The sequence below is a fragment of the Camellia sinensis genome, chromosome 3 (assembly GCF_055761805.1).
Source record: "Camellia sinensis isolate YWXY chromosome 3, ASM5576180v1, whole genome shotgun sequence".
Taxonomy (NCBI): Eukaryota; Viridiplantae; Streptophyta; class Magnoliopsida; order Ericales; family Theaceae; genus Camellia; species Camellia sinensis.
The window spans coordinates 135,110,367-135,182,455 of record NC_138963.1 but is presented as its reverse complement, the minus strand read 5'-3'; the positions used below and the strand labels follow the sequence as shown (position 1 = coordinate 135,182,455).

Below are 72,089 nucleotides of genomic sequence, written 5' to 3'. Positions count from 1 at the left end.
GATACGCACATCTCCCGGATCCTGTTCATCAAAGAACTGCAGATTCGTGATATCCTCCTCAAGCTCAACTAAATCATCCAGCCCTTGGCTCAGCCCGTCCGTCCGAACTACATTTACCTCAATCCTCATTGGCAATTCCACCCTCAGCTTGGCTTGATCAGTTGCCGCAATAAAGCAACAAGGGTTGTATGCTTCCTCAATCAAGCTCACAGAGCCCTCAGGCATGCCCTCTTCTATCATAGCCACTGCCGTGGGTTCGAGTTGGGATATTGATGTGCTCATCATGCACAAATCTATGCTTTCTAGGATGAACAACACAAGCGTGATGTATATGCTACGGTCGTATGGGACAGTCATTGTTTGGATCAGGTTTACTTGCCTAGGTGGAGGAAGGGGCTGATTATGTGGTGGGAGAGGGTTTGTAGTGATGTTTGGCTTGTCAGGAGGCGCTATTACTTTGTTGTCAATGAGATCCTGAATCTCATGACGTAATCTGAAGCACTGGTCAGTATCGTACCCATGCTGTTGATGGAAGGCACAATACTTGGCCGGGTTGTGTGTATGAGGGAGGGGATTTGGCAATAGGCATGGTTCCAGGGGCTTCAGATGCCCCTTTCTAATCAGGACCCTCAAAGTCGCAGATAGAGACATGTAGAGCGGGTTGAAAATGCTCTGGCCTTGAGGTGGGTACTTTGCAGGTTGTGGAGTGGCTCCAGAAGTGCCGGTAAAGGGTGTGGCTGTTTTTGGTGTGGTGGTGACCATACCAACGTCAGTGGTCCTTGTAGCTGCATTGCTACTCGTAGCTACATTCGAACTACGAGTAAAGGCCCTCTTAGGCTATTTTTTCTCTTGTCAATCAAACCCTGTTTCATAGCATCTTCTATCTGTACCCCAATCTCATGAAGATCAGCAAAGGTAGGGAAGGGTAAGACAATCATCCTCTGCATCAGCTTCGGTTGCAGATTCCGAACGACCATCCTTATTTGGTCCTTCTCAGCTGGCCTGGTGGTCATCATGGAGGCCTTGGCCCTCCACCGGGTGACGAAGTTAGAGAAGCCCTCCTTCAGCTCTTGCCTAATTGCCTCGAGATCATGAGTTGTAACCTCGATTTGAGTGTTATAAGAATATTGGACGACAAAGGCCTCAGCTATCTCTTCCCAACTTCTCTTCACGGAATCCTCTAGTTTAGCATACCAGATGGCCGCAATACCCGACAGGGTCCGACCAAAGAGGGATAGCTTTTGCAATCTAGTGAGGCCCATCGGCCGCAAGATATCAAAAAAGAGCCTCAAATGGACCTTAAGATCGCCTGAACCGTCGAAGTGGTTTATATGAGGCATTTTAAATCTGTCCGGCAATGTCACCGTCGAATCTGTGTAGCCATCATCTATATCTGGGATCGAGTTTACTCTTTGAGCATGCTTGAAAAGCTTCTCAAGCTTGCTTACTTTCAAGGCTGTAGAATCAACCTCAGACTCGAACGGTGTGTTTATTGGGTAGGCCGGCACTTTAGAAGTCTGCGGTGGGACTGGCCTTACCGGAATGTCCGTATTCTCCTGGTCATAAGCTGTATCCCTGGGTATTGGAACCCTAGGTGGGGGTGGGTTTGAAGCATAAGCTGCTATTTGTGGTTGTTGATGCTGTTGCTGTTGAAGCCTAGCAATTACCTTGGCCTGTTGAGCTACAACCTCTATTTGACGAGCGGTAACCTCCGCTTGGCGAGCAGCATTCCGTTGCATAGCCTCGATAGTTTGCTGGAGTTGATGCATCATATCCTCCATACTGACTGAGGGGTACTGATCTATCTGACCCGGTGTGTACTCTGTTTCTGAGGTAGAAGCGGAACACTGGACTCCACTGAGCACAGGTAACTGACGAACCGGTGAATTATGTCGAACTCTTCTTCGTCTTGTAATCCGGGGGAGCGAAGCAAACACTGGTTGTCATCTCACAAGATCCCCAGATCGATAAAGCCTCCTTACTCTGGTCCAGAGTGCTTGGGGCGAAATTGCTTCGTCAGAAGCAACAGTGAAATGCTACCTTGCAAAAAGGAAACAACAATCAGCAAACGCAGAGCACCTCGGCTTAAATAAAGACAACACACAGTTGAAATCATAAGCTGGACAATCTGTACTCAAACACTGATTTCTGCCCCCAAAATTTCTTGCCTCAAAACAAATATCCCCAAACTGATACCCAAACTTGCAACTGATATATACATTTCTGTAAAGACACACCCTAACAGCACATATCAAGCAAGTAAGAGCCAAAACACCCCTATGGTGGGGTAGGGTTTCCCTGTCCTAGTTTCGTCAGGTACTAGGGATTCACTACGCACGCATGCGGTTTCAAACAATCCTGCATTCGGGTGAGCAACCTGTCCTTGTTTGGAACAGTCTCTATGGCTTCCGATATGCAACTAGGTCAAATGGTCAAAAAAGGGTGCCTCAGCAAGACCACCTAATATACCTCTCGCTCCTAACACTGAGAAGCGAAAGGAGGATCGAACGGTACAGCGGTAGTCCAGATCCAAGGTTTGTGTTCCCATCGTGGCAGAGCCCGCAACCAATCAGTCTTATGGCACGCTTTTCTGAGCAAGCCTCTGGCAAACCGTTCAAGAATAGCAGACGAAAAACACTGTGACTTAGGCGCACCAATGCAAATGCAATGCAAAAAAACACATAAATCTAGATAAAACAACATATCATGAGTTCGAGTCAAGTTCTCTAAATCCCCAGCAGAGTTACCAGAAACTGTAGACTCGACTTTCTTTGCGTGCCTCCCTTTTGGAGAGGAGCGAATTGGTCTCTTACAGTTCGGACTCCTATCACGGTTTTGAATCTAATCTCACAAAGTGCAATGTGAGACTGATAAACACCAAAGAGTCCAAATCTGGCAAATCGTTTTGGAAAATCGATTTTGAATCAAAAAGCGCCAAACATGGTCTGCTTTGCCAGATTATAGAGTCGCCACCTAAATATTTTATTTTTGGGAAATTTCGGAAACCCTGACTCGTGCCAAAGGTCACGTGTCTGTCACCACCAAACTTGCCACGGCTCCAGAACTTGGATACGAGAGGGAAAGGTCCTGAAATGAGCACCCCCGCTCGCCCGATCAAAGGATCGGCCTCTACTAAGCATGATATGTTGTTTTATAAACCTCATGTGTTCTTATCTAGTTATTAGCTAACTTTACTATGTGATACACACACAAGTATAGACTAAATCACGAGAATTGAAACAAAACAACTCATGTTTGTTTGTGAAAATGGTTTGAAATTGCCACTCGCAAGTGGGCTAAAGCGCGAAGTTGCCACTCTCAGGTGGGCTTAAAAACATGATTTGGCCACTTCTCAAAGTGGGCTTAAAACATACATTCGATGAACTGTTCCAATTCAAGCAACAAAGCCTTCATCCACAGGCATTCATGCAGTTTAGCAAGTAAGTACATAACCTTATGGCCAGCATGTGAAACATGGCAATATAGCAATCACACTCATGCAAGTATGCTAAAGCATAAAACTCACTGAGTACTCCAAGCCAAAACAAAAGCTAGTTAGAAAAATGCATGATCCTAACTACATAAAATGCCTAATGCAACACATGCAATATGAAATTAATAGACTCGGCTACTAATATGGCATATGATACAATTTGATAATATGCTTTGAAACACGTATTCAAATAAGTATTGAATTGACAATGCAGTTTGAATGATGCTCCGAGCCCGGTGCATGCAAGACAAATGAATGATGCAAGCATGCAAGCATAAGGTATGCTAATTCAAAATGTCCCTAATCTAACCATCAAAAGCGGTTAAATAAAAGGGAGAAAGATGTGGGGTTGGAAGACATGCACACACACACGCACACTTATTACAACATTGTGTCCTCTCAAAGGAGGGTCCGGATGAATAAGCTAACTAGCTACACTAATTAAGCTAATTAATTATTACAAACCGAATTGAAACTAGCTATACTAATCTAATTAGAATATTACAGCACGGATTAACCTAACTAAGTGCAACACTTAGATTAATTAGCTACAGCTAACTATCAAAGCGATAAAGTGGCCTCGCAGGCGAGGGAGACATGCATGCTCGATTGGCTTCCTCTCCGAAAATCCATCGCCTTGCCACCGGCTACCTCTGTTTGCATTTGTTATGATCTCTGAACATTGAACCAACTTCCAGATTGCCTCTGCTCCAACACATGAACACATTGGACAATCTTCGCACTGGTGGCTGGTCGGCTACTACAAGTGGCCAGTCGGCTACCTCACCTGGCCGGTCGGCTAGTGCAAGTGGCCGGTCGGCCACCCATTTTTCCAGGCTTCTGTTTTTTGCTGCAACAGAGAACAACAAAGGCAAAGCAATGTATTTGCAAGGAAATGTGTGTACTGCCACCCTCCGCATCATTTGACAAGCTCAAAGGAGTATGGTACTTGACTCTCAAGCCACCAATCAAGTGTTTTCTTGCATGATGGCCAAAGGACCAAGCTTGTACAAGCTTAATGAATGCGCACATAAGACTCAAAGGGTCGCCACCCTATCATGCATGATCAAGGGTGAGGGCGACCAAGAAATGTGACACGTTTCATCACTTTGAGTATGAAACGTCCCACATTTCTTGTGTTTGGATTAATGTCCGATCCAAACACATGCAATGCAACACACATGTTTATCTTGCCAAGTTTTACTTGTCCAATTCTTGTTTACACATTTTAGCATTACCGATTAATCTTTTAACCGATTAAGTCCAATGTGACTGTCCTCTAATGGGAGAGGGGATACCAAAAGGTTGGTTTATGACATGAGAGAGATCATGCCTTTGACTAGTAGAAACCCTCAAAAGAGGATTAAAGCCATTGACCACAAGCTCTATCTCAAGCTTAAACACAATCATAAGGTAACCAACCCTCAAAGCAAATAGAAAAGTGAATAAATGAGGGAGGTTGCAAAATTTCAGTGCTGAAATGGCATGCTCAATACCTTAAATCATGCAAGCAACACATGTAAGACATGTTCAAAAGCCAAAGATATTAAAGCTAGTGAAGAGCACTACAATAGAGGCATGCAATATCAAGCTTAAATGACCAAACCAGCTCTGGACAGAACTTAAACATGCCAAATCAGTAGCCAAAACATGCTGAAATTTAGACACGAAAGGCAAGAAAAACATGCATGTTGGCTCACAAACAAGGCACAAAGCACAACTCTCAAAAGCAATGAAAGAGTAAAATATGTGAGAGTGTGACAAAGTTACATGCATTGAAATCCTGTATAAAATGATGCTACAACATGCAATCATCTCAAGCAAAGCATGATAGAGGCCTTGACGCACAAAGCTAGTGAAGCCATTTACACTATAGCTATACAAAGCATGAATCATGTGATCAAGAAGGCTGAAAATAGAGCTAAGTCATGGCAAATCAGTAGCAAAAACATGCCAAGATCAAGTCATAAAAAGGTAAAAAAACATGCTCACATCTTAAGCCATCTACACATGCAAGCAAGATACAAGGAGGGGAGGCCACCCCGTCCTTTTTTGGACCTCAAAACTAAATTTTTAGCACTGAAAAACCTTTGAGTTTCAATGGTTAAAAGGCCAACAAAAGGGGGTTTGAAAAGCTTTAAAAAGATGGCACAATACTTAGCAAACAAGCTACAAAAGAGGGTGAACCACCCCTCACTCCAAAAAGGCCTTAAACCACCATTTTTAAACCTTAAAAATAGAGGTTTTTATAGTTGAAAACTAGGCCAACAACAGCATGCAAAGGTGGCCAAACAAGTAAATAAAACAAAGCTTAAAAGGGGGTAAGACTTTACCTTTGAAGCACAGCAATAAACAGCAAACATTCTGAGCCAAAACCAAGCTTAAGACCTCAAACCAAGCTTCAAGGGACCTCAGCTCCAAGGTGAAGGTGTTTGGCTAAGGGTCTTAGTGCAAATGTGTAGAGAAAACTCACTTTCAAGCACAATATATATATATAGAGAGAGAGAGAGAGGGAGAGAATTCTAAAGAGAGAGAGTGAAATTTTGCTCACAAAAATTCTGAACCCCTAAAATAGGTGAGGGACCTCCCCTTATATAGAAAAGCAAGCAAAAAGCTTGCTTTCATCCCTTCAAACACGTGTATAGAGAAGGCTTTCAATGATCAATAGTTGGCACAGCTGGCACATAAAATATATGAAAAAGGAGAAAATTGGCAGTCGGCCACTTCAAGTGGCCAGCCGGCCACCTGCCCTAGCCGACCGACCACTTCAAGTGGCCAACAAGGGGGAAAAGTAGCCGACAAGTGCCAAAAGTGGCCGGCAAGGCCTTTCCCCCCTCCAGGCAAGAGGCACCAAAGTTTGGCCCAAAAACAAAGCCAAAACAAAGAGAGTTTAGAGGCCCAGAGACAAGGCGCTCAGTTGAGAACTTCGGGCACTCAAAACGAGCACAAACATGCACAATCATCGAGTGCACAAAAGATAACGTCTGAGTCTTAAGATCGGTCAAAAATAGGGGATCCACAGAAGGGCGCTCCGAATTCGAAGACTTTGTAATAGCGCATCGTAAACAAGCACGAAAGGCGCTCCTAATTCAAAGGCTTGTTCGGCCGTTCAAAATGAAATGAGAGGTACATTGAATCACTAATTACATAGATAGATGCACACACGGTTACGTATCAACAAAACTAAAATGAACAAACATAAGCTTCAAGTGATTTTAATGATAAAACTTGCATAAGTGCATTGAATTCCAGGGTCGGGGCAATTTTCTGCCGTTCATGTCTGAAAGACGATATGCACTTGCACCGGCAATCGAATCAATCTGATAAGGGCCATTCCAGTTGGAGCCTAGTTTTTCGTCCGCTGGATTTTTTGCAGCAGGAAGCACTTTGTTGAGGACCAATTCTCCAAGGATGTAATGGCGCAGCTGCATGCGCTAGTTATATGATTTGGCAAGTTGCTGATGATATCGTACCATGTGCGCATGAGCTCAATCTCGACATTCCTTGATCAAATTCAGGTTTAGAGCCAGAATCATGTCGTTCTGTCCCGTGTCAAATGCCTTTGATCTCAGAGTGGGCAGGCCGATTTCAAGAGGGATGATGGCATATGTCCCAAAGCACAAGGCGAATGGGGTTTCCTCGGTGGACTGCCTTGGAGTAGTGCAATGAGCCCATAATACATTGGGCAGCTCTTCAACTCACTTGCCCTTAGCCTTCTCCAACTGCTTCTTGATTCCTTCCAGGATCACTTTATTAGAGGCCTTAGCCTAATCATTACTTTGCAGGTAAGCTGGTGCGGAAAAGTAAGGCCTGATACCATAGATGTCGCATAACTCTCGATAGATGCCACAATCGAATTAGGTGCCATTGACGAATATAAGTGCTCTAGGTATGCCAAATCGGGTTATAATGTTTTTCTATACAAAACGTTTAATATCGACGTCGCGGATATGTGCCAATGATTCTGTCTCGACCCATTTTATGAAATAATCCATTGCAACAATCAAGAATCATTTGTTTCCTTGAGCCCTTGGCAGTGGTCCAACGATGTCCAGGCGCCATTAAGCAAAAAGCCAAGGGATGCTAACGAAATTCAATACTTTGGTGGGAAAATGAGTTAAAGAAGAGAATTTCTGGCATTGCTCACATTTCTTTATGTAGTTCTCAGCATCAATACGCATGGTTGGCTAATAATACCCCTAGGTGACGGCCCTGTGGACCAACGAACACCCTCTAAAATGGGCACCGCAACTGCCTTCATGTATCTCGGCCAGGAAATCCTCTACTCTATCTGGATAAACACACTCCAAATATGGCCTCGAAAGAGATTTTTTGTAAAGCTTGCCATGGGGATCCAAATAGTATCATAGGGCTTTGTTTCACAGTTTATGGGCTTCTTTCCTATCTGTGGAAATTGTTTAGAGGAAAGGAATGCGATGATGGGATCCATCCAGCTCGGCCCTAGATCAATGATGTTAATACGAACGGATTTGGGGAAATTGATACTTGGCTTTGAGATGAACCCCATTTCGATGGTACGCTTGACTTTCGAATTAATGGCAGAAGTTAAATAAGCAAGGGCGTCCGCATGAGTGTTTTGGTCACGGTTTATCTGATTCAGCTCATAGTGGTCAAACTTTGTGAGCAAGGAACTTGTCATTTCTCACATAGGCTACCATTCGGTTGTTTCTTACAATATACTCCTCTTTCAACTGAATGATGACCAACTTGGAATCGTAGAAAACCTGTAAGCACTTGGTGCCAAGGTGGAGCGCATTACAGAGGCCAATTAGCAAAGCTTCGTATTCGGCCTCGGTGTTTGATGCATCAAAGCCTAATTTAACTACTTGCTTAATTATCGCGCCTTCAGGGGTCATGATCACTACTCTTACCCCACTTCCATGTTGGTTAGATGACCCATCGTAGTACACCTGCCAAATATCCCTGACATACATTCGCCACTCTAGTTAACGCCGAGGAGCTGTTGGTCAAGTTTGAAATCGGTGTGGCAACCCGTAAATTCGACGATGAAGTCGGCCAAAACCTACCCCTTGATGGCCGTTCTGGGCAAGATCTAGAGATCATACTGGCCGAGTTCTAATGCCCATTTTGAGACTCGTCTTGGCGATTCTGCATTGTGGAGTATTGCTCGGAGAGGATAGTCCGTTAGTACCCCTATAGTATGAGCTTGGAAATAGTGCATTAGCTTCTTGGTGGCTACCACAAGAGCCAGGATGAGCTTCTCCAGTGGCAAGTATCGTGTTTCGGCATTGACCATGGCTTTGCTCACATAGTAAATGGGCCTTTGCTCGCCGAGTTATTCCTTTAATAATACAGAGCTGATTGCCTGATCAGAGACTGCCAGATTCAATATGAGTGGGTCCCCTGGAGAGAGGGGTATCTAAGAGTGGAACGGAGCGGACATATGTTTTCAATCCATCTAATGCGGTCTGGCACTTGGAGGTCCACTGAAATGATTTTCCCTGCCGAAGCGTATGAAAGAATGGTCTACAACGATCTGAGGAACGGCTGATGAATCTATTGAGAGCCACGGTCATCCCCATTAATTTTTTAACGTCTTTGACCGACTGAGGGGAACCGAGTTCGATAATGACTGAAATTTGCTTCGGATTGGCTTCTATTCCGTGATGGTTTACAATATAACCGAGGAACTTGCCGAATCCGATACCAAATACACACTTGGCGGCATTAAGTTTTATCTTGTATTTCCAAAGAATGTTGAAAGTTGTGGTTAAATCGGCTAAGTAAGTATGCTTTTCTTTGGATTTCACAACCATGTCATCGATATATACTTCCATGGTATGGCCGAGTTGTTCTTTAAACATGGTGGTGACCAATCTCTAGTATGTTGCCCCCATATTCTTCAGTCCGAAAGGCATGACCTTGTAGCAATAGGTTTCTCGTGAGGTGAGGAATGCTGTCTTTTCCTACTCCTCCGGATGCATGGAAATTTAGTGGTAACCCCTGTATGTGTCCAAAAAGCTCATGCATTGGTGGTGCGTAGTTGCGTCCACAACTTGATCGATCTTGGGGAAGGGAAAACAATCTTTGGGGCAGGTTTTATTAAGGTCCATGAAGTCCACACACACGTGCTAAGATCCATTTTTCTTCTTTGAAGACCACGGTGTTAGACAACCATATAGGATAAGTGACTTCTCGGATTGCCCGAGCCTCCAGGAGCTTGTCTACTTCAGCAACAACGGCCGCCGTATGCTCAACTGCCGATCGGCGACTCTTCTAAATGACCGGTTTGATTTTGGGGTTGACATTTAAATGGTGTTAGGCCAACGTGGGGTCTCCCCCACGCATCTCACACGGTGTCCAGGAAAACACATCGATATTGCCGAGTAAGAAGGAAATTAACTCCTGTCGCTCGGCTGATTCAAGCCCAGTGCCGATCAAGAAGAATTTATTTGGTTCCTCTTTGATGTCAATGTGATAAAAAAAATCTTCAGTTGCTTTATCAGTGGTGTGATATCCCTGTTCCGTAATATGTTAATTGGTCTTTAATATGAGTAGGATTATGTGTTTAATATGATTTTGTGTGCCATTATGGGAAAATATGCGATTTTGAATTTCTATCTATTCCTCGTAGGAATATCTGTTCGATTATTTGCTTTGGAAATTAAATCGAAGGCCTTATCGGCCACAGAAACTGAAATTGGTCGCACCATTGTGATTGGCATAATTTTTAGAGCTTATAGTGAAATTTAATTGAAAATTTGATTTGGATCAAAATAATTAGATTCAGAATGATCAATTCAGTGCTCCATTATCTAATATTAAAATAATGACTTAGTAGGGACTTATGTAGAAAGGAAATATACATTTAATCCTTACACTTGAGTTCAAAATCTGATTTTGGTGCCTTGAGAGAGAAAGAAGGCCGGCCATAGAGATAGAAGGGAGAGATTTGTGCAATTTTTTACTCAAGCTTGGGAATTTGAAGATTTAACTCTAGATTTGACCAAATTAGAAGAATTGAGCCTCTAGGTAAGCATTGATCTTGAATTTGTAAGTTTGAATTTGTGATCTTGTAAGTTCAAGGTTTGTTTGTGATCAAGAGCATGGTTTGAGTTGGTCTTGTTGAAATTGAGGCTTGATATGTGCATGCATATGAAGAACTCCTATGGAATCACAAAATTCTAGCATGTAATTTGTGAATTATGAAAGATTGGAAGTGTAATCCCACATGCAAGCATGTTTTTGTTGAGTTTCATGGGAATGAGCACTAATTGCATCATTAGAAGTGAAAATGAAAGTCAAAATGGGCACACATGTTGTTTATTAAAAATGGAAATCTTGAATGCATGAGTTTGAGTTAATTTGGGGCATGCATGTGATCAATTTGTGAAATTGAGCTCCATGTTGATGTATTTTAGTGTTGGTACCATGTTAGTACGGGTATATGTAAAATTGGAGCCATAATATGCAAGAAATGTGGTTGAAACGTCGAATTTGAACTCAGAAACCATTCTGGAAAACCTAGAATTTATGATGTCCGCTCGAGCGGGGGAACCGCCGCTCGTGCGGGGAATTCATGCTCCTAGTATTTTTTTGCAGGCATGGTGTCCACTCGAGCGGGGAAGTTTACGCTCGAGTGGGGAGCTATGTAGGATCAACTTCCGCTCGAGCGTCCGAGTTCACGCTTGAGCGTAAAAATGATACATCCAGTACTTTTTTCAGACATGGCGTCCGCTCAAGCGGGGAAGTTCACACTCAAGCGGGAAGCCATGTAGAGAAGCCTTCCGCTCGAGCGCCAGAGTGCACAATCGAGCGTAAATTCGACTTATCCAGTACTTTTGCAGGCCTTAAAGGTCCGCTCGAACGGGGAAGTCCACACTCGAGTGGGGACCCTGTTTTCTGAAATTTTGTTTATGCGTTCTGTGTTTCGTTTTCCATTCTCCTTCACTTCTAAGTACTCTTAGGCATGCATTGAGCATTGTAATTGAGTTAAAGAGATAAGAATAAAGCCTAAAGATGAAAATGTGATTTTAAGAGTGGATTGAATTGTTGGTGACCCTTTTGTGTTCATGGACTGTGTAGGGTCGAGCTTCAGGGCAAACCAACCAACCGATCACCGTGAGTAATATCGATATTTGGAAGCTTGCCATTTGTCCAATTGCTTATTTTCTTATAAGCCTTATGCCTTATGATTTGCTAGTTTGAATTGTGGACAAATGTCTGATAAGAATGAATGGGCCAGAGGCCGTTTTGACAAGAAATGATGGATAGGCCAAAGGCCGTTTTGACATGAATGGGTGGGCCAAAGGCTGTTTTGACATGAATGGATGGGCCAAAGGTCGTTTTGACATGAATGGATGGGCCAAAGGCCGTTTTGACATGAATGGATGGGCCAAAGGCCGTTTTGACATGAATGGATGGGCCAGAGGCCGTTTTGACATAAATGAGTGGGCCAGAGGCCGTTTTGATAGGAATGAAAGATAGATGGGCCAAAGGCCAGTATGTTTGAAACTACAGTCACTTGACTTAAATTGTGTATATAAATGTTAAATGAAAATGTGAATTGGGCCCAAGGCCGTTCAGAGTATGTTGTTCTATATATCGTTGTATCTTCTTATTTGATATTATTCACTGGGCTATCGCTCACGCTCATTCATGTGTTTGTAGGTGAGCCAAGAGAGGTCCAGACCCAGCCCCAGTGAAGTCTGTGTGGAACAACCGAGTTTTTGGAGAGTCAGCCCTAGTGTCTCACACACGAGACTCGTCTTCGCCTTTATGCTATGCTATGTTATTTTTGTCATGTTGGCGAGGACTTTGCATATGTCTGTATATAGTTTCATGGGTTGACTTAGTTTTTGGATGATCCTGTTTGTACAGAACTTATGCCACTGTATTTCTGTTGTGAGTTATTAATGTAGATATGTTTGGTTGTTTGGATGTGCCATGTAAGCATAGCTCTATGAACAAAGTTTTGAACTGCTTCCATTTGGGCCCCATTAACTCTGTTAAAATACATTTGTTTTGGTTTGAGGCCGTAGGTAATCTCATGATTACTGGCCGGTTATGTCCTTAACCCACCGGGGCGGGTTCGGGTCATGACAAGTGGGGACTTTGCCAACATCCTTGAGGCTTTCTTGGTCCAGAACGTCGATGGAGTTCACTTCCAGTTCCCTTGGTTTCTTCACCGATGTAATAAGATGGCATTCTTTTGTTGACTTTTGAAAGCCTCGGATTTGTTCAATACTGTGTTGTGTTAGGAAGCGGAGCAACTGCTAGTAAGTGCTTAGTATGGCCTGCATAGCATGCGGACAAGTTCTTCCCATGATTATGTTTTATGGCGATGGAAGCTTGACGACCAGGAATTCCAGGTCAATCGTCCTAGTGGCTGCGCAGACGAATAGTGTGATTTTTCCCAGAGGGTATTTGGGATTGGCGTTGAAGCCAAACAAGGGGTATTCTACCTGCAACAAGTCAAAAGCAGTGAAGCCGAGCTGAAGGAATGTCTTGAAGTACATTATCTCCAAGGTGCTCTCCTGATCAATTAAGATGTGCTCGACGATGAATTTGTTGACACACAGTTCGATGAAAAAAGCATTGTCGTGCAAAAAAGATACCCTTTCAAGATCTGTATCGCCGAAACTAATTTTGCCAATTGTATGTGGCCGCTTAGCTGTCGTGCATGGCCTGGGAGGGCACGATTGTAGCTGTATCGTATGTACGTCGTTTGGTGGAGTAAGACTGTGTATCATATGAATCACACCGAGGGGCAGTGAGTCTGGGTGTAGAGCAACCGTGCTTGGTGGGTTGCCTTTGCGTGAGAGATGCTGGCTCAATCGGCCATCTTGTACTAGCTCCTCAAGGTGGTCTTTGAGGACGTAGCACTTATCGGTTTCATGTTCATGATCCTTATGGTATTCACATCGCCGGTCTTTTTGCCTTGTGTCGAGGTCCAAGCATCTTGGCCGGCCACTTAAAGAATGGTAGATGCTGAATTTTGGGCAGAATTTTACTAATCGGCTCAGCAAACTCGGTATACTTCTTATCTAACCACCTAGGGCGCCTTCTTTCCACTTGATATTGCTCGCCGAATCGTCATGAATACTGTTCACTTGATCGGCGCTGATCTCGGCAATTCTCACGCTTTGGCCAACCTCTGGGCTCTGGGCTCCTTTTTAGGGATGCAACACTTATCGATTGTATCAGGATAGGCGCTGCTGTTTCCACGACCGTCTGAGCTGCTTTGGCGCGGAGGGTATCATCCTTCACCTTTCAATACTCTTCAACCTTTTTCATTAAGGCCCATACTGTCTTGGCAGATCGCCTAATCAACGAGCTCCTGAGCAGACTATTGAGGTGTAAACCCATCTTAAAAGTGGTGATGGCCATGGAATCATTAAAAGCATTGTCTACCAGATTGAAACATTCCTAATAGTGTGCTGAGTATGCACGGAGGGTCTCCTCGGGCTTAATTTGCATCACCCAGAGTGAGTCGGGCTGTTTTGGCTTGGTCTCATTGGTGATGAATCTTGCCCTAAAGGATTTTTGGAGCTGATGGAAGGTTCTCACTACGACTGGCTCCAACTTATAGTACCACCTGATGGCCAATGGTCTTAGGCGACTTGGAAACATTCTGTACATAAGGGTTTCATCATCAGCATGTAAAGTCATCGCCTGTTTGTAGTGACGAATGTGATCAGTAGGATCTGACTTGCCATCAAACAGAGTAAACGCTGGTGCTTTGAACTTCTTTGGCAATACAACCTTAACGATGAGTCGTACGAAAGGATCATGTTTGTCCTCTTCATCTGTGCTATCATCCTCTTTTTCTTGTCTGTGCTGCACATATGGGCTTCCCTCAAATGAGCTGGTCGTACCAACTCGCCCCTTTTTCCTAGGCTCCTGAGATGACGAGTCTGAGGTGCTGCTACTGTGGTGTTTCTAATGCCAACGATGTGAACCATTCTTCTTTGTTTCTGGTGATGGACCCCAGTCAAGATGTGATATAGCCTTCTGGGATTTTGCTACCTCCAGAGCAAGTTCCTTGTAAAGACGTTCTTTATCAATCGCCATATCTTCTAGACATTGTTCGTTGCGTTTTGATTGTTCCATCATAGTTTGCATGGCTTCTTGTACCGAGATCGAGGGTAGGAATGGAGCTATCGAGTCAAAGTTCAAGGCTCTTCGTGTGGGGATATTTTTTGGGCCAAACGTGGTTCTTGGTGTAACATCGTCCGCAACGAGCGAAGGATCGTCTGTTACGTATGCCATGGACGGGCTTGAGTATTCCCACAGACGGCGCCAATTATGGTAAATGGGATTTGGAAATACTTTTTGATCTAGACAGACTTTCCTGATCATTGAACTGATACCTGAAAGAGGAACAAACGCTCCGGTCGGGTGTGCCGAAATTAGCACTCTGACAAGCAAGTTAGTCTCTTCTTTAGCATTTGCTTTCTTTACAAGTTATCTAGTATTTTTTCACATACCTTTCCTTGATAGATGCTCCTCCTTTTATACTTCTCCTAGCTCCAAGGTTGGGCCCCCACCTACTATGTAGGGTAATTGGGCCCCCACCAATCTTTTAGGAAAATTAACTAGTCGGCCCTTTGGCTTGGTCCTTCTATTCGGCCCTACTATTTGACTCTTACTATGGCCGACTTGTATACGTCCCTATTCCCTAAAAGGCCCGCTTTCGGGCCTTCAATTCCTTTGATTAAATTTAGCCCCCACACTTGTCTATAGTCGAGTGGAAGTGGGAGGATGTCATGATGGATTTTATTGTAGGCCTTCTGAGGACTCAACAGTGTAGTGATGCAATTTGGGTGGTAGTTGACCGGTTGACCAAGTCGGTGCACTTTATATATATGCGTGTGAGTGACTCAGTAGATTATCTTGTCGACCTTTACATTAGGGACATAGTGAGGTTGCACAGAGTCCCTGTAATGATTGTTTCGGATAGAGATCTACGTTTCATGGCTTAGTTGTGGCAGAGCCTACAGAGTGCCTTGGGCACGAGATTGACTTTTAGCACTACGTATCATCCTTAGACTGACGGGCAGTCCGAGCGTACTATTCAGATCCTTGAGGATATGTTTCATGGTTGTGTCCTTAACTTTAAGGGGTCGTAGGAGAGGCATTTTCCCTTAGCGGAATTTGCCTATAACAATAGCTTCCAGTCGAGTATTGATATGGCACCGTTTGAGGCCTTGTATAGCTGACCGTGTAGATCACCTGTGTGTTGGGCAGAGGTGGGTGATACACCTATGTTGGGTCCAGAGTTAGTCTGGAGGCGACAGAAAAAGTTGCACTTATCCGTAAGAGATTGGTTATGGCCCAGAGTGGCCAGAAAAGTTATGCCGACCGTAAGAGGAGACCTTTGACTTTTGAGGTGGGGGGCCCATGTATTCTTGAAGATATCACCTAGGAGATGTTTGATGAGATTTGGAAAGAGTGGGAAGTTGTTGTCCCCTCGATTTATTGCGCCTTTTGAGATCTTTGAGTGGATTGGAGAGGTAACTTATCATTTGGCCTTGCCACCACAGCTTTTCGGGGTTCATGATGTGTTTCATATTAGCATGCTTTGGAAGTATGAGCTGGATCCATCGCGCGTGTTGGATTGGACCGACTTAGAGGTAGCTGAGGATGCCTCATATGAGGAAAGATCGATGACAGTCTTGGATACTCGGGACCAAGTCTTCCCTTGGTTAAGGTATTGTGGAAACATCACAGGGTTGAGGAAGCAACTTGGGAACGTGAGTTAGAAGTCCGTGAGAAGTATCCGGACTTATTTGTTGATGTTTGAACATGTATTGGAATATTGATTATGTTAATGAAATATGACAGTATTGTACATGTTTTGAAAATGTGAAAACATTGCGTATGTTGTATATGTTTTGGAAACACGGGTTCAATGTGAACATTGTTTATGTTTTGGAAAAATATGAATTGTATATTCAATACTAAGAAATTGTTCACCTTGTTGATGAGAATGGATGACCGGGGAATGGGTCATGATGATGGAATTGATTGATGATCATTATTGCAATTGATTTAAACATAACTTTAAAACTTGATTTGAAATTTCGAGGATGAAATTCCTTAAGGGGGGGAGGTTATAGCGATTTTGGTTTTGACCCGACTCTTGCTGTATCCCTGACTCAGGTTTAATGGTTTCATATTGTTGTTCACATCTTGCTACCCTTGTATTTCCTTAAGTTTGGCTATTGGACTGTTGTGGTTGTGTTTGGGACAGGTTGGTTGCTTAGTTTCCAAACTCTTGTTGCCCAGTATTTTGCTCCTCCGCTTGAGCGGCACTTCTTGCGCTCGAGCGGGCTTTGTGAACTCTCATTACTTTTGTAAGTCTGCAAAACTACTGGAAGAGTGTATTCTACGCTCGAGCTCCTCCTTCTGCACTCTAACGGGCTCAACTCAGGGGCCTTTCTTGCGTTCGAGCGATGGTCTATTATCTGCAAAACTACTGTGAATGTGCATTCTACGCTCGAGCATCGCTTCATGCGCTTGAGCAAAACAACTTATGTGTCTGACGCTCGAGCGTCATTTCTTGCTCTCGAGCGGACTGTGTGTATTTCAGTTCATAGCAACACCTTCTTTACATCACTTTTCCATATCTTTTCCTCTTGAAAACCAAGATCGAGACCCCCTCTCTCTAAAACCTACTTTCTCTCTATATTTTCACCTAGATCTAGTGGTTTCTCTACCCTACTCTCTTCGATAAAAAGGTAGAGCGTCTTAAGGGCAACATTTCTATCCGAATGGAGTTGTGTTTGAGCATCTTTGAAGTTTCCTCCTTGCTTTGCTCGACTTCTAGCTTTGAGGTAGGGACTTTCTACGCTCTCTTATGATTTTTAACGTAGTTATACGTTGTTGTGTAAATAATGTTGGGATTTAGAGGACTTTAGACAAACCTAGGGTTTTGGTTTAAAATCAAAAGAGGGGTTTTCAAATGAAGGTATTGAAAATGGTTATGGGTATAGATATGAGGATGTATTGTGTTAAATTTGTTGATTTTGACACGTGGGTTGGATTTGGGAGAGATTGGGTTTTTGTCCTAAAATGTTTAAAATAATTATTTTGTATAAATAATGAAATTGGTATTGGGAATATGAAATTAGATGAATATTTGTTTAGCTTTCATTACTTTTCACTATTCGTAACACATGCTGTAGATTCAAGATGAGCTGTTTATGAATGTATATTGCATGTGTCACCTTTTGTATATTAACTCTGATTAATGAAAGCTTCTTATTTTATTTATATCACTTTGTACTAGTGTTTGGAGTTGGATTGTTGTACTTTTTTTGAGGGCGTTACAAGGAATTTACCGATAATTTACTGAGTAATTTACAGAGAATTTACTAAAAATTTATCGAGTTATTTACTAACAATTTATTGAGAATTTGCTGAGTAATTTTCTAATAATTTACTAAGTAATTCATTGAGTAATTTACTGTGAATTTACTGAGTAATTTACTGAGTAATTTACTGAGATTTTACTGAGTAATATGTTGAGACTTTACTGAGTAATTTACTAAGAATTTATTGAGAATTTTTTCTAATTAATTTGGTAAGAATTTATTAAGTAATTTACTGAAAATTTACCAAGTAATTTACTGAGAATTTACTATTAATTTACCGAGTAATTTACTAAGTAATTCACTTAGAAATTTATGGAGAATTTGCTAAGTAATTTACTTAGTAATTTTCTGAATAATTTGTTGAGTAATTTACTTAGAATTTACTGAGAATTTGTTGAACAATTCACTAAGTAATTTACTAAGAAGCTACTGAGAATTTACTAAGTAATTTACTAAGAATTTATCGAGTAATTTATTAAGAATTTACCAATAATTTGCAGAAAATTTACAAAGTAATTTACTGTTAATTGACTACGAATTTATCGAGTAATTTACTTACAATTTACTGAGCAATTTACTAAGAATTTACCAAGGAATTTACTAAGAACTTCCTAAATAATCTGCTGATAATTTACTGATAATTTTTTGAGAATTTTTTGAGAATTTATTGAGTAATTGACTAGGAATTTACGGATAATTTACTGAGTAATTTAAAGAGAATTTACGAATAATTTACGGAGAATTTACTGAGAATTTATCAAGTAATTTATTGAGAACTTCTAAGTAATTTGTTGATAATTTATTGATAATTTACTTATTAATTTACTAAGTAATTTGCTGAGAATTTACTAGCAATTTATTGAGAATTTTCTAAGAATTTATTGAGTAATTGACTAGGAATTTACCGATAATTTAATGTTTAATTTAGAGAGAATTTACTGAGAATTTACCAAATAATTTACTGGGAATTTATTGAGTACTTCACTAGTAATTTACTGGTAATTTACTAAAAATTTACTGAGTAATTTTCTGAGAATTTACATAGTAATTGACCAAGAATTTATTAAGCATTTAATAAGTAATTTACTGAAAATATATTGAGTAATTTACTAAGAATTTACCGATAATTTACTGAAAATTTACCAAGTAATTTACTAAGAATTTACTAGGAATTTACAGAGTAATTTACTAATAATTTACTAAGTAATTCACCAAGTAATTTACTAACAATTTGCTGAGTATATTATTGAGAATTTACTGATAATTTACTGAGTAATTTATTGAAAATTTAATGATAATTTATTGAGTAATTTACTTGAAATTTATGGAGTAATTTAATGATAATTTACTAAGTAATTTGATAAGAATTTACTCAGTAATTTACTAAGAATTTATCGAGAATTTACTGAGTAATTTACTGAGAATTTATTGATACTAGGAATTTATCGATAATTTACTGCGTAATTTATAGAGAATTTATTGAGAATTTTTCGAGTTATTTACCAACAATTTACTGAGAATTTACTGAGTAATTTTTGGATAATTTACCGAGTAATTTACTATGAATTTACTGATAATTTACTAAGAATTTACTGAGTAATTTACCAAGAATTTTTTGAGCAATTTTTTGATAATTTACTGAGAAGTTACGGAGAAATTTACTTAGAAGTTTGTGAAAATTTGCCGAGAAATTTATTGAGTAATTTGCTGAAAATTTATGGTATAATTTATTGAGTAATTAAGGAAGAATTTACAGAGTAATTTATTGATTAATTTACTGAGAATTTGCTGAGAATTTACAGAGAATTTAATGAGTAAATTACAAAGAATTTACAGAGCATTTACTAAGTAATTTACTGAGCAATTTACTGAGAATTTTCTTAGAATTTTTTAAAAATTTATTAAGTGATTCACTAAGTAATTTACTGAGAATATACTGAGTAATTTACAAAGAATTCTCTGAGAGTTTGCAGAGAATTTACAAAGTAATTTACTAAGTAATTAATTGAGAATTTACTAAGAATTTATTGAGTAATTTACTGATAATTTACTTAATAATTTACTGAGTTATTTATTGAGAATTTAATTAGTAATTTACAAAGAATTTACTGAAAAGTTACTGAAAATTAACTGAATAATTTACTAAGAATTTTCTAAGTAATTTACTAAGAATTTACTGAGAATTTACGGAGAAATTAATTGAGTAATTTGGTAAAAGTTTACTGACCAATTTACTGAGAATTTATTGAGAATTTACTAAGAATTTACTTTGTGATTTACTAAGAATTTGTTGAGAACTAAGAATTTACTGACTAATTGACTAAGAATTTATCGATAATTTACCGAGTAATTACAGAGAATTTACTGAGAATTAACTAAGTAATTTACTGAGAATTTACTGTGAATTTGCTGAGTAATTTGCTGAGTAATTTGCTGATAATTTACTAATAATTTACCAGGTAATTTACTAAGTAATTTCTTAAGTAATTTGCGGTGTAATTTATTGAGAATTTACTGAGTGATTTACTAAGAATTTAATGAAAATTTACTGAGAATTTAATGAGTAATAAACTAAGAATATGTCGAAGAATTTACAAAAAATTTACTAAATTTATTGAGTAATTTGCTGAGATTTTAGTGAGTAGTTTACTAAGTATTTACAAAGAATTTACTAAGAAACCTACTGTGTAATTTACTGAGAATTTACTGATTAATTAAATGATAATTTATAGAGTAATTTACTGAGAATTTACTAAGTAATTGAGAATTTACTAAGAATTTAACGAGTAATTTATTGAGAATTTAGTGAGTAATTTATTCAGAATTTATTGAATAATTTATAGAGAATTAACCGAGTAATTTGCTGAGAATTTACTGAGTAATTTACTGATAATTCACTTAGTAGTTTACTGAGAATTTAAGGAGTAATTTGCTGAATAATTTACCGAGTAATTTACTAAGAATTTACGGAGAATTTACTAAGTAATGTAAAAATAATTTATTGTGAATTTAGTAAGCAATTTACTGAGAATTTATTAAAGAATTTACTGAGAAATTTATTGAGTAATTTGTTGAGATTTTACTGAGTAATTTACTGCGAAATTTATTGAGTAATTTGTTGAGATTTTAATGAGTAATTTATTAAGTAATTACGTGAGAATTTACAGATAATCTACTAAAAAATTTATTGTGCAATTTGCTGAGATTTTACTGAGAAATATATTGAGTAATTTGCTGAAGATTTACTGACTAATTTACTAAGAATTCACAAAGGAATTTACTCAGAAACTTACTGAGAATTTACCGATTAATTTGCTAAGGATTTACTGAGTAATTCACAAAGAATTTTCTGATAATTTTTTGAGAATTTAATAAGAATTTACTGAGTAATTTACTAGAAGTTTTGCGAGCAATTTACTAAGAAATTACTGAGTAATTTAGTGAGAATTTAGTGAGTAATTTGTTGAGTAAATTACAAAAAATTTACTAAGGAATTTGCTGAGTAATATACTGAGATTTTACTGAGTAATTAGCTATGAATTTATTGTGAATTTACTGAGTAATTTACTGAGAACTTAGTGTGTAATTTACTGAGTAATTTACTGAGAATTTATTGCGTAATTTACTGTTAATTTACTAAGTAATTTACAGAGAATTTGCTGAGTTATTTACTGAAAATTTATTAAGTAATTTGCTAAGAATTTACTGAGTAATTTACTAAGAATTTACCAATAATTTACTGAGAAATTTATAGGGAATTTACTGAAAATTTACCGAGTAATTTATAGGGAATTTACTAAAAATTTACCGAGTAATTTACTTAGAATTTACAGGGTAATTTACTGATTATATATTCAGAAATTTACTGAGTAATTTATTGAATAATTTACTAAGAATTTACTGATTAATTTACCAAGAATTTATATAAAATTTACTGAGAAGTTGGTGAGAAGTTGGTGAGAATTTATTGAGAAATTCTTGAGTACTTTGTTGAAAATTTACAGAGTAATTTTCTAAGAATTTACTCAATAACTAATTGAGAATTTATTGATTAATCTACTGAGAATTTGCTAAAAGTTTACTTAGAATTTTCTAAGTGATTCACAAAGTAATTTACGGAGAATTTACTAAGTCATTCACAAAAAAATTTCAGAGAATTTACTGAGTAATTTATTAAGAATTTACGGTGTAATTAAGGGAGAGTTTACTGAGTATTTTACTGAGAATTTACTAAAAATTATAGAGAAATTGCTGAGTAATTTACTGAGAATTTATTGAATAATATACTGATAATTTATCAAATAATTTACTGAGTTATTTACACCGTAATTTACAGAGAATTTAATAAGTAGTTTACAAAAAATTTACTAAGTAATTTCTCGAGAATTTATTGAGTAATTTACTGAGAAATTACTAACTAATTTACTAAGTAATTTACTGAGAATTTTGCTAAAAATTTACTAACTAATTTACTGAGAATTCACTAATGAATTTACCCAGAAACTTACTGAGAATTTACTGAGGAATTCACAAAGAATTTTCTGAGAATTATGCCAATAATTTATTGAAAATTACTGAGAAATTTAAAGAGTAATTTCATAAGAATTTATTGAGTAATTTACTAAGAATTTACCGATAATTTACAGATTAATTTACAGAGAATTTACCGAGTAATTTATTGAGAATTTACTGATAATTTACTTAGAATTTACTCAGTAATTTACTAGGTATTTACTAAGTAAATTACAGATAATTTATTTAGAATTAACTGAGTAATTTACTCATAATTTATTGAGTAATTTACAAAGAATTTACTGAGTAATATACTGAGAATATAATGAGAACTTACTAAGTAATTTACGAAAAATCTATAGAGAATTTGCTGAGTAATTTACAGAGGAATTTACTGAGAAATTAGTCAGAATTTATTCCGAAATTTATTGAGTAATTTGCTGAGATTTTACAGAGTAATTTACAGAGAATTTACGGAGAATTTACCGAGTAATTTACTGAGAAATTATTGGGAATTTACTGAGCAATTTACTAAGAATTTACTGAGTAATTTACAAAGAATTTCCCGAGTAATTTACTAGGACTTTATTGAGTAATTTACTAATAATTTACATGTCACAACCCCAAACCGCCCCTAGTAGTTTGGTGCCGTGATGGCCAGTAATCCAAGATTACCGAAGGCCAACTTACAAAATTCACACACATACAGAGTATGAATATATGGGGGGCTCACAAGTGCGGAAGCAATAATCTAAAATACAAGTGGTCCATAAGAGCAGTGCATAAGTCAAATGAAATAGCAACCATTTACATATGGGTTATAGCTCAATTACAAACAAGACAAAATACAAATTACATCTTTACATCTTAGCAAAGGCTCCACAAGCCGACATGAACAGATTGTACAAATTACAAATCTAAGAACACAGTCTGCCAGTTTGCCGACATCTTCTTTGCCGGCATAACAGTCATACAAAAACATACATCTTGATCAAAAGGCTTCTCAGCCGACGTGTTCGAAATATAAATATTACAAGTCGAGAAGCATGATTTTCAAGACTGCCGACATAAATGCAGGTTAAGCCGACATAATCAAAACCCAAAACAAGCTCCAGAAATCACATCTAGGCGTCACCGCCTTCTTGTTCATCACCTACATATATATAGAGAGGGTGAGCTTGGATACTCAGTGAATGGGATAAATAATAAAGGGGTTTGCATGAATAATAGCCGAAATCCTTTCAAAACAATACAAGACAAACTCTATATATATCAAGGAATGGACCTCGCCCATCAAACAAGTCTTCAAAGTTTCCAGGGATACTTGCTAGCATCATATATTACAAATGAAAACACTTCGGCAAACATGTCCACGCGGTAAACCGTCCGTGGCAAATCAAGACAAGGCAAAAGAGGCATCTCAAACAAGGGTGCTATAAAAGTTTAGAGTCCTCTAGCATGAGGGACTTTCAAGACAAGATGTGCTGCGAAAGTTTAGAGTCCTCCAGCACGAGGGACTTTCAAGAAAAGATGTGCTGCAAAAGTTTAGAGTCCTCCAGCACGAGGGACTTTCAAGACAAGATGTGCTGCGAAAGTTTAGAGTCCTCCAGCACGAGGGACTTTCAAGACAAGATGTGCTGCGAAAGTTTAGAGTCCTCCAGCACGAGGGACCTATGTTACAAGGCCCGTAGCCCTTAAACACTAGAGTACAAATCAAGGGTGCTGCGAAAGTTTAGAGTCCTCCAGCACAAGGGACTTTCAAAACAAGATGTGCTGCGAAAGTTTAGAGTCCTCCAGCACAAGGGACTTTCCGAGAAGGTCATTCAAACAAATATGATACGAGATACGAAACTATGGGCAATCATTCATGCTTAACAAATATCTTTCAAGACAAGCAAAGCAAAGTTCTCCAAAACATTGATAACATAACTTTATCAGAAATACCACTCACCTTGTTCTTCAAACGTCGGGGTCAGGGCAAGTCCAAGTCCTGACAACACATGGCAAAGTCCATTGAATGCACTACTCAAAATAAATCTAGCACACATGCAAATGACCTCGGCATTCTTCAAAAACTAAGTCAATCAAGTTGCAACACAGTTTCTTATCCTTGGAAAAACATGCTGGGCAACTACCAGGTCTAGGCCGAGGTCCCACACCTCCTTGCCGAGGTGTAGCCTCGACGGCCACATTCAAAAGTGAAGTCGGGAAAAGTCTGGGGTTCCCTCTTGATAATCATGAAGAACATGAGCATGAAAAACTTGAAAAACATGAACATGAGGAAGATGAATGCAAAGATCAAAACTTGTTATACAAAAGCTGAGATTTCATGCTATAACCACAAAAACGTGGACCTGGGTACCCACACTCAATGATCTTATCAAAACAAACACAAATGCATGAGCTTTGATGCAAACTTCCGGATCAAACGAGGCTTTTCTTCAAAAACACATGGAAACCGTTTTCTCTTTCTAAAACCAACTTTAAATCGATGAATGGTGTGCAAAACAGGTTTGATCGTGCAATGCAGCTAGATGATGAAGAAGAACAACAAGAATAGGTTAAGATTCTAACCTCAAAACTCGAATCTAACGGCTCAAGCTCTAACGATCAAGCTTGGAAGTCACCTTCTCTAGCTCAAACTTCTCCTCCTTCTAACTAGAGCTTCTCTCTCTAAAAAGGCAAGATTGATACAAAAATGAAATGCCTCACATGACAAACACTGACTTAATCCCTCTGTCGGGACACGTGACATCGGCTGATTCGCTCAACTCAAAAAGGTGACTGACTTGACAAGACAAGACCAAGACAAAACGTACTCAGCAAGCTAGGCGGCACGAACACACCGGCAAGTAACGACATCGGCTAACAACAAGACTCCGGCAATCAAGGGGCAAGGACAATGGCTTGGAAGGACAACACTTGACTAAACTGTGCCACACCCTGGCCTAGGTGTGCCACACCTCGGTCTAGGTCATACCAATCCAGGAACAAAATCACTCATGCAAGGATCAAGGATCTAGAACGCCTAGATATTAACATCTCGGCCCAGATGGTGCACATCTCGGCCTAGGCAACACGCACCTCGGCCTAGATGGTGACATCTCGGCCAATATGCCAGGGCGAAGATGGGGGTCAACCAACGGGGTTCTAAGATAGTTCTAAGTGACAAAGGTTGAAAAGGTGCCTAGGCTTACGACGACCTCGGCAACACACCAGGCAAGAACAAAGTATGCAAGCAATCATTCAAGCAAAACAAGACAAGGTTTGCAAATGTAAATGTTAACACAAGACCGCCAATAAATGTATGCAAGTATGACTAAGTCAAAATGAGGGTTGTTACATCCTACCCCCCTTAAAGAAGTTTGGTCCCCAAACTTGAGTTACCTTGTTCCAAAAACAATTCTGGATGTCGAACTTTCATTTCCTCTTCCATTTCCCATGTAGCATCCTCTCCGTAATACTCCTTCCATTCAACTTTCACCATTGGTATCGACTTGCTTCTCAACTGCTTCACTTGCCTATCGATAATCCGTATCGGCTTCTCTTCGTAGCCTAAATCTTCATTTATTACAATTCTGAAATAGTCGATCACATGTAGCGGATCTCGAATATACTTCCTCAGCATCGAAACATGAAATACATTATGGACTTGGCTCAGTCCTGGCGGCAAGGCAAGTCTGTAGGCAGCGAGGTTAATCTTCTCAAGAATTTCAAAAGGCCCGATGTAACGGGGTGCTAACTTACCATTCTTCCCAAATCTGGTAACTCCTTTCATTAGCGAAATCTTGAGAAACACGTGGTCCCCGACTTCAAATTCTAATTCCCTTCTTCTTTGGTCGGCATAACTCTTCTGTCGACTCTGTGCGGTTTTGATCCTTTGCTGAACGAGCTTAATCTTCTCGGTTGTCACTTGAATTAACTCGGGACCAAGCAGAGCTTTGTCTCCTACCTCGGTCCAACATATCGGCGACCTGCACTTCCTTCCATACAGTGCCTCATACGGCGCCATGCCAATGCTAGCTTGATAGCTGTTATTGTAGGTAAATTCCACTAAAGGCAAATGTACTCCTCAACTTCCTTGGAGGTCCAATACATAAGCATATCTTCGAGTGTCTGAATCGTCCTCTCTGTTTGTCCATCCGTCTGGGGATGGAAAGTTGTGCTAAACCTCAACTCGGCTCCGAAAGCTCTTTGTAGACTCTGCCAAAATCTGGAAACCAACTTCGGATCTCGGTCTGACACAATTGACATTGGCACTCCATGAAGTCTAACGATCTCATTCACATACAACAAAGCAAGCTTATCGGCGTTGAAGGTGGTCTTAACAGGCAAGAAGTGCGCTGACTTAGTTAGTCTATCCACGATAACCCAAATCGAATCCATACCCTTTTGTGTCTTCGGCAAACCAACCACAAAGTCCATGGAGATGTGCTCCCATTTGCACTCAGGAATTGGCAAAGGTTGAAGAAGTCCTGCTGGCCTTTGATGTTCTGCTTTCACTTGTTGACAATACAGGCACTGCGATACGAACTCGGCTATCTTTCCCTTCATGTTCGGCCACCAAAACGTCTGCTTCACATCCTGATACATCTTGGTGTTCCCGGGGTGGACAGCAAACTTAGAACCATGAGCCTCCTGCAAAATTTTTCTTTTCAAATCTGAGATGTCGGCCACACATAATCTTCCTTCAAACTTGAGCACTTGATTTTCTATGGTGTACTCTGATCTCGGCTTTGTGATAATCTCATCGGCCACCTTCTTCAAGAATTCGTCCTCCATCTGTCTTGTCTTTACTTCCTCAACAATAGTCGGCTCCACTAAGATTGTGGTTAGGCATGCCAAATTTCCAAGCATCTTTTTGCTCAAAGCATCGGCCACGGTGTTAGCTTTACCTGGATGATATTGGATCTGCATATCATAGTCCTTCAATAACTCAAGCCATCTGCTCTGCCTCATATTCAATTCCTTCTGAGTGAACAAGTACTTCAAGCTTTTATGATCTGTGAAAACTTGACAAGAAGCTTCATACAAATAGTGGCGCCAAATCTTCAAAGCAAATACCACGGCTGCTAACTCTAAATCATGGGTGGGATAGTTCCTTTCTTGTGGCTTCAACTGACGAGAGGCATATGCTATAACCTTACCTCTTTGCATTAATACACAGCCCAGACCCTTATGCGAAGCATCACTATAGACATGAAACTCTTCATTACCTGATGGTAGTACAAGAATTGGTGCTGCGACTAGCCTCGTCTTCAACTCTTGGAAGGCTACTTCCCTATCCTTAGTCCATTCATAAGCTACTCCCTTCTTAGTCAGTTGTGTCAACGGAGTTGCAATCCTTGAGAAATCTTTTACGAATTTCCTGTAATAACCAGCCAATCCCAGAAAACTACGGACCTCGGACACATTAGCCGGTCTCGGCCAATTCACCACGGCTTCAATCTTACTAGGATTGACCGAAATACCCTCCTCATCGATTACATGCCCCAAAAATGAAACAGTGAAAAGCCAAAACTCATATTTGTTAAATTTAGCATATAATTTCCAATCCCTCAAAGTCTGTAAGGTAAGCCTCAAATGCTCCTCGTGTTCGGCTTTACTCTTAGAGTAGATCAATATGTCATCAATGAAGACCACCACAAACTCATCTAGGTATGGTTTAAAGACTCTATTCATCAAATCCATAAAGGCCGCAGGGGCATTGGTCACTCCAAAAGGCATCACTAAAAACTCGTAGTGGCCATACCTCATCCGAAAAGCGGTCTTCTCAACATCCTCGGCTTTGAGTTTAAGTTGATGGTAGCCCAATCTAAGGTCAATTTTGGAAAAGACTCGTGCTCCTTGCAACTGATCGAACAAATCGTCTATCCTCGGCAACGGGTACTTATTCTTAATGGTTACCTTATTCAGTTCCCGGTAATCAATACAAAGACGAAGTGTGCCATCCTTCTTCTTAATGAACAAGACGGGTGCTCCCCAGGGTGAAGTGCTCGGCCTAATAAAACCCTTATCGAGGAACTCTTGTAGTTGAAGTTTCAATTCCTTAAGCTCGGCGGGGGCCATCCTATAGGGTGTTTTAGAGATAGGCTGGGTACCCGGCACGATGTCAACAGCAAACTCTACCTCTCTATCAACTAAGTGACCAGGCAAATCATTTGGAAAGACGTCGGGGAATTCACTAACCACTGGGACGTCGGCTAACTCAACGCTTCCATTCAAATTACTTAATATGCTACACAGATAACCTTGACACCCTTTTTGGATCAGTCTATAGGCTTTCATGGATGAAATTAAGTAAGGTGGAGATACTACCCCTTTTCCTTGAAACGTGACCTCGGCTAGGTTCGGGGGTTTTAACGTGACACTCTTTGAAACACAATTTATGGACGCGTGATTTGTCACTAACCAATCCATCCCCAAAATAACATCAAAATGGGTTATGTCCAACGGCATTAAGTCGGCTAACAGTTCAACATTCCCAATCACAACAACACATGCTCGATAGATGGATGCAACATTCACAGATCTCCCAGATGGAGTAGATACAGATAATACATAATCAACGGATTCTAGTTTCCTATTAATCTTCTCGGCAAACTTAGCAGAAATAAATGAATGCGTGGAACCCGAATCAATCAATACATATGCACTTTGAGAGCAAATCGAAAGCATACCTGACACCACTGTCTCAGCATTTTGAGTGTCCCCTGGTACTAGTGCAAAAACTCTGCCTTGTCTTATCAGTCCTTTCCCAACGTTACCTTTCTGTATGGAGCCCGAAGTATTCTCATCTTTCTTACTTTCCCCAGCCTTCGTTTTTGGATAGTCCCTCACAAAATGGCCTACTTCACCGCATTCGTAACAAGCCCCAGACGCCCGACGACAGACCCCGAAATGTGGCTTCCCACAGCTGGAACATATCGGCTTAGTACTGCTCTCTGGTCTTGGGTTGCTTGAACTGCCGACGTTCGCTTTCTTCTTAGTACCAAACTGTGCTCGGCGGTTGTCATAACTCTGCCTCTTCCTCTGGCTCTCTCCCAAACCCTGGTATCTGTTCAAGTTAGCTTTAGCCAGAATAGCTTTGTCCAACACTCTGGCATAAGTCGGCATGTTGAGCATGTTAACCCGGTCTTGTATCGGTCCACGGAGCCCACTTTCGAACTTTCTAGCCTTCATATATTCATCATTGATCATGTGGGGTGTGTACCTTGCCAACTCGGTAAAGGCACAGTTATATTCAGCTATGGTTCTACTGCCTTGCGTCAAAGTCTAAAACTCGGTAGCCTTGCGATTCCGAATACTTAAGGGAAAATGCTTGGTGTAGAACAATTCTAAAAATCGGGTCCAGGTCAAGTCTAGATTGCTTTCTCGAACCATCATCCACCATCTGCGGGCGTCATCATCTAGTGTGAAAGCTGCTAATGTCACCTTCTGGGTGTCGGTGTTGGGAAAGATCTCGAATAGCTTTTCCATTTCCAAGACCCAGGCTTCGGCTTTCATCGGTTCTATGCCTCCTTGAAATCTCGGCGGTTTCATTTTCTTAAACTCTCTAATCAGAGCTATCGTGCCGTCCCCATACAAGGCTGGCTGTGGGGGCACTTGCGGTACTGGAGGGGGTGGAGGTGGAACTGCATTCTAGCCGTTTGTCTGCTCGGCCTGAGTCGATGTAGCACTAGCGTACTGCTGTCTTGTCTGCCTTAACTCGCAGGCCAAACCTTCAACCAGCCTTTCCAGCCTGTCTATTCTGTCCTCCGGCTAATCTCGGCCAACTAGAGGTCTTCCTCTCCTCATGATGCTATGAGTATGCAAAATGTGGCTTTAAAACAAAATGAGCAAGTAATCACGTAGGCAAGTAACAGTTAAGCATGCCGAGACAATGTACACCTTGTTCACATAGCACGCAATAAGATGCAATTCTAACTTCCTTCTAAGGCAAAATCCTATGCTCTTTAGGACTCAAAGTGTGTGAATAACGTATACCAAGGAACTTGGCTCTGATACCATTCGGTCACAACCCCAAACCGCCCCTAGTAGTTTGGTGCCGTGATGGCCAGTAATCCGAGATTACCGAAGGCCAACTTACAAAATTCACACACATATAGAGTATGAATATATGGGGGGCTCACAAGTGCGAAAGCAATAATCTAAAATACAAGTGGTCCATAAGAGCAGTGCATAAGTCAAATGAAATAGCAACCATTTACATATGGGTTATAGCTCAATTACAAACAAGGCAAAGTACAAATTACATCTTTACATCTTAGCAAAGGCTCCACAAGCCGACATGAAAAGATTGTACAAATTACAAATCTAAGAACACAGTCTGCCAGTTTGCCGACATCTTCTTTGCCGACATAACAGTCATACAAAAACATACATCTTGATCAAAAGGCTTCTCAGCCGACGTGTTCGAAATATAATTATTACAAGTCGAGAAACATGATTTTCAAGACTGCCGACATAAATGCAGGTTAAGCCAACATAATCAAAACCCAAAACAAGCTCCAAAAATCACATCTAGGCGTCACCGCCTTCTTGTTCATCACCTACATATATACAGAGAGGGTGAGCTTGGATACTCAGTGAATGGGATAAATAATAAAGGGGTTTGCATGAATAATAGCCGAAATCCTTTCAAAACAATACAAGACAAACTCTATATATATCAAGGAATGGACCTCGCCCATCAAACAAATCTTCAAAGTTTCCAGGGATACTTGCTAGCATCATATATTACAAATGACAACACTTCGGCAAACATGTCCACGCGGTAAACCGTCCGTGGCAAATCAAGACAATGCAAAAGAGGCATCTCAAACAAGGGTGCTACAAAAGTTTAGAGTCCTCTAGCACGAGGGACTTTCAAGACAAGATGTGCTGCGAAAGTTTAGAGTCCTCCAGCACGAGGGACTTTCAAGACAAGATGTGCTGCGAAAGTTTAGAGTCCTCCAGCACGAGGGACTTTCAAGACAAGATGTGCTGCGAAAGTTTAGAGTCCTCCAGCACAAGGGACCTATGTTACAAGGCCCGTAGCCCTTAAACACTAGAGTACAAATCAAGGGTGCTGCGAAAGTTTAGAGTCCTCCAGCACAAGGGACTTTCAAAACAAGATGTGCTGCGAAAGTTTAGAGTCCTCCAGCACAAGGGACTTTCCGAGAAGGTCATTCAAACAAAAATGATACGAGATACGAAACTAAGGGCAATCATTCATGCTTAACAAATATCTTTCAAGACAAGCAAAGCAAAGTTCTCCAAAACATTGATAACATAACTTTTTCAGAAATACCACTCACCTTGTTCTTCAAACGTCGGGGTCAGGGCAAGTCCAAGTCCTGACAACACATGGCAAAGTCCATTGAATGCACTACTCAAAATAAATCTAGCACACATGCAAATGACCTCGGCATTCTTCAAAAACTAAGTCAATCAAGTTGCAACACAGTTTCTTATCCTTGGAAAAACATGCTGGGCAACTACCAGGTCTAGGCCGAGGTCCCACACCTCCTTGCCGAGGTGTAGCCTCGACGGCCACATTCAAAACTGAAGTCGGGAAAAGTCTAGGTTTCCCTCTTGATAATCATGAAGAACATGAGCATGAAAAACTTGAAGAACATGAACATGAGAAAGATGAATGCAAAGATCAAAACTTGTTATACAAAAGCTGAGATTTCATGCTATAACCACAAAAACGTGGACCTGGGTATCCACACTCAATGATCTTATCAAAACAAACACAAATGCATGAGCTTTGATGCAAACTTCCGGATCAAACGAGGCTTTTCTTCAAAAACACATGGAAATCGTTTTCTCTTTCTAAAACCAACTTTAAATCGATGAATGGTGTGCAAAACAGGTTTGATCGTGCAATGCAGCTAGATGATAAAGAAGAACAACAAGAATAGGTTAAGATTCTAACCTCAAAACTCGAATCTAACGGCTCAAGCTCTAACGATCAAGCTTGGAAGTCACCTTCTCTAGCTCAAACTTCTCCTTCTTCTAACTAGAGCTTCTCTCTCTCTAAAAAGGCAAGATTGATACAAAAATGAAATGCCTCACACGACAAACACTGACTTAATCCCTCTGTCGGGACACGTGACATCAGCTGATTCGCTCAACTCAAAAAGGTGACTGACTTGACAAGACAAGACCAAGACAACGCGTACTCAGCAAGCTAGGCGGCACGAACACACCGGCAAGTAACGACATCGGCTAACAACAAGACTCCGGCAATCAAGGGCCAAGGACAACGGCTTGGAAGGACAACACTTGACTAAACTGTGCCACACCCTGGCCTAGGTGTGCCACACCACGGTCTAGGTCATACCATTCCAGGAACAAAATCACTCATGCAAGGATCAAGGATCTAGAACGCCTAGATATTAACATCTCGGCCCAGATGGTGCACATCTCGGCCTAGGCAACGCGCACCTCGGCCTAGATGGTGACATCTCGGCCAATATGCCAGGGCGAAGATGGGGGTCAACCAACGGGATTCTAAGATAGTTCTAAGTGACAAAGGTTTCAAAGGTGCCTAGGCTTACGACGACCTCGGCAACACACCAGGCAAGAACAAAGTATGCAAGCAATCATTCAAGCAAAACAAGACAAGGTTTGCAAATGTAAATGTTAACACATGACCGCCCATAAATGTATGCAAGTATGACTAAGTCAAAATGAGGGTTGTTACATTACACAATAATTTACTGAGAATTAACGGAGTAATTTGCTTAGTAATTTACTAAGAATTTACTGAAAATTTACTGAGTAATTTACTAAGAATTTAAAGAGAATTTACTGAGTAATTTACAGAAGAATTTACTAAGAAGTTAGTGAGAATTTATTGAGTAATTTGCTGAGATTTTACAGAGTAATTTATTGAGAATTTACCCAGTAATTAATTGACAATTTATTGATTAACTTACTGAGAATTTACAGAGAATTTATCCAGTAATTAATTGAAAATTTATTGATTAATTTACTGAGAATTTGGTGAGAAATTATGGAGAATTTACTAAGTAAATTACTAAGAATTTAAATAGCATTTACTATGTAATTTACTGAGAATTTTCTGGGAATTTTCTGAGAATTTAATAAGTGATTCACTGAGTAATTTAATGAGAATTTACTGAGTAATTTACAAAAAAAAAATTTCTGAAAATTTGCTGAATAATTTATTAAGTAATTAATTGAGAATTTACTAAGTAATTTACTGGTAATTTATTGACAATTTTCAAAGAAATTAATAAGAATTTATTGAGAATTTAGTAAGTAATTTACTGAGAATTTATTAAGTATTTATTGAGTGATTTACTAAGTAATTTACTGAATAATTTACTGAGTTATTTACATAGTAGTTTAATGAGAATTTAATAAATAATTTACAAAAAATTTACTGAGAATTTTTTATGTAATTTCTCGAGAATTTACTGAGAATTAACTGAAAATTGACTAAATAATTTACTTAGAATTTGCTAAGTAATTTAGTAAGAATTCACTAAGTAATTTATAAAGAATTTTCTGAAAATTTACTGAGTCATTACTGAGAAATTTATTGAGTAATTTGTTGAAAGTTTACTGACTAATTTACTAGGAATTTACTGAGTAATTTACTGAGAATTTATTGAGTAATTCAGAAATAATTTTCTAATAATTTTTAGAGCATTTACTCAGATTTTTTGTGAATTTACTAAGTAATTTACTGAGAAATTTACTTAGTAATTTGGTGAGAATTTATTGAGTAATTTGCTGAGTAAATTACTGAGAAATTACAGATAATTTACTGAGTAATTTACAAAGTATTTACTGAGAATTTATCGAGTAATTTACTGAGGAATTTACTGGTAATTTACTAAGAATTTATTGAAAATTTACTGAGAATTTACTAAGTAATTTCCTGAGATATTATTCAGTAATTTATAAAGAATTTACCGATAATTTACTAAGTAATTTACTGAGAATTTACTGAGTAATTTGCTGGAAATTTATTGAGTAATTCACTAAATAATTTACTGATAATTTACTTAGTAATTTATTAAGAATTTGCTATTAATTTGCTGAGAATTTTCTAAGTAATTTATCGAGAATTTATTGAGAATTTACTGAGTAATTTACTAAGAATTTACCGAGAAATTACAGAGTAATTTACTGAGAATTTATTGAGAATTTATTGAGTAATTTACTAAGAATTTACCGAGAAATTACAGAGTAATTTACTGAGAATTTATTGAGAATTTACTAAGTAATTTACTAAGAATTTATTGAGTAATTTACTAAGGATTTACTGATAATTTACTGAGTAATTTATAGAGAATTTACTGAATAATTTACTAAGGATTTATTGAGAATTTGCTAAGTAATTTACTTAGAATTTATTGAGTAATTTATTAAGAATTTATTGAGAATTTACTAGGAATTTACTAAGAATTTACTAGGAATTTACTAAGAATTTATTGAGAATTTGCTAAGAATTTACTAAAAAACTACCGAGTAATTTACTAAGAATTTACCAGGAATTTACCAAGTAATTTACTGATAATTTACTAACTAATTCACTGAGTAATTATTGGGAATTTACTGAGTAATTTGTTGAAAATTTGTTGAGTAATTTACTAAGTAATTTACACAGAATTTACTGAGAATTTACCGAGTAATTTATTGAGAATTTACAGAGTATTTTACTGATAATTCACTAAATAATTTACTTGGAATTTATTGATATTTTACTGAGTAATTTATTGAGAATTTAATAAGAATTTACTTAGTAATGTACTAAGAATTTATTGAGAATTTACTAAGTATGTAACAACCCTCATTTTGACTTAGTCATACTTGCATACATTTATGGATGATCTTGTTTTAATATGTGCATTTGCAAATCTTGTCTTGTTTTGCTTGAATGATTGCTTGCATGCCTTGTTCTTGTCTGGTGTGTTGCCGAGGTCATCTTAAGCCTAGACACCTTCGAGACCTTTGTCACTTAGAACTATCTTGGAACCCCGTTGGTTGACCTCCATCTTCACCCTAGCATATTGGCCGAGATGTCACCATCTAGGCCGAGGTGCGCATCGCTTAGGCCGAGATGTGCATCATCTGGGCCGAGATGTTAATATCTAGGCGTTCTAGATCCTTGATCCTTGCATGAGTGATTTTGTTCCTGGAACGGTATGACCTAGACCGAGGTGTGGCACATCTAGGCCAAGGTGCGGCACAGCTTAGTCAAGTGTTGTCCTCCAAGCCGATGTCATTGTTACCCTGCTTGCCGAAGCTTTGCCCTTAGGCGAGATCATCGCTTGCCGGAGTACTCTTGTTGTTTAGCTTGTTGAGTACACTTTGTCTTGGTCTTGTCTTGTCAAGTCAGTCACCTTTTTGAGTAGAGCCAATCAGCCGATGACACATGTCCCGGCAGAGGGATTAAGTCAGTGATTGTCGTGAGAAACATATCATTTTTGTATCAAATCTTGCTTTTAGAGAGAGAAACTCTAGGAAGAAGGAGGAGAAGTTTTGAGTAAGAGAGTGAACTTCCAAGCTTGATCGTTGGAGCTTGAACCATTAGATTCAAGTTTTGAGGTTAGAATCTTAACCTACTCTTGTTGTTCTTATTGATCATCTAGCTGCATTGCACAATCAAACCTGTTCTGCACGCCATTCATCGATTTAAAGTTGGTTTTAGAAAGAGAAAATGGTTTTCATGTGTTTTTGAAGAAAAGCCTCATTTGATCTGAAAGTTTGCATTAAGACTCATGTTTTTGTGTTTGTTTTGATAAGCTCCTTGAGTATGGGTACCCAGGTCTGTGTTTTTGAAATTATAGCATGAAATCTTAGCTTTTGTAATAGCAAGTTTTGATCTTTGCATTCATCTTCCTCATGTTCATGTTCTTCATGTTCTTCATGTTTATCAAGAGGGAAACCCAGATTTTCCCGACTTCGCTTTTGAATGTGGCCGTCGAGGCCACACCTCGGCAAGGAGGTGTGGGACCTCAGCTTAGACCTGGTAGTTGCCCAGCTTGTTTTTCCAAAGATAAGAAACTGTGTCTTGATTTGATTTGACTTAGTTTTTGAAGAATGTCGAGGTCATTTGCATGTATGCTAAACTTGTTTTGAGTAGTGCATTCAATAGACATTGCCATGTGTTTGTAGGACTTGGACTTGCCCTAACCCCGACGTTTGCAGAATTATGTGAGTGGTATTTTTGAAAAAGCTATGTTATCAATGTTTTGATGAGTTTTGCTTTGCTTTGTTTTTGAAAGGTAATTGTTAAGCATGAATGATTGTCCTTAGTTTTGTATCTCGTATTATACTCGCTTGAATGACCTTCTCGGAAAGTTCTTTGTGCTGGAAGACTCTAAACTTTCGCAGCATATCTTGTCTTGAAAGTCCCTTGTGCTAAAGGACTCTAAACTTTCGCAGCACATCTCGTTTTGGAAGTCCCTTGTGCTGGAGGACTCTAAACTTTCGCAGCACATCTTGTCTTGAAAGTCCCTTGTGCTGGAGGACTCTAAACTTTCGCAGCACTCTCGTGTTGAAAGGCTACGGGCCTTTGTGACATAGGTCCCTTGTGCTAGAGGACTCTAAACTTTTGTAGCACCCTTGTTTGAGATGCCTCTCTTACCTTGTCTTGTTTTGCCACTGACGGCTTACCGTGTGGATATGTTTGCCAGAATGTTATCGTTTGTAATATATTGATGCTAGTAAGCATTCCTTGAAGCTTTGAAGATTTGTTAGATGGGCGAGGACCATCCCTTGTTATTTAAAGTTTTTGACTTGTATTGTTTTGTGAGGACTTCGGCTGTTATTCATGCAAACCCCTTTATTATTTATACCATTCACTGAGTATCCAAGCTCACCCTCTCTATATATACGTAGGTGATGCGCAAGAAGGCGGTGATGCCTAGATGTGATTTTGGAGCTTATTTTGGATTTTGATTATGTCGGCTTAACCTGTAATTACGTCGGCAGTCTTGAAAATTATGCTTCTCGATTTGTAATACTTGTATGTTGCATACGTCAGCTTGAGAAGCCTTTTGATCAAGATGTGTGTCTTGTATACATGTTATGCCGGCAGTGAGGATGTCGGCAACCCTGAAGATTTTTCTTCTAGTTGTATTTCATGTATTTTGTTCATGTCGGCTTGTGAAGCCCTTTTGCTAATATGTAAGATGTAATTTGTACTTTGCTTCGCTTGTAATTGAGTTGTAACCCATATGCAGATGATTGCTATTTCATTTAACTTATGCACAGCTCTTCTGGACTAACCTGATTGTATGTATCGCTTCCGTACTTGTGAGCCCCATATATTTATACTCTGTTGTGTGTGAATTTTTCAAGTTGGCCTTCGGTAATCTCGGATTACTGGCCATCACGGCACCAAACTACTAAGGGCGGTTTGGGGTCGTGACAAAGTAATTTACTGAGAATATTTTGAGTAATTTACTAGAAATTTACAGATAATTTATTGTATAATTTACAAAAAAAATTTACTGAGACTTATCGAGTTATTTACTTAGAATTTACTTGGTAATTTACTGAGTAATTTACAGGGAATTTGCTGAGTAATTTACTGATAATTTATTGAATAATATTCTAAGTAATTTATTAAAAATTTGCTAAGTAATTTATTGAGACTTTACTCAATAATTTACTAAAAATTTATTGAGAATTTACTAACTCCTTTATTGAGAATTTTCTAATTAATTTCCTAAGAATTTATTGAGTAATTTACAATTTATTGAGTAATTTACAAAAAATTTAATGAAAATTTACCAGTAATTGCTAAGAATTGACTAGGAATTTATCGAGTAATTTACTGATAATTTTCTAAGTAATTCACTGTGTAATTTATTAGGAATTTACTGAGTAATTTACTAAAAATTTACTGAGTAATTTACTAAGAATTTACTAAGAATTTGCCGAGTAATTTGCTGAGAATTTACTAAGAATTTTCTGATTAATTTTCTAAGACTTTACTGAGTAATTTGATAAGAATTTATTTAGAATTTACTAAGTAATTTCCTGATAATGTACTGAGACTTTTCTAATTAATTTACTGAGAATTTATTAAGTAATTTACTAAGAATTTGCTAAGTAATATACTGAGAATTTACCGAGTAATTTCTGACAATTTATTAAGTAATTTACTGAGATTTTACTGTGAATTAACTAAGAATTTATTGAAAATTTTCTGATAATTTACTAAGAATTTATTGAGTAATTTACTAATAATTTACAGAGAATTGACGAGTAATTTACTACGAATTTATTGATAATTTACTGAGTAATTTACAAAGAATTTAATAAGTAATTTACAAAGAATTTAAAGAAAAGTTACCGAGTAATTTACTGCTAATTGACTACGAATTTACTAAGTAATTTACTGAGTAATTTAATAAGAATTTATCGAAAATTTACTGAGTAATTTACAGAGAATTTACCGAGTAATTTGCTGATAATTTACTTGTAACGCCCCATTTTTTATTATTCAAAATCCATTACCAAATTCATTAAATTAGATCAATTTCAAAGATAACATGCGGAAAATCCTTACATCACGAGGAGCAAAAATAAAAATTCTCTCATTTGAAAATAAAATGAATGCAACAGGAGTATATCTAAATAAATTGCCCGAAGGCTTGCATCTTTAAAAGTAAGAGAAAGGGTTTAACCCTTTTACATCAATGGCATTCCGCCCACAAATAAAAGGCCATGTGGGCAACAGATAAAGAAGATTCGTGACCTTCAAACACTTCTCGATGTTCACCTGAAAAGAATTAGCAACGTGGGATGAACATAAAGTCCAGTAGGGATCTCAACATGATCCTAAACAATAACAACATATTGATAGCTATGATCATGAGTGCTTCACACTATACCATATATATATTGTGACGGTTTATAACAAGAGTATACGTACATAGATACATTTGTTGTTAAAATCCCCCGATTTATTCAACAATATATCAATTCACATTTACTTCTCATTTTCCCATCTTTAACGAAATATTACATAATAATACCTTGACTTTGAAACAAATCGCAAGGATCTGATTTTCTTTTCCTTGTTTCTTACAACCTCAATGCATAAATACCTTTATTACATTTTCATGCCTTAAAACCCAAGGTTAGGGAAAATATTATCAATAATCAATTTGATGTACCCACATGTACACATGACCGTTTAGCGCAAGAAGTGAAAACAATACATACCCATTCACTGCCTCCTCAACTTGTACGACAACTCATTTTTCCTAGAATCTTAATTATCACAACACGAGACATATCACAGTCACATTGAAACCATCATAATAAACACTCTACTTGACCTGCCTTAAGCACGGTAAGCCAACGGTACATCTCTTCACAACAAAATGCCAATTTTCCAAACACCGACCGGAAGGTAATGGTATCTCTGCCAAGTTCTCCAGGCGCTAGCTGGAAGGTACTGGTACCTCTCATTCTTAGCGCAACCAAGTTCTCCAGGTGCTAGCTAGAAGGTACTGGTACCTCTTATTCTCAGTGCGTGCACAATTTCCAACTATCACTTTGTACAACAAGCATAACTGACTCGAGTGTACTACATACATATAATCATTTCAACATCATAATGTCATCCTCCACCGATGACCAAGGACAAAACCTCTAGACATGATGCATTAAATACACGTAATACAATTATCCAATTCTTATGAAGCATTAAGTTCAACAACAACAATAATATTCTAGGGTTCTCCGTTTCTACTTAAGTTATTTCTCAATTTCGAAAGAGTTATAATTACTCCTACTTCCCAAAATCAATTTCAACAATTTCTTATTCACAACACACTAATTATAAAAAAAAAAAAAAGAACTCATTTTCTTCATTTAACCAAAATCCAATCTATAGACAACCAAGCCATAATCCATTCAATTCAACTCAATAGAAGTATAACCCAATGATTCTAATCTCATTGTTAAACCCCCTTTTTAGCAATTAACATGCTACCAATTTGTTATACTTAGCTATGAACAACCCAACACAAGGTTTATACTAAAATTCATGAGACCCAATAAATCTCGAATTAATCACTAATTTATTAATCAAACCCCTTAATTCATAACATGATTATTTCACAATTTCAACCCTTTTTACCCATTAAGCATTATTACAAAAATTAGGGCTTTACCTCTTTCTCAACACCAATATGTTAAACCACTTCCCAACTAACCCAAACAACAATTCAATTTCACAAAATTCTCAAACTCAAAATCAAGTCTTAGATCCTCTATCATGATTTTCAACAAAAAAAAAAAAAAACCATAACAACATGGTTTTTATGCAATAAAACCTACCACATGTCTATCTATAGACGAGGTATTGAAAAAGATCAAAGAAATCCCTACCTCAACGAGAGAAGAGGAGGAAAGCCCAAAAATCAACTTTTTCAGAATTCGATCTTCACCGGTCAAAACGAAGCCCTCGGTATGCTCGTCATTTTGGTATGAGGAACTAGTACCAAAATCTCAATGGATTCTTGGGATCAGAAGAAAATGTAAAGTTTTGAGGGTCTGGGTAGAGAGAGATGAAAGAAAAAGAGAGAGAGATTGTACATATAGAGAGAGAGAGAGAGAGAGAGAGAGACATATTCAGAAAATGAGAGGAAAAGGGACCAATGATCAAAACATAGCTAAAAAGCACAAAAAATTAGACAGTTTCACACGTCTGGCCGCATGTACGAAGCCCCTCGCCACATGTGCGGAGCGCCTTCCCACACGTGCGGAATTTTCCACGGCACGTGCAATTATTGCAGAACCAAAACATCCACCCAGCTCAATCCCGCACGTGTGGCCTAAGCCCCCCCGCACATGCAGTTCCACCCAACTCAGCCCGAATTTCTCGAGGTGATCCCGGTCCCCTCAGTTTCGTCCTTACGCTCGAAACTCAAAATATTCAAATCGATTTAACGTTAAGTAGATTAAACAAGTCTAAACTCTCAAGCATCAAAGTGACACAAATCACCAAGGTACCAAACAGGAAAAAGGTAGGTCCGAAAGGCACGTTCAAGTCTGGTGCAAGACCCGGGACATCACATTACTGATAATTTACTTAGTAATTTACTAAGAATTTACTTTGTAACTTACTAAGAATTTATTGAGAATTTTCTGAGAATTTATTGAGTAATTGACTAGGAATTTACCAATAATTTACTAAGTAATTTAGAGAGAATTTACTGAGAATTTACCGATAATTTACTGAGTAATTTATAGAGAATTTACCAAGTAATTTACTAAGAACTTATTAAGTAATTTGTTGATATTTACTGATAATTTACTTAGTAATTTACTGAGTAATTTACTGAGAATTTACTTTGTAATTCACTAAGAATTTATTGAGAATTTTCTAAGAATTTATTGAGTAATTGACTAGGAATTTACCGATAATTTACTGAGTGATTTAAAGAGAATTTACCAAGTAATTTATTGAAAATTTACTAAGAATTTATTGAGTAATTTACTGATAATTTACTTAGAATTTACTGAGTAATTTTCTGAGAATTTACATAATAATTGACCAAGAATTTATTAAGAATTTAATGAGAATTTATTGAGTAATTTACTAAAAATTTACTGAGAATTTACTAAGTAATTTACTAAAAATTTACTGAGTAATTTACTAAGAATTTACCGATAATTTATTGAGTAATTTACTAAGAATTTAATGACAATTTACCGGGTAATTTACTGAGTAATTTATTGATAATTTACTAAGTAATATTCTGAGAATTTACTTAGTAATTTGCTAAGTAATTTTCTGAGAATTTACAAAGTAATTTACCAAGAATTTATTGAGAATTTACTGAGTAATTTACGGAGAATTTACTAAAAATTTCTTAAGTAATTTACTAAGAATTTACTGATAATTTACTGAGTAATTTACTGAAAATTTATCAAGTAATTTACTGAGAATTTACTAGGAATTTGCAAAGTAATTTACTGATAATTTACTAAGTAATTTACTGATTAATTTATTCAGAATTTACTGAGTAATTTACTGAGAATTTAATGAGTAATTTTATAAGAATTTACTGAGAATTTTCTAAGTAAATTACTGAGAATTTAATGAGTAATTTACTCAGAATTTACCGAGTAATTTACTGAGAATTTACTGATAATTTACTGTGTAATTCACTGAGTAATTTACTTGGAATTTACAGAGTAATTTATTGAGAATTTACTGAGTAATTTGCCGAGCAATTTACTGAGAATTCACTAGAAATTTACTTAGTAATTTAGTAAGAATATGTTGAGAATTTACTGAGTAATTTACTATGAATTTACCAATAAGTTACTGAGTAATTTATAGAAAATTTACTGAGAATTTACTAAGTTATTTACTGACAATTTACTGGGAATGATTGAGTAATTTTCTGAGTAATTCACTTAGTAATTTACTGTGAATTTACTGATAATTTACTAAGTAATTTTTTGAGTAATTTATTGAGACTTTACTGAGTGATTTACTAAGTAATTTAGTAAGAATTTACAGAAAATTTATTGAATAATTTACCAAGAATTTATAGAGAATTTACTGAGAAGTAGCTACCCAAAAAAATTTGCTGAGAAGTTACGGAGGAATTTACTAAGAAGTTGGTGAGAATTTACTGAGAAATTTATTGAGTAATTTGCTGAGATTTTACAGAGTAATTTATTGAGTAATTAAGTGAGAATGTACAGAGTAATTTACTAAGAATTAAACCAGTAATTAGTTCAGAATTTATTGATTAATTTGCTGAGAATTTACTATGTAAAATACTAAGAATTTACAGAGCATTTACTAAGTAATTTACTGAGAATATACTGAGTAATTTACAAAGAATTCTCTGAGAATTTGCAGAGAATTTACTGAGTAATTAATTGAGTAATATATTGAGAAATTACTAAGAATTTACGGAGTAATTTACTGAGAATTTTCTAAGAATTTATTGAGTGATTTACTGATTAATTTACTGATAATTTACTAATAATTTACTGAGTAATTTACAAAGAATTTACTGAAAATTGACTGAGTAATTTTTACTAAGAATTTTCTGAGTAATTTAGTAAGAATTCATTTAGTTATTTACTATGAATTTACTGAGTAATTTAGTAAGAATTCACTAAGTAATTTACTAAGAATTTACTGAGTAATTATCTGAAAGTTTACTGACTAATTTACTGAGAATTCACTAAAGAATTTACTCAAAAATTGCAGAGAATTTACTGAGTAATTTACTGAGAATTTATTGACTAATTCACAAAGAATTTTCTGATAATATTTTGCAAATGTAGTAAGAATTTTCTGAGAATTTACTAAGTATTTTACTGATAATTTTGCAAGTAATATAATGAGAAATTACTAAGAAACTTATTGAGTAATTTAGTCAAAATTTACTGAGTAATTCTCTGAATAAATTACTTAGAATTTACTAAGAATTTATTGACTAATTTACTAAGAATTTACAAATAATTTACTAAGTAATTTAAAGATAATTTATTAAGAATTTACGGAGTAATTTACTGAGATTTTACTGTAAATTTATTGAGTAATTCATAGAGTAATTTGTTTGGAATTTGCTGAGTAATTTATTGATAATTTAATGAGAATTTATTGAGTAATTAGCTGAGTAATTTACTAAGAATTTACTAAGTAATTTACTAAAAATTTACCAATAATTTACTGAGTAATTTACAAAGAATTTACTGAGAATTTACCGGGTAATTTACTTATTAATTCACTGGATAATTTATTGATAATTTATTGAGTAATTTACTGAGTAATTTGTTGAGTAATTTTCTGAAAAATTACAAAGTAATTTACCAAAAATTTGTTGAGAATTTACTGACTAATTTAATGAGAATTTACTGAAAGTTTATTAAGTAATTTACCAGGAATTTACCGATAGTTTACTAAGTAGTTTACAGAGTAATTTACTAAGTAATTCACTTAGTAATTTGTTGGAAATTTACTGATTAATTTACTAAGAATTTCTGAGTAAATTACTGAGAATTTACCGATAATTTACTAAGTAATTTATCGAGTAATTTACTGAGAATTTACTGGCAATTTATTGATTAATTTACTTATAATGTACTGAATAATTCACTGAGTAATTTACTTAGAATTTGCCGAGTAATCTACTGATAATTTACTTAGTAATTTACTATGAATTTATTGAGAATTTACTAAGGAATTTATAGAGAATTTATTACGTAATTTACTAGGAATTTACCTATAATTTACTGAGAATTTACCAAGTTACTTACTAACAATATACTGAGAATTTGCTTTGTAATTTTTTGATAATTCACTAAGTAATTTACTATGAATTTATTGAATAATTTATTAAAATTTTACCAAGTAATTTATTAAGACTTTACTGAGTAATTTACTAAGAATTTACTGAAAATTTATTAGGTAATTTACTAAGAATTTATAGAGAATTTACTGAGTAATCTACCAAGAATTTATAGAGAATTTATTAAGTAATTTACTGAGAATTTCTAAGTAATTTACTAAGAAGTTACGGAGGAATTTACTGATAAGTTAGTGAGAATTTACTGACAAATTTATTGTGTAATTTGTTGAGATTTTACGGAGTAATTTATTGAGTAATTAAGTGAGAATTTACAAAGTAATTTACTGAGAATTAAACCAGTAATTAATTGAGAATTTATTGATTAACTTACTAAGAATTTATTGTGTAAATTACTAAGAATTTACAGAGCATTTCCTAAGTAATTTACTGAGTTGTGGAAGCCGAATAAAACATATACTAAGGAAGACCAAATGAATTTGAAATCAGGCCAAAGACAATTTGGCTCTGTCCAAGGGCTCTTGAAGCCAAATATACAAATCGGCCACGTAAGGAGCCGAGTTGGAACCAATACATAACCGAAAGGCCGAATAAGCAATCATGCTTGAGATTAAGAGTGGGCCCGACCCCTGGGCCCAGAAGGTAATATAAATAGAGGACCATAAACCAAAGTGAGGTATGTGAGAATAGACAAAGTAACTTGAGATAGAAGTAAACTTGAGAGACTACTAACTTGTTCGTCGGAGTGCTAATTCCGGCAACCCTGACTGAAGTGTTCATCCCCTTTTCAAGTAGCAATCAGAGGATCAAGGTCGTCTGGCTAGATCCTGGAGTATTTCCAAACCACATCACCATAATTGGCGCCGTCTGTAGGAATACTCAAGTGCATCCATGGCGGGCATAACAGATGATCCTCCGGTAGTTGCTGACGATGTTACACCAAGAGATGACATCACTCCAAGAAACATGCTTGGATCAGAGAATATCACCGCGTGACAGGCCTTGAACTTCGACTCAATAGCTCAGACCTCGCCCTTGACTTCAGTGCAAGAGACAATGCAGACAATCATGGATCAAGCAAAGCTAAATGAATAGCATCTAGAAAACATGATGGCTGAGAAAGAGTGCTTGCGCCGGGAATTGGTCCTGGAGCTAGCCAAATCCCAGCAAGCCGCATGCCATGACCAAGGTCGACCCCCAAGAAAGAAGGATGATCGACGACGTCGACTTCAGAAACTTGATAATGACAGTGATTTTGACTCGCCATCCCAGGTACCTAAAACGAAGGGACGAGTCGATGTATCCAACTCATCCGAAGGAAGTCTGTACATACGACACAGGCGAGGGAAAAGAAGTGACGATTCGGACGAAGAAGACAAGCATGACCCTTTTGTGCGACGCATCGTAAGGGCTGTGCTGCCCAAGAAGTTCAAAGCACCATTGTTCACCTTGTGTGACGAAAAATCAGACCCCATTGACCATATTCATCATTATAAACAAGCGATGACACTGCATGCTTACGATAAAGCCCTCATGTATCAAATGTTTCCAAGCAGTTTGGGACCATTGGCCGTCAAATGGTACTATAAACTGGAGCCAGCATCGATAAAAAGCTTTCATCAACTCCAAAATCCTTCAGGGAAAGATTATTCACCAATGAAATTCAGCCAAAGCAAGCCGACTCACTCTGGGCAATGCAAATTAAACCAGAAGAAACCCTTCGTGAATATTCAGAACACTATTAGGAATGTTTTAACCCGGTAGATGATGCCTGCAATGACTCCATGGCCATCACCACTTTTAAAATGAGATTACATCCTGATAGTCCCCTCCGTAGTTCGTTGACCAGACGGCTCCCCAAAACAGTTTGGGTGTTAATGAAGAAAGTCGAAGAATATTGTAAGGTGGAAGACGATGCCCTGTGGGTCAAAGCCGGACAGAAAGCTGTTAAGACGGCTCCATCTGGTATCATTCAGCCGATAAGCCTGTTTAAGCCAACCACACCAGCAAAACGGCTCCATGAAACTGGGAAGATTAGTTTCGATGACACCGACTTAGTTGGAGTAACTCTCTCCCACGTCGATCCCCTCGTCATCGAGTTACGCGTGAACAAATTCACCATTGCATGTGTCCTCATCGATCAGGGAAGCACTTCGGAAATAATGTATTCCAAGACGTTTGTTAAACTTGACCAGATTTATTGCCGGTCGATTACCCATTATTCGGCTTCAACGCTAACCCCAAGTATCCTTTGGGCAAGATCACACTACTAGTTCAGGCGGGCACTAGATCAGTAGATGTGGAATTTCTGGTTGTCAAACTTCCGTCACCATACAATCTCATCATAGGAAGAACTTGGTTGCATACCATGCAAGATGTGCCAAGCACCTACCATCAACTACTTCATTTTCCAACTGAGTATGGCATTGAACAAATTCGGGGTTCTCAGAAATCGGCAAAGGCATGCTACCTAGTTGCTGCTATAAAGAGACCAAAGGAACTGGAAGTGAATTTGATTGAAATACCAAATCGGGAGAGCCTCGAGGACATTGGGAAAATCCCCAGCGAAAAGGCAACTGAAGACCTGGATCGGATTGACATTAATGAGAATTCTGACAAGTTCTTCATGATTGGCACTTCCTTGAACGAAGTTGACAGACACGAGCTTGTATCCTTCCTAGTCGGCAACCTCGACGTGTTTGCGTGGACACCATATGAGATGCCAAGGACGGATCCATCTGTGGCCCAACACTGCTTAAATGTTGATCCAAAATGTAAGCCAATCATTCAGAAAAGGCGGCAGTCAGCTGTGGAGCATGCTTTGGCCGTTGTTGAAGAAGTTGACCAATTGCTCGATGCCGGGGCAATTTGTGAAGTAACCTATCCTACATAGTTGTCCAATACCATGATTGTAAAGAAGAAGAATGGATCTTGGCGCGTTTGTGTGGATTTCACGGATTTGAACAAAGCTTGTCCCAAGGATTGTTTTCCTCTCCCCAGAATAGACCAACTCGTAGATGCAACGACACATCATCAATGCATGAGCTTCCTGGATGCCTACAGAGGCTATCACCAAATTGCCATGCATCCGGAAGATCAAGAAAAGACCGCATTCCTTACCCCAAGTGGAACCTATTGCTACAAGGTCATGCCTTTCGGGCTGAAGAATGCGGGGGGCAACTTACTAGAGGCTGGTTATTGCCATGTTCAAGGAACAACTTAGCCGCACCATGGAAGTTTACATCGACAACATGGTGGTCAAATCTAAGGAAAAGCACACCCATCTAGCCGATTTGGTAGAGACATTCGGCATTCTTCGAAAGTATTATTTGAAACTGAACACCTCAAAGTGTGCATTTGGCATCGGATCCGGTAAATTCCTCAGCTACTTTGTTAACCACCACGGAATAGAGGCCAACCTGAGGCAGATCACAGCAATTCTAAAACTTGGCTCTCCTCGGTCAGTCAAAGAGGTTCAGAAATTGATGGGAATGGCCGCTGTGCTCAACAGGTTTATCAGCTGTTCCACAGATCGCTGCCGACAATTCTTTCACACACTTCGGCAAGGCAAAGCTTTTGAATGGACCCCCGAGTGCCAAGCCGCTTTGGACAACTTGAAAACTTATCTCTAATCAGTACCACTCTTGGCAACCCCCTCGGCAGGCGATCCGCTCATTTTGTATCTTGCAGTATCTGACCGGAAGGTCAGCGTAGTACTTTTAAGGGAAGAACTCGGGGAGCAGTGACCAGTTTACTATGTAAGCAAAGCAATAGCTAACGCCGAAACACATTATCTACCACTAGAAAAGCTCATGTTTGCTCTCGTCATGGCTGTAAGAAAACTGATGCATTACTTTCAGGGGCATACCATAGGGGTACTAACAGACTATCTCCTCCGGTCAGCGCTCTGTAGCGCGGAAGCATCAGGGTGCGTTTCTAAATGGGCTTTGGAACTAGGCTAGTATGATACCTAGTTTTTGCCTAGAACTGCCATCAAAGGGCAAGTGCTTGCCAACTTTGTATCCAAATTCACGAGTTGCCTTGCCGACTTCAAGTCTGATCAAGTGCAGCCTAAACCCAATTGGAGAATATATGTTGGAGACATTTGGGAGATGTACTGTGACGGGTCATCCAACCAACGTAGTAGTGGGGCAGGCATAGTAATCATGACCCTCGAATGGGCAATAATCGAACAGGCGGTCAAATTAGGCTTTGATGCATCAAATAATGAGGCCAAATACGAAGCATTGCTAAGCGGCCTTCGGAACGCACTTCACCTTGGTACGCGGCGGTTACCTGTTTTCTGTGACTCGAAATTAGTCATCAACCAGTTGAAAGGGGAGTATGCAGCTAAAAATGACTGCATGGCAGCCTACATGAAAACGGCGAATTCCTTGCTCGCAAAATTCGACCACCACGAATTGAATCAAATAACCCGGGATCAGAACACGAATGCGAATGCCCTAGCTTGCCTAGCCTCTGCCATCAACTCAGAAATCAAACAGACAATCGAAGTAGGATTCATCCCTGAGTTGAGCATTACCTCTTCTGAGCCAGTTCAGATTATCATCGTCGAACCAGGACCAAGTTGGATGGACCCTATCGCTGCATTCCTTTCCTCAGAACAACTCCAATAGATAAGAAAGAAGCCCACAAACTGCGAAATAAAGCCCTGCGATACTACTTGGATCTACATGAAAAGCTCTACAAAAAATCCCTTTCTGGGCCGTACTTAGAATGTGTTCACCTTGATAAAGTTAAGGAACTCTTCGATGAGATACATGAAGGTAGTTGTGGTGCCCATTCTGGAGGACGCTCATTGGCCCACCGAGTCGTAACACAGGGATATTATTGGCCGACCATGCGAACAGATGCCGAGAATTATGTCAAGAAATGCGAACAATGCCAGAAGTTTTCCCATTTAACTCATCTGCCTGCCAAGGAGTTAAATTCCATCACTAGTACCTGGCCGTTCACTCAATGGGGACTTGATATCATCGGACCATTACTACGAGCTCCAAGGAACAAGCGATTACTGATTGTCGCAACAGATTATTTTACAAAATGGGTTAAAGCAGAGGCATTAACACATATTCGAGATGTTGATGTTAAGCGTTTTGTGTGGAAAAACATCATAACACGATTCGGCATACCAAGAGCACTTGTCTCAGACAACGACACCCAATTTGATTGTGACGTCTATCGAGAATTATGCAGCACGTATGGTATCCGACCCTACTTTTCCTCGCCGACATATCCACAAAGCAATGGTCAGGCGAAGGCTTCCAATAAAGTCATCCAGGAAGGCATCAAGAAAAGGTTGAAAAAGCTAAAGGTAGATGGGTCGAAGAGTTGCCCAGTGTGTTATGGGCTCATCGCACTACTCCAAGGCGATCCACTGGGGAAACGTCATTCGCTTTGTGCTTTGGAACCCAGGCAATTATCCCCCTGGAGATCGGCCTACCCACACTGAAATCCAAGGTTTTTGACATGGACCATAATGACATGATGTTGGCCTTAGACTTGACTTTGATTGAAGAACGCGGAGATCGTGCCGTTGCATGCATAGCACAGTATCAGCAACAGCTCGCTAAAGCATATAATCAGCGTGTATAGTTGCGTCATTATACACCTGGAGAATTGGTCCTCAAGAAAGTGCTTCTTGCTACCAGGAATTCGGCAAATGGAAAATTAGGCCCCAACTGGGACGGCCCTTATCTGGTTGATTCAATCGCCAGAACATGGATATATCGGCTCAAAGACATGGCTGGGAGAAGTTTGCCACGCCCCTGAAATTCCACACATTTGGGAAAATTTTATAATTAAGCCAACTTGTACAGCATGCTAGTTTGTTTCGAATTTTTGCTGATATGTTGTGTATACATCTTTCAATTCCCCAATACAATGCCCTTTCTTATCGCAGTCTCGTTAATAATAGTTTAATAATGAATAAAAGACTCCGAATTCGGAGCCCCATTCGTGGATGTCACGTTTGGGCCAAATAAGCCTCCACATTCGGAGCGTCCTTCGTGGATATCACGATTGGCCAACACAATAAGACTTCGAATTCGGAGCCCCATTCGTGGATGTGACGTTTGGGCCGAATAAGCCTCCGAATTCGAAGCACCCTTCGTGGATACCACAATTGGCCAACACAATAAGACTTCGAATTCGGAGCCCCATTCGTGGATGTGACGTTTGGGCCGAATAAGCCTCGGAATTCGAAGTGCCCTTCGTGGATATCACGATTAGCCAACGCAATAAGACTCCGAATTCGGAGCCCCATTTTTGGATGTGACGTTTGGGCCGAATAAGCCTCCAAATTCTGAGCTCCCTTCGTGGATATCATGATTGACCAACATAATAAAACTCCGAATTCAGAGCCCCATTCGTGGATGTCATGTTTGGGCCAAATAAGCCTTCGAATTTGGAGCGCCCTTTGTGGATATCACGATTGGCCAACACAATAAGACCCCGAATTCGGAGCACCCTTCATGAATATCACGATTGGCCAACACAATAAGACTCCGAATTTGGAGCCCCATTCGTGGATGTGACGTCTGGGCCAAATAAGCCTCTGAATTCGGAGCGCCCTTTGTGGATATCACGATTGGCCAACGCATTAAGACTTTGAATTCGGAGCCCCATTCGTGGATGTGATGTTTGGGCCGAATAAACCTCCAAATTCTGAGCGCCCTTCGTGGATATCACGATTGGCTAACACAATAAGACACCGAATTCGGAGCCCCATTCGTGGATGTGACGTTTGGGCCGAATAAGCTTCCGAATTCAAAGCGCCCTTCGTGGATATGACGATTGGCCAACACAATAACACTCCAAATTCGAAGCCCCATTTGTGGATGTCACGTTTGGGTCAAATAAGTCTTCGAATTCGAAGCACCCTTCGTTTATAACCACGAACGGCCAAGTAATCCTCCAAATTCGGAAGGACCAAACTTGGCAATAGAATGGCATGGATCAATATACGATTGTCACAAGTAAATATGAGATTTAATCGAAACAATATAGCAAAAATTTATTTCATTAAACAAACGCAAATACATGGCTTTTGACAAATTCAAAAGTACAATGTATATTGATATCTAATTTTATTTGGCACCCTCTTCATCGTCAGTTTTCTCGGTGTCGTAAGCTTCAAAGGGAAATTTGTAATTCTGATATAGAGGTGACGCTGAATTGATGCCCGTAGCTTGCAGAGCCTTAATTTATCCGTGCTTAAATCCACGATTTTCTCACCGACAGACATCCTCAGCTAACTTTTCTTTCGTCTTTTCAATACCAATTTTTCGGCTGTCAAAAAAACCTTGTTTGTAGGCCTTTGTTCTTATTTCTTCTCTTGTGAACATGCTCGCCGCATCTCGATCAGCAATTGCATGATCTAGAAGACTTTGGTTTACTCTTTCTGCCACGATCGGGTTTATTTGACTCGCCAACTGCGTTTCGGAAGCCTTAGCTTTTTTCAGCTTGTTCTTGGCTTTCTCTGTACGATGTTCCAAGCTTCGAATGCGACAGTCTTTCTGGTCTATCTCTTTTCGCGCAGCATGAAGATGCACACCGATTTCATAAGAGGTGTATAGTCCCTTTACCACTCCATGGACGCCCTCCCGAAAAACTTCGTAATCGGGCCGACCGACCGACCATTGATTGCTGGACTTCGGGTGGAAAAATCTGTCGAGCAAACTTGATTGCCACATTTAAATCCCGGACAATCGAATCCGCTTCAGTCATCAGTTTATTCCCAACAAAAATCGAAAAGCTCAATGGGCGCAGAGCTCTACTCGGCTTGCTTCGCACAGCGCCATGACCAGCGGTATGACTCTTTGATCCCCCTCGTTGCTGCACCCTATCCCTAGGTGACTTTGCTGTATCACCTCTTTTGGGGGACCTACTCCGACGTTTGGGCGACCGATGTCTCTCTCTCCCCTTTGCTGTTACATCCCCCGTTCTTTGAGCTTCACCTCCAGCAACGCGATGTATTTCAACATCCAGTTCAGCCAAACTTCTTGCTTCTTCTTTACTGTTGAAGAACAGTCTCTGAGACATCTATAGCCCAACTCAAGTTTCTGCTCTTCCTCAAATTATCGTTTATCGCTTGTCAATTATCGTCGTTGTGCCAGATTTGTTCCACAACGCTTGCAACTTCTTAAATACTAGATACCTCGTTCATTAATTACGGATGTAGCATTTTTGATACGCCCCACTGTTAACCACGCGTCTGTAGTAGGGTTTGAAATATGTCCAAACTGGCACAAGCCACATGTTTTATTCGGCATTTGGAACGACATGCCTAAATGGGGCAAGGGCAAATGCATCACTATAATCGACATCTGATAATATAGCCGAATGACAATACATTACCCCATTTGGCCAGACGTTTAGCTTTGAGCCAAATATTTTATTCAGAGGATAAAGTTTCTATAGGTGAGACATGTTAGTTGGCGTTGGAATGACGTCAAATTGGCGCACGCCATATGTTTTATTCGGCATTTGAAACAACATGCCTAAATGAGGCAAGGGCAAATACATCACTATAGTCGACATCTGTTGATATAGCCAAATGTCAATACATTACCCCATTTAGCCAGGCATTTAGCTTTGAGCTGAATATTTTATTCAGAGGATAAGGTTTCTATAGGTGAGACATGTTATTCGGCATTAGAATGACATCAAATTGGTGCACACCATATGTTTTATTCGGCATTTGGAACGACATGCCTAAATGAGGCAAGGGCAAATACATCACTATAATCAGCATCTGATAATATAGCCGAATGACAATACATTACCCCATTTGGCCAGACGTTTAGCTTTGAGCCAAATATTTTATTCTGGGGATATGTTATTCAGCTTTGACTTGTCCAATTGGGCAAATGTATGATTGAACTCGGCATACTATATTATAGCCGAATTGAGATACATTGTCTTGCTTTATTTTGACCTCTAATTCAAATTATTTATCGCCAAATGGCGTTGCACTCTCCTGTTTAGCTGTTAATCAGCGCACATAGAAAAGAGACAAAAATGCAATTTTCATTAATAAATTAAGTACAAACAGTCATCATTTTACACATGAAAACTACCTTACAAATAACTTCTAAACGAAATAAGCAAAAATCTACACAAAAAAAAAAAAAAAAACTACATACAAGAAAATACCAAACAAAAAGCAAAAGTACATAAACACTACTTATTCTTCAGGGTCAGACTCCAGCAGCTCAACCTCTAGCTGCTCATATGGAATTGGCTGCTCCAATACCACATTAGCGGCCGCCAACGCTTTAAGCCAGCCGTGTTTGAATCCTCGATTTTCGAATTTGGATACTTCCTTCACATATTTTTCCAAGGCCGCATTCTCGCCGCCATCAAACACTTTGGAAACCTTGGAGTCGGCAATTTCTTTCGCCTTTCTCGATTCTTCCAAATTGGCCTCTAGCTTCGCAATCGCCTCCTTGGCCAACTTGAGCGCTTCGTTAATCGCGTTCGCTCTATCCTCGACGGCTATCCTGAGAAGATTAGAGCGTTTAGCCTTCTCTTCCTCAGCATTGGCCCTCACTCGCTCTTCCTTTGCTTTCTTGGCTTCAGAGTTGGCCCTAAGAGATGCCATCGCCAATTCGGCCAATGCCTCTTTAGCCTTGCCCTTTTCGGTTTCAATTTTGGCTTTAAGTAAGCCAATTTGCTCGACGACGTCATATTGACGGTGGCCGATTTCTACGATTCTGCCCCCTGCCTAAAACCAAACATGCATAAGTTAATCGACATAAAAGAAGCGAAATAAAAAATTCAAATACGTACCAATATCGCTGACTGAGCAACTTGTGCTATAGACACCAGGTCCAGCTCTGCATGGAACGCAGCCTTGTCTACTAGTAAGAAAATTGATGAGGTCACACTTAGGGCCACGACGGGGTCCTTCAAAGCCGATACATCAGCCGAAATCAACACGTTCTTCATTCTAGGTTGGATGATAAATGGCGCTGTCAAATCCTGTGATTCTTGTATGCATGGCAGTTTATCAACCAAGTCATCAGAAGAATCGACTCCAATCTCGACGGGGCATTTTTTCCCCCTTTGTTTGGCCAATAGGTCGTCTGATTGTTCAATAACAGACTCGACCGCAATAACTTGCTCTGTTTCCTCAACAAGAGTTGGTGGGGAAGATTCGACCTCAACCGGAGCCGGTGCAGAAGAATCAGTCTATGCAGGAGGTGGGGGCTCAGATCTAGCAGCCTCGGTCCTTCTTCGAGCCGCCATCTTCTTAGCATTCTTTCTTCTGGCCATTTGTGCAAGCAATTCCCCAGCCATGTGTTTCAGGATTCGTGCCAGGAAGGTCTCCTAAATCGGTGAAAATATCATCTTCCAACGATGTATTAACTCGGCCTAAAGTGGATAGAGGGTTAATGTCGACTTCCTCAAAAGCCAAGTTGAGAGCTGCGTTGACTTCCTCCAAGTCGGCTTGGTTTGGTTGTCCGGTGACCTGATCGCGGACTTCACCACCTTGCTCCAAATCCGAATCTCCAAGACCAATTTCCCTAAGGCTCTTGTAGTTTGGGAAAATGAGTGCCGTGAGCTGTTGTTCTCCTTTCAGAATCAGAATATGATCTGCAGCCAAAAAAGTAGCGTATGTAGGTTCGTATCGCAATAGTATATGGATGGCCCGCCCTTGTTTTTGGAGGTTGGGATAACCAAAAAAATTCTAGTACGGTTTTGACTTGCTGAAGCACAACATCGCCCGCCAAAACAAGTACTTCCTTCAAGTCGTTACCTGTACAAGAGAAACGATTAGTACATGGAATCTAAGTCGAATGAACGTATAAGAAATACACAAAAAATGGGACTGTACAGCCACCTGGTTCGCCTTTTTGTCTAGGCACAGAATCTAGGCAGTCTTCGCCTTTGTCGAATTTCTAGTTGCCTCGGACAACGACCATGACATCGTCAACATGCTTGCCAGAGCTGGCAAGCATAGTCACCAAATGGTTGTCGATGTCCTTGGCCTTGAGAAAGTAGCGTCCCTGCCGACCAAAGGATTTCGCCAAGGCATAACAATGTCGAATAGCAGGAATTCCAAGATTAAGCCTAAGTCGGTGACTTAATTCTACTATTCCCATTATGATTCGGTAAAAGTTTATGTTAGGTTGAAAAGGAAGTAGACCCCAGTAGCGAAGGACGGCCCTAAAAAACGGGTAAAGGGGGAAGCGGACTCCACCCTCAGCGATTGACAAGAGAGGAAAGATGATCGTACTCGCATCAGTCCTCTCCATGTCAACTACGCTATCTACCACAAGTGACAGATGGATGTCGTTTGGAATGAAAAAGTGGCTTCAAAAAGTGAAAACACGGTCCGCAGAAAGAAGAGCTTTCAAATGTTTTGCCATCCGAGTCAGAATAAAAAATACTCTAAACTAAAAACAAACAAGAAAATGGGAGTTGGAATGAGGAAGAAAAGCAAAGGAGAAGAACTTACAAGGTAGAGAGAGAAGGACAATGGAGAGTAGATGGAAGTTGCAGAGGTCGTGAAATGAAATAGGGATGTTGAGAGGCAACCAAAGAGCCTTGCATATTCAAAAAATATTCGAAGGGACAGCACGGTTTCAAATCGTATTAAATGAACAACGCATACGAATGGGCGGGAAATTGTAATGATTTCCATGTTGTGGTCATTCTGACACTTAGTATTGGAAGGAGTCCAAGCACCGTACTTTTGACTTTCCATAAATAAAACCAAACATGCCGAATAATTGGCGTTAGTCGAATGTTTGGGGGGCAATTGTTGGGGCCAAATAAAACATATACTGAGGAAGGGCAAATGAATTTCAAATCAGGCTAAAGACAATTTGGCTCTGTCCAAGGGCTCTTGAAGCCAAATCTACAAATCGGCCACGTAAGGAGCCCAGTAGGAACCAGCACACAACCGAAAGGCCGAATAAGCAATCATGCAGGAGATTAAGAGTGGGCCCGACCCCTGGGCCCAGAAGGTAATATAAATAGAGGAACATCAACCAAAGTGAGGTATGTGAGAATAGACAAAGTAACTTGAGATAGAAGTAAACTTGAGAGAATACTGACTTGTCCGTCAGAGTACTAATTCCGGCAACCCCAACCAAAGTGTTCATCCCCTTTTCAGGTAGCGATCAGTGGATCAAGGACGTCTGGCTGGATCCTAGAGTATTTCCAAACCACATCACCACATGAGTAATTTGCTTAGAATTTTTGAAAATTTTATTAACTGATTCATTGAGTAATTTACTGAGAATATACGAAGTAATTTACAAAGAATTCTTTGAAAATTTGAAGAGAATTTACTGACTAATTAATTGAGAATTTAATGGGAAATTACTGAGAATTTAATGGAAAATTACTAAGAATTTACTAAGAATTGGCTGAGTAATTTATTAAGAATTTTTTGAGTAATTTAGTAAGAATTCACTAAGTAATTTACTAGGAATTTACTGATAAATTTACCGAGTAATTTGCAGAAAGTTTACTGACTAATTTACTGAGAATTTATTGAGAATTCACTAAGGAATTTACTCAAAAATTGCTAAGAATTTCTTAAGTACTTTACTGATTAATTCAGAAAGAATTTTTTGATAATTTTTTGAGAATTTAGTTAGAATTTTCTGAGAATTTACTGAATAATTTACTGAGAATTTTGCGAGTAATTTACTGAGAAATATACTGACTAATTTAGTGAAGAGTTACTGAGTAATTTGTTGAGTAAATTACTTAGAATTTGCTGAGTAATTTACTGAGAATTTATTGAGTAATTTACTAAGAATTTACAAATAATTTACTAAGTAATTTATTGAGAATTTACTAAGAATTTACCAAGTAACTTATTAAGATTTTACTGCAAATTTACTGAGTAATTTATTTATAGTTTACAGAGTAAATTCATTGAGTAATTTACTGATAATTTATTGAGAATTTACTGAGTAATTTATTTAGAATTTACTGAGTAATTTACTAAGAATTTACTGAGTAATTTACTGGGAATTTACTAACGATTTACTAAGTAATTTACTGAGAATTTATTGAGTAATTTACTAAGAATTTATATAGCGATTCTAGTTCTAGACCCGACCCATTTAACATTCTGGACTCGGGTTTCATGGCTCTGTATTATTGTTCATGTCTTGTTTCCCTTGTACCTCCTTAAATTTGGTTATTTGATTGTTGTGGTTCCGTTCGGGATAGGTTGGTTGCTTAGTTTCCAAACTCTTGTTGCCCAGGGATTTGCTCCTCCGCTCGAGTGGGCTTTGAGAACTTTCAATTTTTTTGTAGGTCTGCAAAACTACTGGGAGAGTGTATTCTATGCTCGAGCGGATCTTTCTGCGCTTGAGCAGGCCCAGCTCGAGCGGCTTTTCTTGCACTCAAGCGTTGGTCTGTCGTCTGTAAAACTACTGGGAGTGTGCATTCTGCGCTCAAGCATCACTTCTTGCACTCGAGTAGAACAACTTATTGTGTCTGACGCTCGAGCGGACTATGCATATATCAGTTCACAATAGCCTCCTTTTTGTTTACATTTTCATCTCTTTCTCTCTCAAAACCCTAGATCTAGAGCTCCTCTCTCTAAAACTCTCTCTCTCTCTCTCTCTCTCTCTCTCTCTCTCTCTCTCTCTCTTCATTTTCACCTAGATCCATTGAGTTCTCTACCCTAGTGTCTTTGAGAAAAACGTGGAGCATGCCGAGGGCTCTCATTTGATCCGAAAAGATTTGTGTTTGAGCGTCCTTGAAGTTTCTCCTTTGCTCCTTGATCTTCTAAGCTTGAGGTAGGCATTTTCTATACTCATATATGACTCTTAACTTAGTTATTTGTTTTATATAAACATCTTTGTGAATTTAGGAGACTTTGAACAAACCTAGGGTTTTGAGTTAACATCAAAAGAGGGGTTTGCAAATGGATAGATTGAAAATGGTTTTGGGAATGAACTTGAGGTTGTATTATGACAAAATAGTTGATTTTTGGCATTTAGGTTAATGTTTGGGAAATAGGGAAGTTTGCCCTAAAATGTTTCAAATATTTATTTTGTGTAAATAAATGAAATTGGTATTGTAAATGTGAAATTGGAAGATGTTGATATAAATGGTGGAATTGGATATGTATTGTCACTCACCTATGGAAATTTGGATAATTTATTTATTTTGAGATTGTATACCTGTTTAGAAATATTTGTTTTGGGCTATCGGTGGTGGATAGCTATGATTGTTGTAGAAATTGCATACAGATTAGGTAAATTGAAACTAATTTCTCACCCATTGTCATTGAATATGACTATGTCTTTAAATACATTGTATATGTATGGTGTTTGGGAGAAGATATGGGATGTACTCCATGTATGATTATGTCTTTAAATACATTGTATATGTATGATGTTTGGGAGGAGATAGGGGATGTACTCCATGTTCGGGAGAAGATGGAGGATGTACTCCATTGAATTAAGTTGGCCGGAGAGCCCAGGGTGAAAGTCCCGAAAATCACGATTATACATGGGTGCGGATTCCCGTGGACAAAATGTCTGTAAAATGGCAAATAGAAGTGATTGTGTGATGGTAGTACTAGTAGAGACCTATGGATTTGTATTCTCAGTTTGGTTGTCCAAATGAAACGGAACTGATGTGATGAATTGAAATAATACAGTTGGTACTGCATGGTTTGCATAAGAATTATGAAACGGTTTATCAATGCCATTGTAACATATTACCCTTATATCTTCGTTAAGTTTCATATGTTGTACTGGATTATTTCTACTGGGCTTTGGCTCACCTTATATGGGAAAATCATTTTCAGGTGTTGGTGATATGCCTCCGATAAGGGCTTAGCTTGGGAGGACTGTGGAGCTGAAAGCTCATATTGTTTATTCTGTTTGTATTATGTACTTCTTATTTGTACAAGCCTTGGGCTTTATTCGTATTGAGCTTATGACTCACCTTTGTTGTACCCATGCAGTGGCTTAGAAAGATGTAAGCCATCCAGGCATATGACTATTTGTGTAACTTTAATTTTGTTATGAAGAATGTATATTAAACTCTGATTAATGAAAGCGTGTCGTTTCAATTATACTACTATTTATGGGATGGATTTATTGTATTTATTTCGGGGCGTTACAACTTGGTATCAGAGCATACTGGGTTTGAATACTTTGGATACGTGGGAAGTGGTTAGTACCACAATGGGTTTGTCTTACTTAGTTGAGATGTTAATATGTATTTTACGCTTATGTGATAACATGCTTATATGATTATATGGGTATGTGATTTATTTCCTAAGATATTGATCTGGTCTACGAGTTTCTAGAAGTCCTATTAGAAGAGCACTTGATCACTGCTATTTCTAATTGGAACTCTGGCAACGCCGCGGGACAGTCATTATCTAGGAAGAAAATTCATATGTGTTTATGTGATTACGTGCTTATATGGAGTGATTTACTGTTATCCATCGCATTAGGACGCGAGTGAGTTGACTTCGGCACATTTGTGACTATGCTAATCTTTGGGTTACCCTTATTAGGATGCCTAGATGAGGAAGTGATAATTTCCCTCCTTCCACACGGGAAGAATTATAGAAACAGTTCATGTAGTTGCGCCAAGGTACTACACCTTTGGTGCAGTTTGAAGCATGATTTACTAACCTATCGAGATTTGCTACGAAGTTGGTGGAGACTGAGGAACTTCGTTGTTCGAAGTTTGAGAGTAGGTTGTGTGATGACATCCGAGAAAGGATTGCCGAGTCTTGGCATAGAAGTTATATTGTGCTTGTTGAAGCGGCGACTCATGTAGAGATAGCGATATTAGTCATGGGATAGAGTATGGAGGAGGTCGTTTCGGCGACCCTTGTAACTCGAGGTGTTAGTAGACCTTTTAAGAGGCAGAGGGGTTCCAACCCACTGCAATCCCAGGGGGCACAGTCTGGATCTACCTTTCTAGTGTCGAGTTTGGGTTCGAGGAAGGATAAGCAGAGGGGTTTCAAATGTGGTCAATTGGGCCACAAGTCTCCAGCTTGCCCACAGAGGAAGGGGGCAGGATTGGTGGTTCAACCAGTAGTTGCACCACCAGGATCATCTAGCTGCCTAGGACTTGGAGTGATTGAGTGCCCGATGAGGGAACAATCATTGGGATCCTCACCTGTTCAGACTTCAAACCAGTCACATATTCGAGGACCACTTATTTGCTGGGTATGTAATCAGCCTGGTCATGTTCAACGTCTTTGTACCTAACAGGGAACTTCCCTGGGAGTTTCGCAACCTAATTGGACTCAGCCTTATTCGTTCGGGAAGGGGCAATACCATTATGGGAACCAAGTACGCCAGATTTTGAGGGCCTCAGGAGAGCCAAATTCTTAGACCCCTAGTGGAGAATTACGCATTTGTTCCTGGTATGGCCAATTAGGACACATCAGCAGTTCTTGTCCATGGCTTGTGAGCACTTAGGGTATCTTGTGTTTGGGAATAACCAACTTTAGCGGTCCAGTAAGGGACGCTAATGGTGGTAGTACCAACGAGGTGATTTCGTTTTGGCTATTCTATTTCGTAACCAGTGGGTTATTGTTTTGTAATCATTAGGTTCTGTTGTGTAACCAATGTGTTTTGGGGATGTTGAGACATTATAACTGCTTGTTTATATATATGTACCTTTGCTTGTCTATTCCATGGATTGGGCAGATTGGAGCATGTCATGACTCTAAAGTTTTATTAATATGATAAGTTGTTATGCAATTGAAAAATTTTCGTATCGATGCATATATACACTTGTGATTTGGTTTGGGAAGGTGATGGCCGGTGAGCCATATTTTGAAATTAAAAAGAGCTATTGAGGGATGCGTGTTTTGGTCGGGGTTACCATGGGGCGAGAACAGTTATACTTGCCAAGTGTGCGTAATTTCGCGAGCGTTCTTTCTTTGGTTTTATGTGCGTGGTAGAGGTTTTGATCTATTGTCGTGAAAATTCCTTGAAACTAGGTTTTGTACACACAACGTGTTGTTTTCTAGGATGAATCGCGTATAGTTTCGTTGGGTATAGGCTTGTACCTTAATGGTAGGTTATGGTAGCGGATCTTCTTATTATCAGGTTGGTTGTTTCTTGTGGAGGGATGTCAGTCCCATATCGTAGTAGTGGTTATTGGCGTTGGTGGGTGGTGTGTTCTGAGTAGCTGGTATTATATTTTGAACCGTGGTATAGCGGGAGTTTCCTAAGTTCTAGGATTCCTTTATTGTATTTGGGTGTGAGAGGTGCATACCTCAATTTTGGTTAAGTTAAGAGATGTTGTTGGAAGGGTTGATCGTGTATAATCCATGGTTAGTGTGAGACCTATGTATAGGGTCACAGCGGTTTTGTGTTTATGGGGCAAGGTTTGAAATGACAGTAAGGAGGTTGAGAACTTCTTTTGCACTTCTGTACAGTTAAGATCGTAAGACTTTGAAAGCCTTGTAGGTGTCGTGTGTGTGTGCTCGGGGCTTGGTTCAGGGCAATTGTTCAATAAGTATCAACAGCTGGTGGATTGACTAGGAGACTTAGTATTTTGGTTATACGCATGTATTGAGTGACAAATAGAATGAGGATTAAAGAGTTGACCTTATTGGTTACTGAGTGATGCAGGTGTTGTGCTTACTTGTTGTCCGGTTTGGGTGGGTTACGTGGTAACAATGGCGTTGTAGCATAGTAGGCCTTTGCGAGTTGACTTGGTTCGAAAGAATAAGTGATTTTCGTCATTGTGAGTTTGGTTGAGGTTGTGAGTACATTCTCAGAATCCATAATTCAGGGTGTAGATAACCTGTTTGGGGTTAAGGGTAAGATATTGTGCAATAAGTGGGGTGGTTTTGCAAGTATGGTGTATGGTTCGTATATTGTTGCTAGATGATGTGTAAAAGAAGATCGGTCACAGAGCAATAGTGTGGTTAATGATTGGATGGAGTAATTTAATATTCGATAGTACTGGGTCACTATGGTATGAGTGTTTGTTGTCTAGTTTAGATAGTTGAACTCTGAGTGAAGTAGTATGATTGTGTGGAGTGACTGGTGTGCTCAATTAGAATTGTTTCAACTTATTCGGCCCTTGTGTGCGTGGTGTAAGGTACTAGTATGTGCATTGACTTGAAATGGTGTATTGTGTTTGACTTGAGAAGTCCAACTAGGACTCAAATGTGAGGCGAGGATGTGCATGCCACTTAGGCATACGTGTGAGGGGTGAATGGAGAATCAGAGTACCGTGGGTTAACTTTGAAGAATCCAGAGTGATTCAATGATCCTGAGAGGTTGTGTATGGAACTCCATTTCGGAGTTGGTGAGGTTGGCCAAGATGTTGGTGTGGACTCGCCTTTTTCTCGCGCTCCGCCTTTCGGAAAGGTTTGAAAAGAAGGCCTTACAATTCAAACTCCCACGGTTCTGAATTTAATCTCACAAAGTGCAATGTGAAACTGAAAATCACCAAAGAGTCTAAATCTGGTAAACCTTTTGGAAAGTCGATTTTAAATCAAATAATGTCAAAATTGGACTGCTTTGCTAGATACAGAGTCGCCACCTAAATATTTTATTTTGAGGGAAATTTAGGAAACCCTGACTCGTGACGAAGGCCACATGTCCGTCATCACCAAAGTTGTCTCGGCTCAGGAACTTAGGTACAAAGGGAGAAGGTCATGAATTAAGCACCCCTGCTCGCCTAATCAAAGATTGGCCTCTACTAATCATGACATGCTTTTTATAACAATTATGTATTCCTATTCTGATTATTAAACTAGCTTTACTATGTGACGCGCCCAATCAAGTATAGACTAGTTTGCTCAATTTGGAACAATTCAACTAATGTTTGTTTGCAAAAATGATTTAAATTTGCCACCTCAAGTGGGCTTAAAGATGTGGATTTGCCACTAAACATGGTGAGCTTAAAACATGATTTGCCACTCAACAAAGTGGGCTTAAAACTCACATTCGTTGAATCGTTCCAAGTCAAACAACCAAGCCTTCATCTACAGCATTCAAGCAGTTTAGCATTTAAGCACATAGCCTCATGGTAAGCATGCTATACATGGCAACATTCACACTCATGCAAGGATGCTAAAGCGTAAAAACTCACTTAGTACTCCAAGCTAGAAGATATGAGTTAGAAAAATGTGTGATTCCTAACTATACAAGATTCCTAATGTAACACATGCAATATGCAATTTTAATAGGCTCGGCTACTAATATGGCATATGGATCGATTTGATAACATGCGGTCTAAGCACGTATTCAAATAAGATATTGAAACGACGATGCAGTTTGAATGATGCGCCGAGCCTCGGTGCATGCAAGACAAGATGAATGGATGCAAGCATGCGATATGGAAATATAAACATGTCCCTAATCTAACCATCAAAAGCAATTAAGTAAAAGGAAGAAAGACGTGGGGTTGGAAGAAATACACACTCACGCACACTTATTACAACATTACGCCCTCACGAAGGAGGGTCTAAATGAATAAGCTAACTAGCTAGACTAATTAAGCTAACTAATTATTACAAAACGAATTAATTAACTATTCTAGTTAGCTAACTATTACAAACCGAAAACGAATAACTAGTTAAACTAACTAATTATTTACAACACTTAATTAGCTACAACTAATTAATTACAACACATATGTAAGCTAGATATTTAAGCGATAAGTAAACTTAAAATGCAAGGGAGGCTGATGCACGTGCTCGGTTTCCACCTGAAAAGCCACTATTTTGCTGCTGCGAGCCTCTGTTTGCACATATAATCACTGACAAAGCTGCCAACTTCCAGAACACCTCTGCTTCATCTTACCAACACATAGTGCAAAAATCACTGATGGCTAACAAGAGGGACAAGGGGCCGGTCGGCTACTAATGGTGGTCGGTTGGCTATCATTGGTGGCCGGTCAGCCACTGGTGGTGGCTGTCGGCCATTGCTGGTTTACACTTCCATACTGCAACAGAGAGCAAAACAGTGTATTCTTACAGGTTGTTTGTACTGTTTAACCTCCTTATCATCACACAAGCTCAAAGGAGAGAAACTCTTGGCCCTCAAACCATCAATCAAGAAATTTCCATGCATGATAGCTAAGGGACCAAGTTTGTACAAATTCAATAAATGCACAAACAAGACCAAAATGACCACCACCCTATCATGCATGATCAAGGGCAATGGTGACCTAGAAAAATGACACATTTCATCACTTTGAGTATGAAATGTCCCATATTCCTTGTGTTCAAATTAATGTCCAATTCGAACACATGCAATGCAACACAAAGAATTCTTATCTTGCACACTTTTACTTACCAATTTTATTTACTCATTTTAATTACCAAACCATTCATTAATCAATTGTCCATTGGTGAGTGTCCTTGTAGACACTCCATTTTTTACCGCCCTTAAGACTTGGGCGCTGCTGATTGCTTACTTGGTGATGAAAGGTGTGCAGTGCAAAGATTCGATTTCCTCGGCAAGGAGGAGCTTCAAATCCCAACCTAACACCCATTTTTGGACCAAAACTATTTTGACCAAAGATTTTAGACCTTAAAACCCTCTCTTTCAAAATATTTTTGAAACAAAATTCCTACGATGTTCCGAGGCTCGCATTACGTTAAATGTTACGCTTTTCGATAAACCGAGCAAGGACAAAGTGGAAATGAATGAAAGAGATGTGAAATATTTGAAAAATATTTCAAAACACCTTATTTAGGGGTTTGGGGTTGAAGAAAAGAGGAGAGAAGGGAAGAAAACTAGTTTGGGAGTAGGTCGACATGAATCCGGTTGGACCGAAACTGAGCAATCTTCACTAAAATGAGCCTAACTTTTTGCACACTTGAAATTTTGATTTAAGGGTCACACCATTGGAAATAAGACTTCTGGGGGTTCAATTTAGGCACAAGAATGACCTGAAAATGAGTCCATATGAAGGAGATATGCCCATTTGAAGTCGGGCCCAAAAAGCAGATTTTTGCCTGTCGGCCACAAAAGTGGCCGGTCGGCCAGTTAGGGTGGCCGGTCGGCTACTACAAGTGGCTGGTCGCCCACTTGTGTCCAAAACTCAGATATTTTATAGATATTTCTCCTTCAGCTGTTTTCACAATGTGCCATTGTCCTGTGTTGATATTTTCGACTGAGGCTTGTATTTTGCTATATATGGAAGCCATTCTCCATAGTTTGGAAGGTTAGAAAGTTTGGGAGTCTCTCTCTCTAAAATCTCTCTCTCTCTCTCTACAATTTTGGCACAATTTTGTGAGCAAAAGTTTTGCCTCTCTCTAGAATCCTCTCCCTCTTCCTATTTTGTGCTTGAAAGTGGGAATTCTTCACATATTTGCATACAACCTCTTAGCCAAACATATTGACCTTGGAGCTGAGGTTCCTTAAAGGTTGGTTTTGGCTCAGATTTGCTCCTGCTTTGCTGCTGTGCTTCAAGGGTGAGAACTTACCTTCTTTAAGCTTTCTTTGAACACTTGTTTAGCCACCTTTGCAAACTGTTTTTGGTCTAATTTTCAACTACAAAAACCTCTATTTTTCTGTTCTAAAAATGGTGGTTTAAGGCCTTTGTGAGTTAGGGGGTTGTCTCTCCCTTTTGTTCCTTAGTTTGTATAGCTTTTTGTGCCATTTTTCATCACCTTACAAACCACCTTTTCTTGGCCTTTTAACAACTGAATTCCAGGGGAATTTCAGTGGTAGAAAGTTGGTCTTGAGCTCCCAAATAGGAGGGGGTGGTCCCCCCTCCTCATATCTTGTTTGCATGTGTAGATGGCCTAGTATTTGAGCATGCTTTTCTACCTTTTTGTAGCCTAGTTCAAGCATGTTTTTGGCCTTATTTTAACATGTTATAACTCTATTTTTGGCTGGTTGGAGCACCTCTTGTTTGCTTCTTACACTTGTAGTGTAATTTTGCTCACTAGCCTAGCATGCCTAATGAGTTAGCCTATCATTCTAGCTTGTGTTAGCTCAACTCCAGCACATTTTTGCTACTGATTTAGCATGCTTTAGCTCTGTTTTGGGTGGTCTTGGTCATATGTGCTGTGCTTTGTATAGCTATAGTGTAAATGGCCTTTACTAGCTTTGAGTTTTAGGGCCTCTAGTATGCTTTGCTTGTGATGTTTGAATGATATAGCATCATTTTGCATGTGATTTCAGAGCATATATTACTGTCACACTCTCACATATCCCACTCTTTCATTGCTTTTGAGAGTTGTGCTTTGTGTCTTGTTTGTGAGCCAACATGCGAGCATGTTTTTCTTGCCTTTTGTGCCTAAGTTTCAGCATGTTTAGGTCACTGATTTGGCATGATTAAGCTCTATTTTGAGCTGGTTTGATCACATGAGATTTGCTTTATATGCTTGTAGTGCAATTGTGCTAAATTGCCTAGCATGTGCTATTGTTTCGGCCTCTTAGTATAGCTATTCTTAGCTTATTTCAAGCATGTTTTAGAACTCAATTTAGGGTGTGTTTTGGGACTTTTTTCGTCTGTTGGTCCCTTTTGAGCATTGTATTGCATGCCTCTAGTGTTGTGTTCTTCACTAATTTCAATGCTTTTGGCCTTTAACATATTGTGCATGTGTTGGCTGCTTGTTGTTGTATTGTCTTTAGCATGCCATTTCAGCACTGAAAAGTCTGCCACCTCCCTCTCTTCTTCACTTTTCAATTTTCTTTGAAAGTGGTCTTGAGCCCCTTGTTGGCTTGAGTTTGAGTTTGAGGTTCTCATGCCTAATGGCTTTAATCCTCTCTTGAGGGTTTTTACTAGCCAACAACATGAGACCTCTTTCATGCTCAAGGCACTTGTGGCTTAGGCCATCTTTCCCGTTAGAGGACTTTCACATTTGGACAAATCAATTAAAGAATGGTTTGGTAATTTAAAATGTGTAAACAAAATGGGACCAAGTAAAACATGTGCAAGATAATCATTTTGTTTGCATTACATGTGTTTGGATCGGATGTTAATCCAAACACAAGAAATGTGAGACGTTTCATACTGGAAGTGATGAAATGTGTCACATTTCTTGGTCCCCAACACCCCTGATCATGCATGATGGGGTGAAGGCTCTTTGTGTATTGTTTGTGCATTCACTAAGCTTGTACAAGCTCGGTTTTTGGGCCATCATGCATTGAGATGCTTGGTTGATGGCTCAAGAGCTGAGTGCCACACTCCTTTGAGCTTGAGACGTGATGAGGAGAGTGGCAGTACACACATTTCCTTGCAAATACATTGATGTGCCTCTGTTGCTCTCTATTGCCGCAAAACCAAAAGCCTGGAAAAGCGGGTGGCCGACCGACCACTTGAGGTAGCCGACCGACCACTTTCACTAGCCGGCCGGCCAGTTGAGGTGGCCGGCAGCCACTTTTTGTGGCCGACCGGCCACCAGTCCATTTTTGTGCAAAAGTAGTTCCTGTTTTGGATCAAAAGTAGTCTGGAGGTTGGTTCAATTTTCAGAGATCAAGGCAAATGCAAACAGAGGCAACCGGTGGCAAAGTGATGGATTTTTCAGGATGAAGCCAACCGAGCATGCATGTCTCCCTCGCCCGCGAGGCCAATTTATTGCTTTTTAGCTAGTTGTAGCTAATTAATGCATGTATTGTAATTAATTAGTTTAATCTATGATGTGTAATATTTTAATTAGCTTAGCATAGCTAGTTATTCAAATGTGTTGTAATAATTAATTAGCTAGCATAGTTAATTAGTTGTTTTGTAATACTTAGCTTAGCTTAGCGTAGCTAGTTAGCTTATTTATTCGGACCCTCCTTCGCGAGGGCGCAATGTTGTAATAAGGGTGCATGTGTGTGTCATGTTTTCCAACCCCACGTCTTTCTCCCTTTTATTTATTCGCTTTCGATGGTTAGATTAGGGATCATTTTTCGATTAGCATACCTTATGCTTGCATGCGTGCGTCATTCATTTGTCTTGCATGCACCGGGCTCGGCGCATCATTCAAACTGCATCGCAATTTCAATACACTTACTTGAATACGTGTTTCAAAGCATGTTATCAAAGTGTTGCATATACCATGATTAGGTAGCCGAGCCTATTTAGTCGCATCATTGCATATGTTGCATTAGGCATCTTAGCATAGTTAGGAATCATGCATTTTTCTAACTTTGTTTTCTTTCTTGGCTTGGAGTACACTGTAAACTTTTACGCTTTAGCATGCTTGCATGAGTGTGAGTGTTGTCATGATAGCATGCTTGCCATGAGGCTATTTGCTTAAGTAATTAACTACATGAATGTCTGTGGATGAAGGCTTTATTACTTGAATTGGGACAACTCGATAAATGTGAGTTTTAAGCCCATTTTGCGAAGTGGCAAATCATCATGTTTTAAGCCCACTTAAGGGTGGCAAATCCGCGCTTTAGCCCACTTGCGAGTGGCACTTTCAAACCATTTTCGAAGACGAACATGAATTGTTTTGTTCCAATTCTCGCGATTTAGTCTATACTTGTGTGATGTGCGCATCACATAGTAAAGTTAGCTAATAACCGGATAAGAACACGTGAGGTTTATAAAACAACATATCATGCTTAGTAGAGGCCGATCTTTTGATCGGGCGAGCGGGGGTGCTCATTTCATGACCTTCCCCTCTCATACCCAAGTTCTCAAGTGGAGGCAACTTTGGTGATGACGGACATGTGGCCTTCGGCACGAGTCAGGGTTTCCTAAATTTTTCCAAAATAAAATATTTAGGTGGCGACTCTGTAATCTGGCAAAGCAGTCCAATTTTGGCATTATTTGATTTAAAGTTGATTTTCCAAAATGATTTGTCGGATTGAACTCTTTGGTATTTATCAGTCTTACATTGCACTTTGTGAGATTAGATTCAAAACCGTGACAAGAGTCCGAACTGTAGAGGACCAATTCGCGCCTCTCCGAATGGGGGGTGCGTGAAGAAAGTTGAGTCTACAGTCCTCTAAAGTGAAAGAAGTGTCAACCAAGGGGTAGTTTAAGGCATGAGAGAAGCTTCATGCCGTTGGTAATGAACCCTCAAAGGAGGATTAAACCATTAAGCATGAGCCTCAACCTCAAGCTTAAACAACCCTAAGGTTGAAACAACCCTTAAAACAAATAAAAAAAAATGAAGAAATGAGGGAGATTGCAGAGATTGTATGTGCTGAAATTGAGTAATAAAAAGCACTAAAACATGCAACCAACTCACATCAATGCTAATTAAATCCTTAAAACACTAAGTTAGTGAATGAATTAACATTACAACCATGCCATGCAAGGCTCAAATGAAACAAACGACCAAAAATAGAGGCAAAACAGCCCTAATTATAGTCTAAAACATGTTGGACTTAAGTCACAAAAAGCTAAACCATTAAGCTAATACATGAGGCTAACTAGGCATGCAAACAAGACACAAGGAGGGGAGGCTAACCCCTCCAATTTTGGACTTCAAAATAAGTTTTTGGCCACTGAAAAACCTCTGAAATTCAGTGGTGAAAAGGCCCAAAAAAGTTGGTTTGAAAGTGATGAAAAAAGGTACAAAAGCTTTACAAGCAAAGAAGCAATAAGGGTGAACCACCCCTTAACTGAAAATAGCCTCAAACCAACACTTTTAGGCCACAAAAACAGAGTTTTTTATAGTTCAAAATCATCCCAAAAATAGTTTTAAAAGATGGCAAAACAAGTGTACAAAACAAGCTTAAAGGACAAGTGTCATACCTCTTGAAGCAAAGGACAATTCTAGGCACAAATAAGGCACTAAATCAAGCCAAGACCACCTTCTAGAGCTCAAAGAGGGTCCCAAGTAACCTTAGCCCAAAGATAAGCAACTTTGGTTAAGGGTTGATAGGCAAACTAGAAGTATATCTCTACTTGTATGCACAAAAGTTCTAGAGAGAGAGAATTATAGAGAGAGAGGATTGTAGAGAGAGAGGCTCCCAAAATTTTTCCAACCTTGAAAATAATAGAGAAGGTCTTCTATATATAAAAAAAATGAGAGCTCAGGTCAAAAATATCAAAGAAGGGACGGCTAGAGGAAAATATCTGCAGAAAAATTTCCTTTTCGACACCAGTGGCCGACTGGCAATCACTGGTGGTTGACGGCCACCATTGATGGCCGAAAAAACTCACCTCTGGATGACACATGGCTGACAAAGCCCATTCATGGCCGAAAAACTCCACCAGTGGCAGGCCAGAAAAATCTGCTCTCCAAGTCCAACTTCAAATGGGTATATCTCCTTCGTCCGGACTCCTTTTCAAGTCATTCTTGAGTCTAAATTGAAGCCCCAGAAGTAAGCTTTCCAGTGGTGGCAACCTCACATCAAAATTCCAAATGTGAAAAAAGATATGCTTATTTTAGTGAAGACTGCTCAGTTTCGGTCCTAACCGGATTCATGCCTAACTTCTCCTCAGCTAGTTTTCTTCCCTCTCCTCCAATTTTCTTCAACTCCAAACCTCTAAAAAATATATTTTAAAGATTTTTTTCAAAGTGCTCACCTCTCTTTCATTTATTTCCACTTTTTCCTTGCTCGGTTTATCGAAAAGCGTAACATTTAACGAAATGCGAGCCTCGGAACATCGTAGAAACTTTTTCAAAAATATCTTGAAAGAGAGGGTTTTAAGGTCTAAAAATCATTTTGGTCAAAATAGTTTTGGTCCAAAATGGGGTGTAAGGTTAGGATTTGATGTTCTCCTTATTGAAGAAATCGAACCTTGCACAACATAGCCTTCATCCTCGAGTGATCAACCTGTGGTGCCCAAGTCTTAAGGGCGGTCAAAAATGGGGTGTTTACAGTTGGTATTGATACTAAATTGGGTGAAATTAAGTAGTATGTTGGTGCTTGATGGCTGGTACAGGGTGAATAGTGTTAGGTAGTTGATTGGTTAGTAATTGGGATGGTTGACATATAGTCACCTCGGGAATAGGTCAAAATTGAGGGTTGTGTAATTGAATTGTGTCTTGGTGTGAGATATAAGTCTCGCATGGACAGTTGGAAGGTTGTTTTGAATTGTAGTAACCGGTTTGGAATTTTGGTTGAGAACTTTGGTCTTATAACTTTTTGTGCCAGTATGTGATTAGTGGGTGTGAAATTTCTTTCCTTGTCTTATTGCGTTGCTGGTATTTTGAAAATTTATAGGGGTTCTCATCATGGCAATTTTGCTTTGGGTATTGTAGCAACACCATGAGTGTGATGGGTTTTGTTGGGTGACTATGTTGGGATTCACTAGAGGAATGTTGATGCATGATTTGGAGGAAAACCAAACTCTCCTTTTTAGTATTGTGGCTTTGGGTACTTTTCATAAACTAAAACGATTTTAGGTTGAAACGTGAATTTACGGTTTTGGTTTTCAGAGAAATAGTTTGGAAATCTCTGAGTTTTGTTGTGGCTAGTTGTTAATGTATTTGAATTATGACAGTATAAGTTTGAACACCTTTGGGGAAAACCAAGTGTTTTGAGACAA

The 72,089-nt window shown here is 38.9% G+C and overlaps 1 protein-coding gene across 1 annotated transcript; it reads left to right on the top strand.

Annotated features, from left to right (window-relative positions):
* The first annotated feature begins 47,923 nt into the window (after positions 1 to 47,923).
* Positions 47,924 to 49,330, top strand: LOC145821848 (uncharacterized). The gene is made up of 2 exons (XM_082918422.1): positions 47,924 to 48,204; positions 48,679 to 49,330. Exons 1-2 carry the CDS (start codon positions 47,924 to 47,926, stop codon positions 49,328 to 49,330), a joined length of 933 nt encoding a protein of 310 aa, XP_082774548.1.
* Positions 49,331 to 72,089: the final 22,759 nt, after the last annotated feature.

Coding starts and splice junctions, on each gene's coding strand:
- LOC145821848 (XM_082918422.1), top strand. CDS start 47,924: ATGGAAGTTTACATCGACAACATGGTGGTCAAATCTAAGGAAAAGCAC. Junction 48,205..48,678: donor ATGGCCGCTGTGCTCAACAG/GTTTATCAGCTG, acceptor GTTTTTGCCTAG/AACTGCCATCAAAGGGCAAG.